The sequence below is a fragment of the Diadema antillarum genome, unplaced genomic scaffold, assembly GCF_040938485.1.
Source record: "Diadema antillarum isolate AM-2024a unplaced genomic scaffold, OU_Dant_1.0 seq00000891_RagTag, whole genome shotgun sequence".
Taxonomy (NCBI): domain Eukaryota; kingdom Metazoa; phylum Echinodermata; class Echinoidea; order Diadematoida; family Diadematidae; genus Diadema; species Diadema antillarum.
In genome coordinates this window covers 1,101,171-1,158,756 of record NW_027271755.1, presented here as the reverse complement: position 1 = coordinate 1,158,756, position 57,586 = coordinate 1,101,171, and the positions used below count along the sequence as shown (strand labels likewise).

Genomic DNA, 57,586 nt, shown 5'->3' with positions numbered 1-57,586 from the left:
AAGATGTGATTGTATGGTGTAATTCAAACAAGCTAACAGTTAATATCAATAAAACTAAGTATAAAATTATGATTTTTAAAAGTAGGCGTAGAAATTGAAATATTTGGTCAATTGTCAATTAACGAATCCATTTTAGAGTCAGTTGATTCAATATCTTTTCTCAGAATCTGTATTGATGAAAATTTAAATTGGAAGAAACACATCAATAATGTATGCACTGTTTTAAGCAAAAAAAAAAAAAGGACTTTTGTATAGAATACGACACTTCGTTTCTGAAGAAATACTGCTACTGTTATACAATGCCTTTATTCTACCTCACATAACCTACGGATTGGAGGTCTGGGGCGGAACAAACAAAACTTTCTTAAATTCTATTCTAATTCTACAAAAGAGAATGTCGAGAATGATAACATTCCAAAGTTTCAGGCATCACTCAGCACCTTTATTGTATACATGAACTAAAATTATTGGATGTATTTAAGGAATATAGATACCTAATTGGAATATTTATCTATGATCTATTGAATGATGACCTACCTCACAAAGCATCGTATTATTTTTCTCATATTGACCATACATACGAAACAAGAAACAAAGAAATGTGCAATTTTAAACTAAAAACTGTCAGAACAGAATTAGGGAAGCGATCAATAGCATATTCAGGTGTTAAAATATGGAACAATTTCTCAACTGATTTACGTTATACATCCTCTCGTAAAAATATTTGTAAAGTCTTCAAAAAGAATTTATTGGAATAGCTTGGAAGAATACACATAATTGGAATAAACTTGTTTATTTTGTAATTCACAAAGCAAAAACTTCAATTTTAGTAATATAAGTAATGTAAGTACACTTATCAATTTCAAAATGTTAATCTTGTACATAGTGTAAATACACTTGTTTATGATGTAAATAATTTTCTTGTTGAATTTATATATTCTTCTTCTGTATTCAAGGGCCAACGTCCACTATAGCGTTGCTATTTGTTGGACTCTTTTACCTAATTTGTAAATATGTTTGTACTTTCATATTCATATTGTTGATAAGTTTGATTCTATACTTTCATGTCTTGTATTCCTGTTAATTGTATTATTATTACTGTACTCTCAATGATTGTATAAATTATGTGTGATTGTAAACGTGAACTTAAATTTGGTAATAAATCATTTATTCGTTCATTCAGATTCATTCATTCATTCATTCATTCATTCATTCATCATTCACTTCATTCATTGTGTACAATGTACATGTTCAGTATACGAGTGTTGAGTAGGACACTTTGTACACACGCCACACATCAAAATACATAGTTTAACAAACCACATAGGCCTATAGGCTCTAAAAAATAGAGAATAATGATGGATAAGATTTGAAAACTGTTTAAGCTGAAATGAAATTGGAGAGATCTGCTTTCCATTTTTTTTTAGATAGGCCTATAGGGCCTGTAGGCCTATTAAATGTCATTAATCTTAAAAAAAAAAAAAAAAAAATTTTTCTTCGTAGGCCTGACTACCAAGTTCCCTGGCCAATTACAGTCCAAACGAAAACTACGTAGGGCCTAGATCAGTAGACTCACAGTAGGCCCTAGGCCGACTATTCAGGCCTCAAAATTCACTTCTCTCTCGATCTCCCTCTCTCTTTTTAAACTCGCATAGGCCCTACTGTAATTTAGCTCTCCAGTCGTGATTTTTGAGTGTCTTCATTTTTTCCTTGATCGCGTCATGGGCTTAGGAAACCTAGCTATAGTAACACAATCTGCGAGTGAAAAAAATAATTATGAATGGCTAAATCTAAATCTGATTTCAATGCTGTTGTTGGGTCACTGTGTAGGCCCTATATATATTATACAGTGCACTCCCGTTACAACGAACACGGTTACAACGAAATTTCGTTATAACGAAATAAAACTTCTGGTCCAAAAATTATTGCCATTAAAGTCTATTGTAAAAAAAAAAAAAAAAATCGCTTATAACGAACACGGTTATAACGAAATTTTCGTTATAACGAAGTCGTTTCAGAGCGCCACAAATGAAGAAAAACAAAAGAAATGTGCTTCGTTATAACGAAATGCGGATCGCTGTCGTAAATATACATAGCGGAACAAGTATTTTTAAGCGTCTCTGCATGGGCGAACGCTTCAATCACATTGTGTTCGCTCCGTGTGTCACGCACAGTTTTTCGCGGGAACTTGAGTTTTTGTATAAAATAATCTGAAATTGAATAAGGTTCGTTTTATCGTTCCGAAGGTTCTTATTATTACAAAACACACAGATTCTGATACACCTAAATGTCCATTAGTTCGGAAATGAAATATGGTTTCCTTTAACGATCTTTTGGCGTTATTCCAAAGGTTCGTTAATCCGACAATGAAATAGGGTTCTTATTACGACGGTTCGCTAATCCAAAAATGATAGGAATTCCAAACGTTCGTTAATTAGAATATTTAAAAAAAAGTTTCGTTAATCCAAAAGTGAAAAAGGTGACTCCTAACAAAACTTGGGAATTGCAAACATTATAATCGTCTTTAGAATATAACCGAACCTTCGAAATAACTAACCTTTCTCATTTTTGTGATTAACAAACCTTCTTCGGAATAACAAACCTTGTTTCATTTCCGGATTAAAAAAACCTTCGGAACAACGAATCTTCGGAATAGTGAACCTTTCTCATTTTATGATTTACAAACCTTCGGAATGACGAACCTCATTTCCAACTTGCTCATTTCATTTTCCGATCAACGAACCTTCAGAACAGGAACCAAATACTAATATCTAAATCATGAACTATCGGAATAACGAATCTGCGGAAGAGCGAAGCTTCAAATGAACAAACCTTCGGGATCCCGGGAATGGCAAAACTTTGGAATAAGGAGCCTTCGAAGTAAAGAACTTTTGTAGGGAACGAACCTTTGGCGTAGCGAATTGTAACCGAATCCTTAACCGTCAGTTTACATGTGTGACAATACAAACAACTTTATAATTATGCTCTCTTTTAAATGAAATATTCAATGAAATTAAAAAGGTAACTTCCCATTTCACATAGCTTTCTAGTGTATGATGAGTATTTAACAAACAGTATATATATATATATATGATATATGCGTGATTTCCTTTTTTTTTCGTTATATATTGTATTTGTTCGGTTATAACGAAAGGAAACTGCCGGTCCCGCTCGAGCATTTCGTTATAACGGGAGTGCACCGTATTAATTATTCTTTTCCCTTTTAATAATGGGTCGAACGATCTGGTTTGGCAGCTACTTTTTTGGGGGAGGGGTAATGTTGGTTACTTTATTTTGATCCACTAAATGCATGGAATATAAACTACCATAATTAATGTGTCCATAACTAAAAATATCCATTACACCGTCATAACATTTCCTACTGATATGAGTCTACTTGTTTTCAGCAACATTCCTTTGAGAATCTAAGATTTATCGAGGACAAAAAAGAGTGTTTTTTTTTAGGTCAAAGAGTATCAGTGGAGTTGAAAACTATTTGAAAGGAAGGAGCTGGCAGTTTTCTTTGCACAATGAAAATAGGACCAAAATCGGACACGAAAATACTGGATGGGAACTTACGAAATTATGTACTGATTTGTCCCAAAACAGTTCGTAAACAGTCAAGTTGAATATGATAGGCGATTGAATAGTGGAATGGTGATGACAGCCCCTCACAAGTTTCCATATATAGGACGGGTGTATAGGACTACATTCATTGTGAAATTTTAAACGTAGTTTTACCAGTCTAAAATCCTGATATATCTGACAGATAATTGTGTTTTTTTTTCATTTATTCAATCTGGAACAGCATTATTTTTGATACTTTAATGAGAAAAAAATTGAATTTTCATTATTTTGTTTTGGAGGTCCTATACAGTGTGATCAATGGAAAATTGTGAGGCAATGACATCATCAGCTCACTAATTTGCATATTCATGTAAACTGCACAAGAACCGTTTTGCAGTAATTTCTTGAACTTCACAGTTTTTTATATCTTCCCTATTATCCGAGTTTGATCACTTCTCACTGCAGCTGTACTTGCAAGACTTTACTCTTTCTTATACAATTATCTTACAAATGGACTGGAATTGTCTCATGAGGGAACTTCTTTAAGTTTTACAAATCGAAGTAAAAACCGGTGTACATACTTTAAATCAATTCAGTTCAACTTAATTCATTTTTTTTTTCAATGATCCGATCGGTCACATGAGCCACGCGCTCGTAAGTACTTGCTTTTGATGCAAAGTCATCCTGAGAAAATTATCATGTTCTGAAAATGGTATGTAGGCCTATGAGGATCCACTGAAAACGATATCATCGTACCATGTCAATCCCTCCTTTAAGCTCTTGTGTTATGGAACTCCTTATGAGTGTGAAATTGATCTTTTTTAATGTTTTCTTTTGTGACTAATAACTATCCACATTAATAATAACAATAATAATATGAAATATTTATTTAGCGCTTAATACAATATGTTTCGAAGCGCTTTACAATTATCAAAACCAACAGACAAGCAAAGCATATAAATCAGCTTAGAATACAAATAATCTACTACAAATGAATACATAATCATTCCTTCTGTTCTAAAAATTGGATGGGTTTTAAGTTTCTTTTTAGAGATGTCAACAGAGGTGGAGTAGGGAGGTTGTTCCAAAGAAGGGGGGGGGGGGGCACAAACGAAGAAAGCGCGGTCACCGTAACGGTTGTGGGTGCGAGGGCCAAGTTTGAGCTGAGCTGTGGATGATGATCTGAGGTCCATGCGTGTTGCCGGTCTGGGTTTCGACGACGTTAACCACTTCGTACTCTCGTTTTGTTACCAAAATATATGTTTATCGATCGGGGTATAGGCCTATATAATTTTATCAAATATTTATTCGTTGATCAGATGTTTTTGAGGATGGAATAGTGTAGTAAACGATGGATAAACGATAACGTCAGTTTCAGTACACAGATTTTATTTTTGCTTTTCTGTTTTGCTGGCAAGAGTCTTAATTTTGTCATTTTAGATAGACAAATCTTTATTTTCACAACTGTTCATCCTTACTTTGTAGACACATTCCTGACCGATTTTTTTTTTAATTCTTACAATGATTTCATAAGACTGTTGTCTCGACTACACCACTGCGGCTCTGCTGCACTTAAAGGACAAGTTCACCTTCTTATACATGTGGATTTAGCTTATGCATTAATATCAAAAGAACACGTGCATCGGTGAAAGTTTGAGGAAAATCAGACAATCTGTTAAAAAGTTACGAATTTTTACATTTTTCTGTGTAGTCACTGCTGGATGAGAAGACTACTGTACAGTAAAGATCACATGCGTAAAGCAGTATAAAAATATAAAGAGAATAACACTAAATTTCATTTCATGACAAAAGTACAAATTCCCCCAGCTTTAAACTGACATATTTTTTATTCCCACGATGATATAGAAACGTTAGTATCCACACTTGATGCAGAGTTACCAAATGTATCAAACTGGTTTAAAAAAAAATAAATTATCACTTAATATTGATAAAACAAATGATATTTATTTTAAGCATATGAAAACTCACACAGATGATTTCGTAAATAATATCAGGATTGATAATGTATTTCTTGAACGTAAAAGTTCTACTAAGTTTTTAGGCATTTTTATTGATGAAAACCTAACCTCGAATGGTCATATACGTTATGTTACAACCTGTATTTCTAGAAATATAGGTGTTCTTTCAAAGATGAAAAGTTATCTTCCTGAACGTACTCTTTTTATGCTTTACAATTCTTTAATCCGACTATATAATTACGCATTGTAATCTAGTGTGGGCTACAAGTTCAAAAATTAAACTCAACCCTATTTATTTATTACAAAAGAAAGCCATTCGCATCTGTACTGGATCACGATACTTAGCCCACACCAGTTCACTTTTTTTATCAGTAAAAGACACTGAATATAATTATTTGATATAAATACCTTTCATTTGCTTTTTATGTTTAAGTATTTGAACAACTTACTTCCAAACATTTTTCACGATTTCTTTAAACTGAATTATTCCGTTCATTCATATCCCACTCGTAATTCGCAAAATTTCATTTAGTAAATCCCAAATCATTAATTGCACAAAAATCTATAAGACATAATGGACCAAATCTTTGGAATACACTCCCAGATTATGTTAAATCATGTAAAACTTTATATTCTTTCAAGACTAGATTGAAAACTACATTACTGTCAGATTACAATCTATGAATATAGCATTTGAATATATATTTTGTTTTATTTGAGCACATTTCTTTTCATGTAAATTGGATTTAAAACTACAATAAATATACGCAATGTTTCTGTGTCTATCATTTCATTTTATTCCCATTATCTTCAGCATCACCACCACCACTTTCATCTTCATCATCACATTTTTTCCTCATCATTACCCTGTCAACATCATCATACATCATCATCATCATCATCATATTTCACTTTACTCTTATTCGTATCTATGCACTAGGAATACAAAAACATAATGCATTTACAGTGTTTTATATTTGGTAGTATTTGTCCATTCCGCAAACAATATATTTTTGTGTGTGTGTGTATTATGTAGATAGGTCCCTGGGCTGCCACGTGCTCAAGCTTTTGCTTATAGTGGCAGTCCTTCTTCTGCATAATTTCTCAGATAATTATTTGGAAATTTGGTAATACGAGTTATATTTTGTTAATGAAATTAATTTACACATCGATTTTCCTTCTTTGAATCATGTACTTGTAATCTGCTTGCTGATATTCCATGTGATATTACAGAAAATAATCTTGATTTATGTATGAAATTGTGTTGGAAGAAAAATAAATCAAAAAATCAAACAATCAAACAAACAAACAGACATTTATGTTGAGAGTATTATTATCCTCCCTGCATGCCTATTGAAAGTGGCAATTCATGTGCTCTTTTAATATGCGAGAAAAGTGAAAATATGTTGCTTTTTCTTTATATATTTCATATCGTTCTATGTATAGACATCACAAGTTTTAGTAGTTTTCATTTCCAGCGATCATCGAACTAAAACTTCAAAAATTCATAACTTATAAAGGGATTGTCCAAGTTTACTCAAACTTTCACCAATGTGTTCTACTAATATTGCTGCAGTCTCTCAATCCACATGTTCATGAACCGATGCAGGTAGACTTGTCCTTTAAAGGGGATGGCTAGTAACTGATCAGTGGGAATCAGTGGGAATGCTAGGGGATGATTGTGTGAAAGTTATTTGCTTCAGAATAGTCTCATATTCAAGTAATGTGCAGTTTATTGTTTCCAGGTTAGCATGCCTGTACAATGACGGGGCGATTAGACTGCACAATACTTGAATATGAGACCATTCTGAAGCAAACTAAGTTTCACACAATAGATATATGATGTACTCTTAAATGAATCCCACAAGAACTGGAACAACCACCCCCAGCATTCCCACTGATTCCCACTGATCAGTTACTAGCCACCCCCGCTAACGCCGTGCTTATTTGAAGATGAAATGTCATCATTCACATATTTTGCTCGGTCGAAACACTTTACATCAAAACCGTATCCTTCCACCATGCACATCCTCCATAACATAAAGTCATCGTCAGAGGGGGTTCGTCGAAAACTCATCTCTTTCATTTTGCTGGCAATCACGCTTAGCAGCGTTACTAAAGCCCTTCTGCACACACAAATGTATGTATATATCATATATGATATGTATATGAAGAGTTTGTTCGCAAAAACCGATAAGTCCATATTTGCCAAATGGAGATATTTGCGATTAAAGGTCAAGAAAAATAAAGAGAATAATAAGAAAAGTTTTACTTCCTTTCACCATAACTTCAAAAATGTACCTTTAGTGTAGTGACCAATATATCATTTAAAAGGTATTATTTTGTACTTTATGACAGAAGCCGTACTTCAAAATCTTCAAAAATGGACTTATCAGTTTTTGCAAACTCTTCATATATATGTTTGTGTGTATATATATACATATGAAGAGTTTGTTTGCAAGAACCGATAAGTCCATATTTGCCAAATGGAGAAATTTTCGATTAAAGGTCAAGAAAATAAAGAGAATAATAAGAAAATTTTTGCTTCTTTTGACCATAACTTCAATAATGTACGTAGTGACCAATATATCATTTGAAAGGTATTATTTTGTACTTTGTAACAGAGATGGTACTTCAAAATCTTCAAAAATGGACTTATAGGTTTTTGCGAACAAACTGTTCATATATAATAGACACGAAACATAAACCTTTTCTAGTGGATTATTTCATGATGAAGAAAAAGTACATTCTTTATTATGATCAAACACAAGCGCAAACTCACATGACAATGTCAAGAATTTACTGTGAAATCTGATGATTAATGACTAATGGGAAAAAACCACAAACTATGACAACAAAGACAATACACAGTACACGTAACTCGGCCAGCTCCCCTGTACGTGTTCAGCTATCCTGCGGATTTCTTTATGTATTGTCATACTTGAGCCACGTGTTATAGTTAACTTGTCTGACAGAGATTAACCTTTAAAAAGCTTTTATTCCTGTTGATTTCTCCTCTTTTGCTATATTAATGTACCATTATATCTATGTATGCTATATTGTTGTCGTTTTACTCAGTATGTGGAAATGAATGAATGAAGTGATATTTACACTGAATTGCGTCTTTTTTAATATATGAGCTTGTTACACATGTTACGTATTCGAAAAGAGTTGGTATCACACACAGCCAATGAGACTATACGTCCTTATTCTGAGTAACTTGAAGTGTTAAAGCATCAATCTACGATGTTTGATTAATTCAACTACGCACACCTACTGTGTACAATATGAGAGTCCTAAACTATACGAAACGTGTACATGAACAAAAACAAACACAGTATATACCTGCGAGAAGAAAAGATGAATAATGTTGTGTGTTATACTTCGTGTATGATTATACGCCTTGAGAAACAAACCACAAGGAAAACTTTTTAAGTGTAAACGCTAGGGAAATGTCAATTCTGGTAGACTATAACACATCGATACTTAAGCTACAAAATATCTGTATGTGTCGATGGATACATTATGTACATAATATGTTGCCCTTGATACTTTTAGTGCCCCCCCCCCCCAATCTTCAGCCACTATTAAAGGTATTATGGTAAAAGGTATTATTATATTAAATGTATTATCATTAATGGTATATCGTACCCTTTTTGATTACTTATGTTGACATCTCTCTCCCCTGTACGTATGTGCTTTTGCTTATAATATTAGAGATGGGAAGAAAATAAACTTGTACAGTAGTTGTTAGAGCATGATGTTGAGCAATCATAATTGAAAGCGTCGTGGCGTTTTTAACTCTTCCTCAATTTATTTTCTGTTCTTATTTATTTATTTATTTATTTAGTCGAAAGTCTTCTCAGGGGTGTGTACGTCAAGCCCATGGTGCTCTATATAAATCAACTGAAATAATGATGCATGCTTTCATACTTAGTGTATCTTCACTCTCTTCATCTGTGTATGAACTACTCTTGGTCGTATAAAGACACTTATATACACTGTAGCTTGCCACGACTCAATAACACATCGCGGTTGTTACGCTTTCGATATCTAATCCTGAATCTCGTATATACAAAATACTTCAAGAAAAGCATTTTGACGATGCATATTATTTTGTTTGTTGTAATTTTCGTAATTTGCTGCTAGTATTTCACCTGGTAGATTATAAAATGTCTTTTTCCTTTAATATTTGGTCGCACATTATTGCATGGCCCCGGCGCCACGTTTTAAAAAGTGGAGGCAAAAATAAAACTTATAGGGGGCGCAACTTCTGGTGTCACTTGCGGGTTTCTCCCCGGCCCCCATATCCGCCGGCCAGCCCTACATTGTTCGTTTTAGGTTGACGACTTCTTGAAGCCTCAAAAATGAGTAAGCGGTATTACTGACCCACGAGTTGACGCCATATTCTAACAAATGCAAATCTAAACTCCTAAAAATAAAAATTCTGCAAGTCCAATTTGACGTATCGTATTTCTCTCAAAATTATGTAATTTCATTCAAATGTGACATCACAAGAAAGCCTGATTACTTATCTTTAAAATGACACCTCACTTGCTATGATTGGGTGTTCTTGGAATGTGCAAAACAGCTGAGTATGGGGACAGATCAAAAGTGAAAAGTCGCAACAATTCTGTTATTGATAATGTACAGTTTTGATGAAAAAAGGCCACTGGAATAAGCAATGCTGAAATGACAGCACTTTCAAAAACTCCCATTTCCTAGACATTAGGTGACTGTTTGGTCAACCTTTATGTTTAATTTTAATCTGCAGATACTACTGCATTTTTGTAATTCATGGATGAAGCCTGGAATCTAATGATAATCTCACAATGCATTCTTTTCAAGCACATTCCTTCCCTGAAATGACAAAGCAAATGGGAATTACACTGTTTGACATAACATGTTTGCTCTATTTTGCAACATTTCACATTTGGCCTTTCCTCATTCTCAGTCATACTGCGCATTCCAGTAATACCCAATCATAGCAAGTGGGGTGTCATTTTAAAGATAAGTAATCAGGCTTTCTTATGATGTCACATTTAAATGAAATGATATAGTTTTGAAAGAAATATGGTACGCCAAATTGGACTTGCAGAACTTTTTTGAGTTTAGATGATTTACTGTAACCAGATTCCGCTAATTTCTGTCCATATCCCAATAGGATACACAGTGCACTGTATATTCATGCAGCGTAATCAACATAAACAAAGTCATAGAATAATCTGCAAATAAGTGTATATATCAGAAATACGTGGCGAAGTTGTCCGTTGAGATGCATCGTTCATTATTTCCCACTTTATCCCCTGCAGCCCGAGACTGTCAGCGTCCTGCTGAACGTATTCAGAATCCTCGCCCTCCCACCTCGTGGCGGCCATCTTGTGAACTTTGACCCAGAGCCAATCAAATACCGGAATCTGTGAGTGACACATGGTAGGCAAAGCAAAAGGGAATTAATCAACTAGAGTATACTTCATTTGCAACCTGGAAGTGGATACGATAGTGCAGTGTAATTGGTATAGAAAACATATCGCGTAACATAATACACCAAACCACAAATTGCAGTCTCCTTTTTCTTTTTGACTTTCTGCAAGTATTTTCCAATTTGGACTTACACATGACACATTACTCATTGAGTGTGTAGTCAGAAGTAAGTACCAGTGAACGAGTTGATTCGAGTAAATAAGACAAAATGCACTATTATACAGAAATACGAAATAGAAGATATAATGTTGGTCTAAATTATTACAAGTTCTTCTGAGCCTTATAAACTGTCGTGTAATTTCGAATAATATTCATTTTATAAAATAACTGCTTTATAAGGTGAATGCTTTGAGGAATACAATTCTTGGTCTATACTGCAGAATCAAATTCCGAGAAGAACGGCATTATATTTAGGGTATCAATTGGAAGATGCAATACAAACTTAAGATGATACAAAGTTTTCTTTTAACGTGTCATGGCTATTCTTTTTTCTTTCTTCTTATACTGGCATGTTTTGTCTTCTGAAAAATCTGTAAAGCGAAAATAGGATCAGAGGGCTTGGAAAGATATACGCCTGCTGGCCCTTCCACATGCTGGAATCCCATAACAGTATAGTTCGGTTGATTTACTTGAACACAATGTCAGATAAAAGGGATACAGGCAAAGAAAGAAAAAAAAATTGCCTAAAATTTTAGGCTTTGGCTAACCCTTCTTCTCCAATTTGCGTAGTGTAATTCACGATTTTGGAGCCCACGATGAGATACAGCGAATTTGGCCTTACAGCGACATAGGTACAGTGCGTGGATAAGTAGAACTCCCGTTGATCTTGAGGGCTAACCCTATCGATTCCTGAATAGCCGGTAGTGAAAAGACACAAAAACAACGATCAAGATTATATCGACCTTCTAATCATGTTCATGATTTATAGAGACATATTTATAGGACTGGTCAGCCCAATATCAAAATTCAAAGTCAATAACTTGGACTAAGGGTTTCTCTCCTGCCTCACAAGATACATTTTATTATGTTTTAAATACTGAATTTGTTCTATATAAAACGATCTTATGTCAGACGAAATTGAATAGATACGGATTGTAGGTTGCACGCGGTCGAAGGGAAAGTGTAATTAGGCCTACTCTTAACCTATCAAAAATCACTGAATATAATATATTTCTTATCATCTGCACTGACATTGCGTGTTGCAGTCAGGATGAATGTAAATTTCCCATAAAACACCCAAAACCCCAACAAATACAAAATAAAACAAACGATAAATGAAAGTATGCAACTGAATAATCAGTCAGTGCGTGTGAGTTTCGACGAGAAAAAAAAAAACATAAACACAGCTTTTACCTCGAAATCGTTTTATAAAGCACACATTAAACATTATACATTTTACATGTATGTATGTGTATAAATTGTATAAATTGTTTCATTTTTACCTGCTTTTCAAAAGGGCATTGCCACATGTGTTCCATCGAATGGGGCTCGTGGTACTTACCCTATAGTTACACTTGCTGCTACCACAATGTGTGACACCCTTTAATCACACTCACTACATTATTATAGACAAGAAGAAAGCGAAGGAGCCGTCAAACAATACTTTACAAGACAAGAGAAAAGTGCCCCTCTATGAAGACTTTACTTAGTCCTCTCTTGTACTTAAAATCGTTGGATTTTTCAGTCGTGCATATGTTACAAGAATGTGTTTATGTTTTCACTGCAAGTTTCGGAAATACATATTTCATATTACATAGCTTAGTATTTTCATGTAACAGTCATGATGTTTGCTATTACTGCAGGGTACCTTTGGAAATCAGTTTTACAAACTGAACAGGACTACCCAGCAGTATAAAATATAAATAGAAAGATAGATAAATGAATAAATAAATAAATGCATACATAAATAAGTAAATAAGTAAGTAAATAAATAAACGGGACATTTTGTGCATTGGAAAAATGAATGAGGCTTGCACGATAACAAGCTTGGTTTACAGATTGCAGTTCCCTTGAAATATAGAATGAAAAGTATAACAATCTCCTCTTAAGTCAAAACAAAAGCAAATAAATAATAGTGATGATAATAATAAAAAAAAATGATAATAATCTTAACGAAGACCCTGGGCTTCACAATTATTAGAAGTTCACCAAAATAAAGATTGAGGGACTATAAAGCAAGTTCAAAGTTTGCATCAAGTGAAAGTTTGAGGAAATCGGACAATCCGTAAAAAGTTATGAATTTTAAAATTTTCAGTGCAGCCGTCACTGGATGAGAAGACAACATCAGTTTGTGACGTCATGTATGTCCAACGTTATTAAGGTGATAAAAGTAAAGAGGAAGACCGCATGTCTTCTGCCGATAGCACCCCAGCACCTGATCCTAAAACCATGGCAACCATTGTGTATAATATGTCTTCTTGAGAACTAGAAACCAACCTGTTTTGATTGGTGTTACCACGGTGGCGGTGATGACATAGAACCCAGTCTCCTCGACTACTGCGTTGACTCTTATCTTTAACGCTGAAATATACGGATATAATCAACATATTCACGTTAATTTGTGATAACGATATCTCTCTAAACGCATCTACAAAATAATGAAAGGTAGTGTTTTAACTCGATCTATACTTCACCAATCATAAAGATACACTTCATCGAACATCTTATCACCACGCAGCCCAGTCACTGAACTTGAGAATATCGTAAATAATTCACAATTCACAATATTCTTTGCTTTGGCTGAAAGTAAGAAAAAATGCTAATTGATTAAACAACAACTTGTCAGATTGTGACATATTTCATAAATGCATCCTGCCAGAATTTGGCAGTACAAGAATACCCATATTTTTTTTTTCTATTTTCCTCATCTGAGGTACTTTATTTTTCCACATATCTTCGCATATTTACAATCACATTATCTGCAAGTATCCAAAAGGCATTCAACATAATCATTATGACAGGAAAAAAATAATAGAAGGGTACATCAATGGTACCAACCAAAATAATTGCGTATTCTTCTTAATCCAAAATCATCGAATCTCGTTTGGTTGCACTTCAAACTGATATAAAATCTTAATTCCGCTTTCAAATCTTCTATTAAATGATGTACATTGAACAAACATTTGTTTCTTTCATTGCCTTCTCTGACATAATTCCTGTAGACAATGAATTGGGCATAATTCAAAAAAAGGTTTACTAATTTCATCTTTTTGTTACCTATATCATATCCGAGAATAATGAATTTTTCATTGATATCTATTACAAGATCGAAAATATTTCGAATTAAAACCGAAACCACTCTCCAATACATTTTGATTTTTTTGCATTTCAGCAAAAAATGACAAGTGGTTTCTTTACAATTACATACAGTACACAAATTATCATTCAAAATTTCCCATTTAAACAAATTGTCTTTACTGGGAAGTATTCGATGAAAAAGCTTAAAATTAAATTGCTTTATTCTGTTATCATTAATCTGATGAAACTTATATTGCAATGCCTTTTTCCAATCAAAATCACAGGGTATAAACATGAAGGTTCTTGTTTTTTCTTATGCAAAAATAATCTATAATAATGTTTAGCTGACGTTTTCTGTACACTGATTTTATCACCTGTTGACAACTCAATAGCATCAAATTCTTCTGTGTGCAGCAGTACAGGAGTCTGTATATTATTATTATTATTATTATCATTATTATTATTATATTCTTTATTCGCTTCTTACAAAGCAGATATAGTATATACAATAAAATATTCCTAAAAACATGCAGATACAATGTATAGACATGGATACAGAAATGAAATAAAAAAAAATAAACAGACACACACATAAGTCTAAAAATGCCCTCAGGGAGATCCAACAGAAATCCACATATTTTCTGTTATTAATACATTCGCCCATCAACCCTCCCTCACCCGTGCCCACTCCGACTGTCCGGGGAAGAGAGTGGAGTACAGCACCCATCCATATCCCGGCTAAAAAACTACGTACCCAATCCAGCACAATATACCTCACTCTCTGACTACTAGTACATGGTGTGTACACACAAGTGCGCACGTGCGCCCGTGCATGCTCTCATAGACATGCACACATTGTTCAATAAGTACGATGTTCTACTATGCACCCATATACGCACATTCGAATGCATTCGCAATTTGGCATTCACTCACTCCCCCCACACACTCCCGCAAATACCAGCAATATGACAGTGTGCATGTATATAACTATGTGTACATGCAGCACAACATATGTATAAAATTCAGCAACTGTCCCCGAAACAGTCATGATGATATAAAAATAAAAAATAAAAATTGCATCTTTTCTCTATATTCTGTATAATAATGTGACCAGTAAAAAAACTGCATTCTCCCTGAAAGTATTTCATTCCAGCTACACTATGCCACATTAATGTAGACATAGATACGAAATCAACTCATTACATTCTTGAGAGTTTAAAAAAGAAAATTCTTTGTAATCCCTCATATGTATCAATTTCCTTATTTGCTCGGCATTCCTCATGGCTTCATCCATTTCACCGCATAATGCCTTTCATCTTTCGTTTATCTTCGACTGGTCTAAAAAATACCTACTATTCAAAAATCTCAAATTACCACCTAGTACAGAATATGCACCAAATCTACTCATTCGTGTTATATAAGAAACAATCTGATTCTTTGTGTTTAAAAATTTTGTTATAAAATTCAAACACCTTCTAAAAACACCTTCTAAAAAAGGCAAGAATGCATTATGTGTCTGCCATGGAAATTTCCATACTCTTCGAACAGCAGTTCTCCAGTGTCTATATAACGCATCTAAAGAGGAGTCATATAATGGACATAACTGAGAGCCATAAAAGCTACAGCAAAATTTTTGAAACAAAACATTACGTACCTCACACTTGGCATATTTAAAATTACTCAGTAAAATATTACACTGACGGTTACAATCACCATTAATTTTAGACAAATCAGCATGCATAATATCATTTGTAATAATATGACCAAGATGACATATATTGTCTACAATTTTCACATACTCTCCGTTAATTGTTATCCTTGGATCTACAACTTCTTTTCCATCACATTTGAATATAATAAGCTGACTTTTGTCACTATTAAACTTCAAATCCAATTGAGAAGCATATTTTTGACAGATAGTAATCATTTCCTTCAGAGCTGACACATTTGGGGATAAAATGATCAAATCATCAGCATATGAGAGAACGCCACTAAACATTTGACCCATGTAACATCCTTCACCGAGTGCCTGCAGTTGATGCAGAAGCCCATCAATATAGAGACAGAACATACATGGAGACAATATACCACCTTGTTTAACTCCATTTGAAACCGTGAAATTACTATTATTACGTAACTTGTCTAACCAAAACCTGGGAAATGCTTTTTTTAACTTAGACAATTCAAATGAGGCGAGCAGCTGCCTGTCTCGGAAGGTTTCATTTATGAATGTAACGTCTTTCCACTCCCCATCTTCTATAATCTGTTTCACTGTGATAACATTTTCTTTTATCCAGCTCTGGAAACATAACATTTCATTGTCATATCTAATATGACTGTTATTCCAAACAACTTCTTTCTTTATATCATTAATATTAAACATATCTATGTACTTTAACTCAGACCATGAACAGAAAAGGTCAATAAAGCTCAGGTATTTTTCTCCTTCTGCATATTCTTAATGTATCATTTTTCTTGCAATTAAATTTCCAACACAAAGGCATTTCTGGGTCCAATATTGAAATAAAATCTTCCATGACATTTGTTCCTCAGAAAAATACTTCTTAATCCATGATAAACGGAGAGATAAACATTTTGAAAGCAAATCGACCATTTTAAGTCCTCCTCCTGTTTCTGGGTTGCAGCATACGGTGCGTTTTACCTTTTCCCGTTTGGAATTCCATAAAAAAAGAATACAGTAATCTATTTACTGACCTAATTATCTTTAAGGGCACAGGTACTGCTGTAGCTGTGTATACTAACTGAGATGTAACTAATTGTTTGATAATGGTCACCTTTCCATACAATGTCAAATTTCTCATTCTCCATAAATCCAGTGTATTTTTTATTTTCCCTATTTTGCCTTCCCAGTTAAGGTCTTCAACTTCTTTATAGCATTTCCCAACATATATACCGAGACATTTTATGGCGTCTTCTGTGAGATTTAATTCTCCAAAAGTTTCAATATCTAAGTTCAGTCTCATAAACTGAGATTTTGACCAATTAATTTTTGGGCCAACATTTTCACCAAAAAATTCTATTTCTTTCATTACTTCTGTGAAGGAATCAACAGAATCAACTAAAATTGTGGTATCGTCAGCAAATTGAATAATTCGAATATCTTTATACTCATTTTCCGATTCAATATTAGGTACTAAAATACCTTTTATTTGAACATTCTTCTTTATCTTTGCTGCTAAAATTTCTGCAACAATGATAAACAAAAGAGCTGATAACGGACATCCTTGCCGCACACCTTTTTTAATAAAAAATTCTTCAGATATCCAACCATAATTCATTACTCTACCATTAGCATTACTATACAACGTTTTGATCCATCTAATGAAAGATTCTTTGAATCTTAGTTCCTTCAACAAACCAAACTAAAAATCATGATTAATAGTATCAAAACCTTTCTTGAAATCCAATGACATAATAATAGCGGGTGTTTCAGTACATTGACAGTAATCAATTACATCCTGAACTGTCCGTATATTTTATACACTCTGATGCAGAACGATTTTTCATAAAACTATATTGGTCCTCGGATATAATACAATGAATAATTTTTTTTTTCAATCGGATTGTCAAAACACGAGCCGCCAACTTATAATCTATATTAAGCAACGAAATTGGTCGCCAATTATCTGATATGTTCTTATTACCTTTCTTATACAAGAGTGTTAAAATGGCTTGACTTTGAGAAACAGAGAATTCTTTTTTTTTCATATCCCTGATTCAAGCTGTCTATTACCATCTGTTTCAGGTCTTCCCAGAAACATCTATAAAATTCTACACTAAGACCGTCACTGCCAGGTGACTTATTCAAATGCATAGATTTGAGTGCAAACCAGCATTCATTTTCTGCGAGCTTCCCCTCGCAGATGTTTGCATCTTCCTCACTTAATACATTAAAGTCTAAATTACGAGTGTAGTCTTTGATATCAGACTTGGAATCATCTTTTCCGTAAAGACTGCTATAAAAATCATGTATTTTTTTTTCAAAATCTCTTCATCTTCTCTGAAAATCTTACCATCTATTTCAATACAATTTATTTCTTCTTTTTTTTACCCTTTGCTTTTTCAAGCTGAAAAAAATATCGAGATGACTTCTCTCCTGACTCAAGCCACCTTGCCCTTGATCTAACATATGCACCTTTACATTGATATTCATACCATCTATCTATCTCATGTTTAAAACAATTAATCTTGTCTAAATCATCAATATTTTGGTCTTCATTAACACTCATACTCAATCTTTTATATTCTTCTTCGATGCTCCTGATATATTTCTTCTTCTTTTGTGACAACTCAGATGCATATGTAATACTGTATTCTTTTATTTTTATCTTACATATTTCCCATCTTAACTGATCATCAAATTTATCACACTCCATTTTAACCTTCTGAATAGTATTCTTTATACCATGTTTATATTTTTCATCTTTAAGTAATGAATTATTCAATTTCCAGAAACCCCTTCCTCTCTTTTTTGTTGTCACCCGAAGCTTCATTGTCACCGCATTGTGATCACATTTTAACACTGGTTTGATATGTAAGGAATGTACATACGGAGCGTATGCCCTGGAGACTAGCCAATAATCAAGGCGTGAGCATATACTGAGTGACAGATGTCTCCCCGTAAATTGCCTCCTCTCCGGGAATTTTTTTCTCCACACATCTATTAAATTGTAACACTGCTGAAATTTAACAAAATATTTTTTTGGTAAATATATGTAAGACATTCCGTTTGTGTCTAACTTTTTATTTTGTACACAGTTCCAGTCTCCTCCTGCAATCATAATTTCACTCGGTTTCTTGATCTTTTTCACCCAGCTATGTAATGATGCTTAAAACGGCTCTTTTTCTGCGTTTTTCGCCGGAGCGTATACATTTAGGCAGAAATAAACAGAATCATAGCTTACAAATCTCAACGCAATGGCTCTACCGTCACCTTTGGAATGTGTCTCTATGACGTCAATTGGAAGGTCGTTTCTGATTAAAACAGCTACACCTTTTGAGTGTTTTGCTCCATGATCGTATATTCGGAAACCTTTCCATTCATTTGAAATTACCTTTTCTAATTCTCCTGATAAAAATGTTTCTTGTAAGAAAGCTATATCACATTTTTGACGTTTCAACCATAAGAATATTTTCTTCCGTTTGAGTGTATCACATATTCCTCTTACATTTAAAGAGACAAAATGGAAACACTCCATCGCTCTTAATGAGATTACCTGTTTTCTAATTAATCACGATCAAATAATCTACTCACTTCTGCTTCTTCGTTGGTTTCATTTTCCTTTTTTTAGATTCCTTTGTCTTCCCAGCAGCCTTCGGAGGAGGAGTCTCCGGGGATAACGTAAAATCATCATTGTCGCTGTTTGTGTAGATACTGCATGTTTCATCATCACATTCTCCATCCGTTTGCTGTTCTCTCTTCTCGTCATCACGCGGCGTGCTTTCACTGATCTTTGCCTGTGATCGCGTGCGATATGATGCTTCACATGCCGTACCAGATGCTCCTGCACTACATGAGGCTGATCGCGTTCTCGACTGTGATCGAAGATCGATGGCCTCAGATCTTTCGGGATCGTTGGTCTGCAATGGTTGTTGCACAAGCTTCGTGATGAAATCAGCGAGACGAGTTTGTCGCGTCTTGGTGCTTTGACTCGCAGTCTCGATGGGGTGTGTTGGACCGGTACTTTCGGAGTTCTCACGTGCCGTAGGTTGTCGCGGTGGTGAGGCGTCGGGCGTTGCTATGTGGTTGTGTAGTGCCGGGTTCTGTGGACGCTCGTTCCTTTTGTGGCCGGTGGTTCTGCAAAGCTGGCATTTCACCTCGTTATGGCAGCTGGATACATGGTGTCCCGATTCAAGGCATCTGGAGCATGTTACCGGACCAGCTGCACTAGATTGCTCGGTTTGTCCCGGATGGTATACACGTCCCATGAAGTTGTTTCCAAATAACAATTTCCGTGGTAGTGGCTGTGAGGGTGGGGTGATGTAGAGTACCCGATCACCATTCAGACAGTTGGTCAGTTGACCATTTACCCTCAGTTTTTGGCGATAAATGTCCCCTTGGATCTGGCATTTTTGGTTTTCTATCTTGCTACGTATGACTTCGTCGCTGACAGACAACGGGATGTCTTTGATGGTCACTCTGGTCAGGTTCTCATCCTTTGACCTCGTGAATGGGTTCACGTCGTATACAGCGGCGTTTGCTCCCCGAATGACAAGCCCATTGGATATCAGTTTCACGCGGTCCTCATGGGAGTTCAGATAAATCCGCCATAGACGGCGAATTTGCTGGATTCCCAGGATGCTGTCAGTGCTGACAGTTCTTTCCAAGGCGACATATATTTCCTCACCTGTACAATGTTTCTTGTCATTGTTCCTGATGTCGTCTGTGCGCAGGAAAACTGGCTTGGGCCCTGTCGTATGTATGTCTGGGCGTGGCGTCGCTTTCTGGGCATACATATTGCATGCACCTTCGCCAGTTAACTTTCCCACAGAAGATGTCAAGAAGCACAGTCTGTTAGTCCTCAAAAACAGGATAGTTTATAGCACTTTTCCAAATCACTTATATGGTCCAAAGATGACAATAGGATGGATTTCCTTGTTGGCGATATTTCAAGATATTAAATCCCAAAAGGAGAGGATGCGAAAAAAAAGTCTTGACGTATCTGCTAGCGCCCTCTCTCTCACAAGAATACCTATATAGCAATCAAAACCTTTTCAATATTTATTAAACAAGTTGGTGTGGTGTGCTGAATTGTATTATATAGTGAACAAAAAAAAAATGTGTTAGATGCCAAGTCTTGAGCACATAAATTTGTAAGCAACTGCAACTTCCAGGGCGACTTTCTCAGAATTGTGTTGATTTTGTGACCGTCTTTTTTCCATGTCTGTGGTACTTTTGGGTGTTTGTGGTCGTTTCTCTCTTTTGTCTTGAGATAATATTATGGTAGAATGACGTAATAATATCGCACTGAAATACTAAGGGTCCGGAAAATACAAACTCTAATCTGGAAAAGTCGATATTCGGTGACTTTCACTTTCCCATTAATGTCTCAAACTCTCGCTGATATGTTGTACTATATGATTACCCATAGTCACTGTCAAAAACACATTTGAGGAAAAGAGATTTCCAGCATCCGCACAAAATCTTCTCGTTGAAAATGTAAACAGTGAAGAATATGCTGATTATTATTCAACCATTCATTCATTCATTCATTCATTCATTCATTCATTCACATTTATTCATTCACTGTTTCATTTATCCATTTACAGCAGAAACGTATAAACATTTTCCAGAAATTGAACACATAAATTACATCACAATAATATATAGTGAAGTTTACGGAATAATGGAAACTACCTGTATCTCTGAATATTGGCATTATGTATGACAGAATATATTGTAAACTATTATGTATCTCTGTTCCTCTTCAAACACTCGATCAAACGCATACACAGACACACATACATACATACGCGTCTATGGTGGAAACCGAGGACATGTTTTACCCATAAGAATTTTACCGCATAATCGAGGACCTGTGTGTCAGTAGGACTCTTGTCAACCGAGGACTCATTCGTATATATATCAATCCAACCGAGGACCTTATTAATGGTAATCGAGGACCTACAAACATGTACCCTACATGCAAAGGCATGCAAAAGCAGACTCTATTATGGAATAGTCTGCGTACCGAGGACGTCCTTGGTTCTCTGCGTGTCCTCGGTTTAAATGTAAATTTGTATGCATGTCCTCGTTTTACACAATGGATAAGTGCACACACACACACACACACACACACACACAAGAAAAACACTTACCAAAGTGCTCATCAGTCTCACAGGCCGCTGTCCACAGCTGTGTTACGACTAATCGCTCCCTGGCTAAACCACAAGAATCTAGAGCATGGACACAAACAAACAAACAAAACAAAACAACAGAAAGGATGATAAATGGTGAGTTGATTAAAAACAAGGTCACACCGATTGGACTACAATATCTAAGTGATACGCTATCAGCGTATCACCTATTGTGTTTGCTAAAATCTTCCTTTATTTGTTAGGTGATACGCTATCAAAGTACATGTATCACCTATTGTGTTTGTCAAAATCGTCCTTTTTATGTGATACGATGTCACCGTATCACCTATTGTGTTTGTCAAAATCTTCCTTTCTTTCTTTTTAGGTGATACGCAACCGGCGTAACATGAAATTTTCAGTCATCATATCTTATATCAATATCTCTGTACATGAAACTTTTCATGACGATAACACATCTGTGACGTCATTTAGGCGCCATTTTCAGATAAAGTCACATGTTCGATCATAACTTCATAACAAAATGTCATTTCTATATCACTTTCGGTAGACATAAAGTTCAAGTCACAACTGATCGTCCTGTATACTCAGGTCATCATGACGCGCCCGTACGCGAGCGTCATAATTTTAAAATGCCCAAAACGACTTTCCAATGGAAAATCTCATAGCTTCAGACAATTTTGAGCGTTTCCAAAAAAGACGCTTAACTAATAAGACACGAAAGTGCGCGCTAATCCTGTACAAAACAAATGGACAGCGCGCGGTCCTCAAGCGTATTACGCACATCACCTGAGACGCGCTGTCTTGACACTTGATAAACAACAGCAGCGGCTTCAGGGACAGCGCGTCTCAGGTGACAATGACAATGACAATAACAATGGGTTTTTTTTATTTTCTTATGTCACCCAACGTCAGGGTATTGAAGAAAATTCAAACAAACATCGTAACAGATAAAATCAGTTAATACATTAATACATTGTAAATTATATATATATACAGAAAATTGCATGATATTTACAAAACATACAAAATATACAGAATGGTGCAGGACCCAGAAGAGAGAAAGAGAATGAGAGAGAGAGAGAGAGAGAGAGAAGGAAAGAGAGAAGGAAGACAAACAAAACAGTTTAAAAAAAAGCAGGGCAACAATAATGCAGACAAAAGCAATTTCAATAATATAAAGCAAAACATTGTAAAAAGCTACATTTACATGAAAAAATACAAATAATGATATTAATAATTATTATTTCTTTTGGAGCTTCATTATTTCCTTACAAAATTTAGCTAAATTTATCAACTCACTACGATTTTGGGAACATCTTTAAAGTGTTTGGTCTTATTCTATATAATAGGACTTAATGAATTTATTCCTGGCATTATTCAATGTATAACACTCAAATAAATAGTGAAATTCATCCCCTAGTCTATTAGAATTACACAAATTACAAAATCGATCACAATGTTCAATACCAGCATACCTACCCGTTACAATTGGCAATCTGTGGTTGGCGCAGCGAAATTTGGAAAGAAGTTGTCTGAAAATGCAAGGGATTTTTAACAAAATGGATCTAAACATAGATTCGTTTTATAGATTCTGTAATTCGTACAACATGAACTGTTACTTATCTTAGACTGCCAATTCTGTACAAATTCGTCTCTTAATCTAAGTTTTATCGAACACCTAAACCACGAAGAACTTACGTTTTCAAAGTTATTCCTAACAAAAGACATTCCTAACTCATTTAGTGTATCATAAACTTTCAAAAACCATGGTGATGAATATATCTTATAATTATGCAAAAGTGATATGATATTACATACTATAGATGAATATTTTCTTTCTTTTCCTGTAATAATCTTCAACCAAAAATTAAGCATTCTTTCTTTAACAGTACAGGCTATTTCAAGCCTCCCTATTTCTCCCAGAGCCATGCTATTCATAGTATTTTTTGTTAGTATCAGGTGATGTGCTTCTTTGCCTGAGACGCGCTGTCTTTGAAGATGTTGTTGTTTATCAAGCGTCTTTGATTGTGAGATCATGCTGTTGCCAAATGTTTACCTTCACGAAATAATCCTTGTTACTTTAAAATCTCGTTCTTCAAAATGATCCCCTTAATCGAAAAAAAGCTACGACTTTAATTTTTAAATCTTTTTAAGATAACAAAAATACCACTACCTTTAGAAATGAATGATGTTCCTAGGTGTACTGAGTTTGTACTTAGCTCTCTCTGTATCGTCATGTAAGGTAGCCATTTTTGTGTCCATTGTTTATCGCGCGCCTTCGTATCTTGTTATCTCTACTATTTTGGTTTCCAAAAATTCCGCGCGTACGCGTCCGTCCGCGCGTTTTCGCGCACACAGCGCGTTAGCAACATGAAAGATCACCACACAGCACGCAATTGCACACAGTCCTTGCACAGGCGACGCGTCGCTCTTCAGGTAAACCTGCCCGCGCCCAAGCCAGGGGAAATTGCGGCCGGTGATTGGCTTAGAGTAAACACATGACAGGGGAATTCTCAATTTCTATTGGCCTAGCCAAATGCGTTTGATTATGTATTCACTCGGAATTCACTCGCCTTAATTTCACTCGGAATTCACTCGGCGAATAGGTTTCACACAAATTTCACTCGTTACAAGAGTGAAATTCACTCGACAACGAGTGAAAGTCAATACACCCTTAATCGAGTGAAATTTTATTCACTCCTTCCGAGGAGTGAATTATTCACTAGAAATTTTTTAGAGAGTACCATTTTGTAGGCAAAATTGTTCAATAATAATCTACATAAAATGCTACCTTAAACATGTGGAACTGTTTCAAGTCTATAAAACACGCACAAAAATGCATCAAATTGCACCATTTACAACATCAATATGCAAAAAGAAAATAGAGATTGACAATAAGATGACAATCATTTACTATAAATATTTGTTAGCTCAATTGGTTTGGAGAATATAATTGTATCAAATATCGTTTTAGTGGAGCTTTCAAAGAATAAATACTTAAACAGGACTTTACATTATCCGGGAGATTATTCCAAATGTCCGGACCCGAATGTCTTATAGATTTATGTGTCACTAATAATTTGGGATTCAAAAGGTGAAAAAGGGCACGAATGGACAGAAGTATTGAACCTAAACATGTTATCAAACGATGATGGAAGTTGATCATGTATATATTTAAACATAATTACTGCTACTTGACTAATAATCAAATCAAAAACCCTCAATGTTTTAAGCTCATGAAATAAAGAATCAGTATGAGCCAGAAAATGCGATCCTGTACAAATACGTATAACTTTCTTTTGTAATTTTAATAAAGAATTTATTTTGGTAGAGCCGCAAGTACTCCATACAACATTGCAATAACTTATATATGGGAGAATTAAGGAATTATATAATAGAAATAAAGTTGAACGAGGAAGAAAGAACTTCAGCTTGGAAATTATCCTTATATTTCTAGAAATACACGTTGTAACATAATACAAATGCTCATTCCAAGTCAAACTTTCATCAATATATACTCCCAGAAATTTTGAATTCGTTTTCTTTTCTAATGGGATATCATCAATGTTAATATGTATCAGCGTATCTTCATTATGAGAATGAAGTTTGAAATAAATGAAGTGAGTCTTTTTTATATTCAAAGAAAGTTTATTAGACTTAAACCAATTTGATGACTAATTTCAATATTTAAAGTATCATTTAAAATCCGAAGATCTTTATGAAAATAAAATATATTAGTATCATCAGCAACTAGAACAAAAGAAAGAAGAGAGGATGTAGTTATGATATCATTAACATAAAGAAGGAATAATAGTTGGCCAGGAATTGAGCCTTGAGGAACACCACATTTAATTAAAAGGGGGTCAGATTCACAACCATTAAAAATAACATATTGTCTTCTATTAGTTAGATAATCTTTAAGCCATAAAAGTGCTTGTCCTCAAATACCATAATGACTAAGTTTGGTGAGTAAAATAGAATGATCAAGAGTATCGAATGCCTTACTCAAATCACAAAATATACCTGCAACATGTTCTTTGTTTGCAAAAGCACTCGTAATTTTATCATAAATTTGTATTAGTGCTAAATCAGTTGAATAATTTTTTTCTGAAATCATATTGCTTGGGAATAAGTAAATCATACGTTTTAATGAATTTAAGAAGTCTATTATAAACAATTTTTTTTCTAAAATTTTGGATATACTAGGCTACAAAGAAATAGGACGATGATTATTAATTTCATGAGGATCATCTTTTTTATGAACAGGATTAACTTTCGCTATTTTCAGCAGATCAGGAAAAATAACTTGTGATAAAGAAAGATTAAATATGTGGCTTAACGGTTCTGCGAGTGGATAAACTATTTCTTTCAATAACATCAAACTTATTTTATCAAAAACCACAAGATTTAGAGCTATTTAAAGATTTAGTGATACTAATGATTTCACTGGGACTTGTTGGATTAAAATAAATAGACTCTTAATTTTGGTCAAAAATATAATCTGTAAAATGAGCAGAAGTATTGCTAATTTTAATAGCAAGTTCCGGACCGATGTTAACGAAAAATGAGTTAAATGAATTAGCATACATATTGGGATCATTTATTTTAATGCCGTTTAATGTGATATCATCCGTTGGCGGAGAATCAGGCTTTTTACCTAGGACCTCTTTAATAATTTTCCATGTTGCATTAATATTCGAAGAAACCTTTTTCATTCTATCAGAAAAATATAATCTACGGGATAAACGAATAAATTTTGTCAATTTATTTCGATAAACTTTATACATATTTAAATTAAATTCAGTTGGGTTACGAATATGTAACTTATACAAAAAATTACGGGTGTTTATGGATTTCAAAATACCTTTTGTAATCCAAGGATTTCTTGGTTTACTTCGGTTACTTTTTATTCTACATAAAGGAATATTATTTTCATAATAATACAACAATTTATCATTAAAACATTTATATGCCAAATTAACATTATCAATACTATAAATATCTGTCCATTCCTCTAAAAATAGATTCTGTTTCAATAATTCCACATTACGTTTTGACTCTTTATAATACCATATTTTATCACGTAATTTATTACAACCCAATTTGCATTCACAAATTGAAAATATTGGTAAATGATCAGAAACTTCAGAACATAATATACCCCCGTAATTGTATTATTATACACATTCGAAAATATATTATCAATCTGAGTTGATGAGTGCGGATTTATCCTGGTGGGTTTATTGATAATCGACATAAAAACCATATGATAACATTAAATGCATAAAATTAAGGGAACTATTGCTATCGGATGTGGGGGAAAAGTTAATGTTGAAATCACCAAAAATAAAAACATGTTTACTTTCATTACCTATCTTATGAAGATATAAATCCAATTCATCACAAAATAATTCACAATTCACATCAGGGGGTCGATAAATTAAACCTATAATAACATTTTTAGAAATTGGGTTATCAATTTCAATGAATAACGTTTCTGCATATCTTAACGTGATTTCAGAACGGATTTTGAACTGTGAATTTTGCGCAATGTAAAACGCAACAACGCCACCCCTTTGATAGCTACAGGAAAATATCTACTACGTTATTACATACAAAGAAATGGATATCCATATTACCATTTTATTGAATTTATTTGGGCATTATTCAGGGCTGCGCTACGTTTTTAAAACGGGGGTGTCAAAATCGCCTTTCAGTCAAAAAGAAAGGACATCAAAAGACAAGAGAAACAACAACAAAAACGTCTTCATAATTTTAAGGTCTGATTTTCCTCCGAAAGTCGGCTTACAAGCAAAAAACAACAACAAACAAACAAACAAACAAAAATAAGAACAAGAGTCTTCATATTTTTGCTGCCACTTCCCTCCTACTTTGCATGCAAAAGAGTGGGACATTCGATCCCTGTAAAGTTCGCGTGTGTGTGTGTGTGGGGGGGGGGGGGGGGCGACAAAGCTTTCCCCTCCCTCCCCCCCCCCCCCCCCCCCCCCCCTCCAAGGGCTGCGCCGGTCCGGTTATGGGCTTGTAATCGTGGTGATGGTGACTATCGCCGACCCCCCCCCCCCCACTCCTCAGTACGGATTTACGCCGTTGCTGCCGATAAGTGTGTTTGAAGGGGTTGTGTGTCGTTCTGCCAAAGAGGCTGTAAAAAAAGGCAAAAAGGCTTAAATCCCCTGAGTTTAACATACGTGTAAGCTTTCAATTTGGTAAAGCTTTCTTCTTTATGAAGTCAATCACTGCTGATGGAGTTACAGAAATATGTCATGTCACGTGTAAACCATGGGTGATCGCCATGATTTATCTTTGGCTGCGTTTATCAACTTTCCCCTGTTTAAACGGCTTTTGCCCTTTCAAAAGCCCTTTCCAAAGCCCTGTACTATTAATGTGCAGCTTGTTTTCTAAGAAGGGACGGCGAAAAGCAATTACCATTATAAAGACATATCTTCCTTTGAGAGTGACGAGTCATGATGCAATGCCACATGAATCAATTGTCTTCCTATCTGTGAGGCAGCTCCAGTTTAGCACATACATGTACTTCAAATATTTCTGAGTGGCGGCATGAGAATTTGGCAGCGTTTATCAACTTTCCCCTGTTTAAACGGCTTTCCAAAGCCTTTTCCAAAGCCCTTAATAGAACGAAACAGCTTCCAAAATAATTGCGTTTATCAACTCTTCGCGAACACGATATCTGGCCTGTCACTGCACAGCTGCATTGCGCAATTCGATCCGAGGAGAAGAGATCATAATACAATAAGGCGTGCATTGTTCGTAACTGCAGTACAATACTACAAAGCCGTTTTAAAAACAGCTTTGCGTTTATCAACTTCAAAAGTCTTTTACAAACAGGTTTCAGAAAACCTGTTTAGGAAACCTGTTTGAAAAGCCACAAATTTGCGGCCTTCGAAAAGGCTTTCCGAAAGGGCTTTCAAAACAGCTTTGCATTTATCAACTCGTAAAAATTCCTTGAAAGCTGTTTGGAAAACCTGTTTCTGCCGAGAAAAAGAGAGTTGATAAACGCACCTTTTCGAAAAGGCTTTCCGAAAGGGCTTTCAAAACAGTTTTGCGTTTATCAAATCATAAAAATTCCTTGAAAGCTGATTGGAAAACCTGTTTCTGCCGAGAGCAAGAGTTGATAAACGCACCCTTTGACGTATTAGCTCACGTTCCACACTTTTGGTTCGAGGAGACCTATTGTTACGTGGTTTAAAGGCAACGTCTCTTTCGAGGGAGCCGTACGTTGGGCACGTGAAGTTTCGAACCTCATAGGATGCAAAGCGACAATTCCTCCTTAATTTTTTATTATTTAATTGAGGAAATGCTTCTTGGTCCAGATATTAATCAAACTGTTTTGTAAACACACACTCGCTTTATTTCCCTTAGGTTTGTATTGGAAACTTTATTGCTTTTATTGCTGGAAAATGTTACAGGCGTGTAGCTGTAATACATCTCCCAACTGATATTCTATAACTTCCAACAAGATAAGATATAGCAATTTTGGTTAAGCAAATATGGGTCAAAGTTCATATTTATTTTAAAAGACCGATATTAAAAAGTGAAGATAATATTTGAAACACTTTACCTCCATGTTTCAATTTATTCGTGCCAAGGACGACATGGTACAGGTACACTGTACTCGCACACACAGGACACATGTACGGGATCTCCATATGCTATGCATGATAGAAACAATTTGATCTGAATTATGAAGGGACAAAAAATTTCGACCTGACGAACATATTATCGCAATATAACTTCAGGTCGGGTAACCAATATCTGATCACCAACCAGCGTATCACCTCACTCGTCTTCAGTGACGAATTTCATGACTCGTTATCATTATGATTATTAGGTGATACGCTAACGGCGTATCACCTATTGTGTTCGCTCGAAATTCCCATTTCTTTCTGACGAATTTTAACGAATTTTGTGAACAAAATATGTCAATAATGAATTGACCAATTCACATGAAACAGGGGCGGATCCAGGAATTCTGTAGGGGGGGGGGGGGGGGCGTGACTCATATTTCTGGTGCCACTTTCGGGTTTCATTCCATGTTTTTTCTTTTTATTTCTTTTGTTTTTAACGAAAAATAAAGGGGGGGGGCGTGCGCCGGTTGCGCCCCACTCTGGATCCGCCACTGTGACATTTGTAGTCATTATATCTCCTGACAATATCTCAGTACAGAAACATTTTCATGACGATAACTTATCTGTGACGTCATCTAGTCGCCATTTTGTGTTTTCAATAAGCAATAAAATGTCATTTCTTAACCATTTTCGGTAAACATAAAGTTCAAGTCACGTCTGATCTTCTTCTTCTTCTGACTAAGTCTGCCTCCTTCAATAGACTGAAGATTCTTGCAGACTGGTGCTATTTACATTATAATACAATTTATTTACAGATATTTACAAGCACATAGAAAATCTGACGAAAATAACTATCCACTGTGATCAACCGTTAGACGGCTTGAAATGATCCCACAGATGGCGCTGAAACAATTTCTGACGACAGGGAATTCCAGTTCCTTACAGTTCTTGGGAAGAACGAATGGCGATGAGATTCAGTTCTCGAGTATGGTACTTAATAGGAGTGTGGTTGCGAGGCTCTCGTCAACTGAGTAGCCTGTTTGATAATATAGTCCTGTGCTGAAAGAGGAGTAAGATTATTGTGTATTTTGTACATCATTCTTGGTAGATGGGTCCCAAACTGTGGAAGCATACTTAACAATTGGTCGAACCAACGTTTTGTAAGCTGTGGCTTTAACATCAGAAGATTTTATGCGAAGATTATTGAAGATTATTGGCTTTATTGACAGTATTGGGTCCACTTCAAATCAGAAGTGATGGTTACACCCAAGTACTTCACGGATTCAACAGATTCAAGAGGGGCGTTATTTAGATGATACACGTGTTGCACCTTTCTTCTTTTCCTGGATATTGTCAAAACCTTACACTTATCTGTGTTCAAATCCATCATCTATATTTTCGCACAGTCACCAATTTTCTTTAGGTCCTCTTGAATATTTTGCGTATGATGTTGATTGTCGATGGTCATGTAGGAAATTGCATCATCGGCAAAAAGGCGAACCTTTGAGACCATCAGGCAAGTCATTGATGTAAAGCAGAAAGAGGCAAGGCCCAAGAACAGACCCATGAGGCACTCCAGATCCTACCGCTACTGGAGAAGATTTAATACCATCCAAAACGACCCTCTGACTTCTTCCATTGAGAAAACATTGAATCCATTTCAGATTTTTCCCCCTGATACCGTATACGTACAAGCCGCTCATGTCCAAACTTGTCAAAAGCTTTTGAGAAATCCATGATTATAACATCCGTTTGACGCCCTGCATCCAAGTTCCTGTGTAAATCGCTTGTGAAACCAAGTATTTGTTGTTCACATGACATGTTCTTACAGAAGCCATATTGCAGGGGAAAAATGATGTTATTTTCGTCCCCGTGCTTCATAATGTTGCTCGCTAAAACGTGTTCCATTAGTTAGCAGCAAATACATGTCAGCGAAATGGGGCGGTAGTTTACAGGAGTAGATCGATTACCTTTCTTGTAGACTGGTACAACATTTGCTTCACGCCAATCATTTGGTACTTCACTTAATTCATATGACAACCGGAATATATTGCAAAGAATTGGAGTCAGATTTTTTGCCAGCTGCTTCAAGACTCGTGGAGTTATACCATCCGGTCCAGGGGCCTATCTTCAAACCACAAAGCAGCTTCTCTACACCCTTTGGTGTAAACAAAATATCATCCATTTCTACAAAGTCTGAGGTTTCCGGTAGTAAGTCATTCGGTATGGGAGTTTCCTTGGTGAAAACACTTTTGAACTGTTGGTTCAATGCTTCAGCTTTTGCAATCGGATCAGTGATCGTAATACCATCACTTTTCAGTTCTCTTATTCCTGTATTATCAGTCCTGTTGTGTTTGATGAAGCCCCAAAATCTCTTCATACTCTCAAATTCTGTGGTATCTTCATCGATAGAAAAAAGAGATTCCACATAATTCCAATAAGCCCTCCTTAGCTCAACTCCAATTGAAAAGGGACTACCCCGTGGATTCTCAATTTCATGTTCCGACTTTTTTTGTTCAACCTATCTCTCCTTTTGATCAACCTTTTAATCTTGTTTGTTATCCAAGGTATGTCATTCTTTTTGGATGTCATCTTATGTGGAACAAACTCTGTCATTCCCTTCTCTATTCCATTCTTGAACATAACCCAAGCCTCATTTACTGAGCAAAAGTCAAGCTTATCTTCAATTTTCTTGCCTACACCTTGCATGAAATCAGCAAATTTCTCCCAATCCGCTTTGATGTAGATGTTGATTTTCCTTCTTACTAGCTTCTGGCGAGTTGGACAACCAGCAATCGTGAGAATTGGGCAATCATGATCTGAAATGCCTGGTATAACCAGGGAGGTGTCTCCTCCCTGGTACAACTGAGACATCAGTGACTAACGTTGGATTATTTACTAGGAATAGATCAAGGACGTTTTCTTTCCTGGTTGTTTCCGTAACTACCTGCGTTTACCCATGGTCATCAAGCATAGAACCAAAAGCATGATGAAGCGCTGGGTGATGACATGCTTCCACCTGTCTGGTTTCCCAATCCCATCCAGGTAGGTTAAAATCACCACCTATATGACTACCATATGATCGCGATTCAATTTACACAGGGATCGTTGAAGCTCTGCAAGACTCTCTTTGTAATTTTCATGAGGCCTGTAGTACGCAGCTATATCTGTATATGAAGAGTCTTAGATCCCGCCATATTTAATTTACTCCAGAGAATTTCACAATCTGTTTCAAGTTCGATTTCTCTTGTAGCTAGAAGTTCTCTCTTAGTAGCAATAAACACTCCACCACGAGGGTCATTAGGTCTATCTCTTCTCTCAATATGACACTGATCAGTTGGGAATACCTCATTATTATTGACTAATGACGATACCCATGATTCAGTACCAATGACAACTTCTGGATCATGTATTTGCGTCAGGAGATGGAAAGACTGTTTTTTGGAGCGAATACTTTGGCAGTTGACATTGAGGATCTTAATGGATCGGAAGTTAGACTTCCTAGGTCTTACACCTTTTCTACTGGGTGAAGACATATTAAGTGGTGAACCAATATCACTCTGTATGAATGATGTATTACTGACATCATCTGCATTTTCTTCCTCCTCTTCTGAGCCCGAGTCGAGAGCATCAAAAGTGTTATCGTTAGACGAAAACCCAAAAATATCGCTACCAATCCCTGACGTCATACTCATTCCAATGTTATGCATTCCGCACTTTTTGCAAATCCATATAACGGAGCTATTCCATAAGTCTATATATTCATGGTAGTTTAGATTAATGCAATGCGGATGAAACCATAACTGGCAATTTCCCTCACACTGGATACCTCCTGTTTTCCCTGTAACTCCTTTTCCACATACGACACATACATCTTTAACTTTCACCATAACTGCTAGTCTAGATATGAATACGCCTATAGAATTCTACATGAAGAGAATATAGAAAGATCTTACTTGATGCATCCTATGCTAATTACCCAGGTCACCATGACGTGCGCGTACGCGTGCGTTAAGAATTTAAAATGCTCAACGGCTACTTCCCGACCGGTTTTTTTCGAAGTTTCAGACAATAAGCCAGTTCGGAGTTAGCTCATGGGCACATTGGTCCGAATGACCTTTCTTTTTTCTCAGTCGGTTAAGGGGCTCTTCACTCGTTTTCAGAGCGACATAATGCATAAGCTTTACGCAACGATTTATGGTATTTGTCAATCCTGCTTAAACAAAGAATGAACTCGCATAGACCACATGGCCAGAATGATCCGTCAATTAACACTTGGGAAAACATCCATTTTCATTATCTTACATTGAATGTAAGAACAACCTCTTTCTATCGATATTGCCAAATAGGCCTACCACTTTTGCTGTCAGGTGGATGTGCTGGCAAGCAGCATTTATAAGGATTACATGAATAATCATTATACATAATAATACATCACAGACGCTTATCCCAGTGACTTTAAAAACCAACGTGCCTGTTGGTCCGAATGACCTTTTTTCTGCTCATGCGCAGAGTGGAACTCCGAACTGGCTTATTTTGAGCGTTTCAAAAATTCCGCGCGTGCGCGTACGTCCGCACGTTTTCACGCGCACAGCGCGTTAGCAACATGAAAATCCACTTTTTTGACTGATTTGGATTCCTGATACATTAAGTAACAATATCCGTTTATTTCTGATCGATTTTGACCTCTAACAAAGGAATGCACTGGCGTAAAAGTTAGAATTCCGCTCGCCCGTCTATGTGCAATATATAGTGAAAAAACATGTCTTAATTCGCCACAGTTCTTTAAAACGTCCAGCAACCCTACGTTTATATTGCATAAAAGCATATGACTTGTAAATAACATTTCAATTCTCAATATTTCGAGGAAAACTCAATGACGTCATCATATCATCATCTGAAATAAAAAAGGGGAATATTTTTTTTTCTTTTTAGGTACTGTTTCTGGCTTTCATTTGCTGTCATCTCTGTTGTTCTAGCTCAATATTATCCCAGATTGGGATATGTTATACTTTGAACATTTTTCTTTCAAGTCCATGTCATTGTTGTCCAATTTGATAACGTCATCACACTAGAAATTGTGATTAAAGGCAAAGACTCAAAATCAGCCAGGTTTACGTGTTATGTCTAAACCATGCATTGACTTGATAACGCTGAAGCACCTTTACCTCAGCTGATTTTGCTCCATGTCCTCTGAAACTTAAGTCACTTGAAGACATATTTGCTTCTGGCACTGCGAAATAAAATGCATGTTCACGTCGTTGGTTCATGTACGTGGGCACGTTTGTTTTTTTGCTCTATTTCATTTGAAAGTCAAATATGTTTTGGGCATTGAAATATCGTTCAGACACCGTTATCAGGGCAAAAATTTCAATATCACAGTAAATTTGTGTTGTAAATGGTATATAAATTAGATTTAAGTTTCGCATCCGATCATCGGTAGCCGTGTGGCTCAATCGCTTAGCGCGCTGCATGTTCATTTTGCCATACCAGGACGGTATTTCATTTTTTCTCTTTTTCTTCACTTTTGCTTTTTTTGGCAGTTGAGCTTCATTCCAATGTCATTTATCGAATTATTTCATCAAGTATACACACCCCACGAACACAGCCACTCTATTTCCCTTGTCTGTGATTTATCACACGTAATGTTGTAAATTGTCCTTGGTACAGTGCCCCGCTTGTCACTTTTCGTTTCTCTTTCCTTTTCTCTACGTTTGTTCCTGTTATACTGTCACAGGACAGGTCGGAAAATACATAACTCAACTAGAGCAGGAATGGCAACTGAATGAATTAACTGTAGGCCAGGCGCTGATCTCTTTGAAATTCCAGGTGGTTATTGTTTGACCCAATTAAGTATTCTTTGGCACCAGCTTGAAAGTGATCAATTTCACCGACACTCATTATGCATCCATAGTTTTGTCAAGTATTGTCAGCTTTGTGCAGCTTGCTATGGATTAAGTCAATGCAAAAGAAAAATCAGTCTGCAAGAAGACTACACACGGTGTATGAGGATATCTGGAAAATACCTACAAAAATGATAAAAGAATGAAGGAATAATTGAATTGATTAAGAAATAATAAACAAAAGGAAAGGAATAAACGAATGAATATATAAATGAATAAGTAAATGAATGCATGAATAAATAGATAAAAGTCCCTTTTGATTTCATCCTCTTTCCATGCATGATCAGTAACAAGTAACTGGTCTGATGTTTTCGGCGTTTATACAAATTTTGTCTTAAACCAATGCGCATGGCCGGCGCAGCCGTGGGGGCCGTAGGTGCTCGGGCCCCCACACTTTTTGTGCACATACAAAGGAATACATAAGGTGTCATCACTTTGGACCCCCACACTTTTTTCAACCCGGAAGTACGTAAGTGGCACTAAAATAGAAATAGATAGAGATCAATGAAGACCTTTTTTCATTTTTGCTTGCCAGGTAAAAACACCCGGAAATGGGACGGGAGAGAATGAGCTGAGGACCATTTTTTTTTCTTGCTTGTTAGCTCATGAAACCCGAAAGTGGGCCCCCACACTTTTGAAAACGCTGCGCCGGCCTTGATGCGTACCTTAATATTGATAACTGTGGCTATAAAGGGGATGTACAGTACTGGTTGAGGCGGGGATTCATGTTTTCAAAGTTAGATAATGAGAAACCTCTTAGGAAATATGAAAGCCCATGTAATCTTAAAAAAGGATTGATCGTTTATTCGATGAAAATTAGTTTTCAAATGGCTGAGATAAGAAAAACTGAAAATAATAAAAGATTACAGACCACGCCTTTTATAGGATATTTTTGTTTCACTTTTTTTTCGATACCTCAGACATTTCAAAATAGATTGCATCAAATAAACTTTTGATACCCGTTAGAATTGCATGCTCTTTGACATCTCATAGAGCCGTTTCTGAATATCTCGCAAAATGTTAAAAGCTGTAAATCCTCTCCTCGACCAGAACTGTACACACCCTTTAAACAAAGTAACGGAAGGTTGTTTAACACATACGGGCCACGGTGGGGACCACGTTCCGTTAATGCAGATTGATCTGATCCTCTCCGTAGGATTACAAATTTTATCATGATGATAGCTAATCCTCATCCCCTTGTTCATCAGAAGGAATTCAAATTCGTCACACCCAAAGTAACTTTTTCATAAAGATATTCGTGCTTTATTGATGGGCGAATTGAGTCAAATTGAATGTGAAAGAAATCAAAAAAAGCCAAACAAACAAAGAGCAAAACTGCCAATAAAAGCGTTTGCACTCCACAATCAAACAACAACAGCCTCCTACAATCGTACTATTCAACGATGCTTTACGTAGCAGTGTAACAGTTTGACTTACCACTGCACATCGGCCACGGACCGGACCAGGTCCTATTTACACAGGTAACTGTTCTTTGCGGTTCACGCGGAAAACCGGTATCACATATTACGCGAACAATGATCGAACGTCTATTTCTGTAGACATCTTCATGTTGAGCAAAAAAGGCTCCGTCCGTCGAAAAGGCTACTTCATATCGACCGGATGGTGTGGTTGGTGCGTCACATGTACCTGTGAAAACATCGTACACAACTGAGTAATCTTTGGTACCACATTGAAAGTGATCAAATTCACCCACAATCATTTGTCCACATCTCGGTCAAGTATTATCAGCTTTGTGCAGCTTGCTATGGATTAAGTCAATGCAGAAAATCAGTCTGCAAGCAGACTACACACGGTGTATGATGATATCTGGAAAATACCTACAAAAATAATAAAGTAATGAATGAATAAATAAATAAATAATTAAATAACTGAATGAATGTCTGAATGAATGATATAATAATACATGTAATAATAATAATAATGATGATGATAATAACAATAATAACACTAACAATAATAATGATGATAATAATAACAATAATAAAAATAATAATGCATAATATCTATAAAGCGCTTAATATCATATTTCTAAGCGCTGGGGGAAAACAAAGATGGAGAACGAGTGAAGAGGAGAACAATAAGGAAATCCACATATAAGTACAGTAAACAATCATATATGTAACAACAATTACAAATACTGCTACTACTACTGACACAATGTAACACTGCCTAAAGGAATATGTTTTGAGGTTTGACTTAAATGATTCAAGCGTATTGGCTTGTCGGATGCTGATGGGGAGATTGTTCCATAGGTTAGGGGCAAGAGAGAAAAAAGCACGATCACCTTGTGCAAGGTTGTGGTGGATTTTGAAGATGAAAAGGGGAGCTTTGAAGATGATTCTGTCTTGGATCTGTAGCCAGTGAAGGGACTGTAAGATTGGGTTGACACAGTTGATATATTATGATCTGACTTTTTAGTTCGAGTGACAAGTCTTGCTGCAGTGTTTTGTATTCGTGGAAGGGGTGCAATATGGGAGTACGGGAGACCATTGCAGTAATCCAAATGTGATGAGATGAAGGCATGGACTAATCGTTCCGTGGAGGACTTATCGAGATATCGCCTTATCTTTCCGATTTTGCAGACACCCCATGAGGCAGATCGACATATACTTTTAATTTGGTGATTGAGAGTCAGGTTCTTGTCAAGAATAACCCCGAGGTCTCGAATACGCTCTGACGAAGAAATGCTTCCAGATTCAAAGTTAAGAGATGGCAGGCGGTCTGTACTACGAAACTTGGATGACAGATGAAGCATTTCAGTTTTGAGCTGATTAAGCTTCAGTTTATGCACAAATGACCATCTCTTCACATCATTGATGCAGACGGAGAGTCTGAGCATCGCCCCCTCATGATCTGATGAGCTCATGATGAGGTATATTTGAGTGTCGTCAGCGTAGGTTGCATGTTGCATTCCAAGATGAGAGTTGATAACTCTTCCCAAAGGACCGGTGTACAGGATATACATCAGGGGTCCGACAACTGATCCTTGAGGGACCCCATAAGGAAGGGAAAAGGGTCTGGAGCGAGTGCCATTAACCCTAAAAAGGCCGGGGGGGGGACATTTTTCGCGACTACTCCGCCGCGCGAAATTTTTTGACCGCGCCGTTTGCTGACTTTTTGCTTTCAAGTCTCCCGCATCTTTTGACACCATTTTCGAGAAAATCGCGCATACCGTTACGACGCTGCATGACGTTTTATACGTGCCTGTCAGACCGAAAATGGCTCAAAAACGTGATTTTGTGTATAAAGTCTATGCAAATGGAGTTTTCTCTTCTTATTCATAAAGATATGATTATTTTCACTTTCATAGGCTGAAACTGATTGATTTTAGCATAATTATGCTTGAAATAGGTTCTGTCATAAATTTTGCGGAAAAAAATGATAAAACAAAAGGTCGAAAAAACAAAGAAATACATAAGAAATTCATAAAACAATAAAATACATGAGAAATTGATTTTGATTCCAATTTTTTTTTCAAGTACATTGTTAGGAATGCTACAAAGAATGTTTTCACCAAAAATTAGGATTCTAGGAGCTTTAATTTCTGATTTAGAGCAAAATGTATGATTTTATGCATATATTTAGCATAATAAATTATTATGACGAAAATTTCCATTTCTTTTTGTATACCTTGGTAGAATACGCCTAAGGTAATGCACATGCCAAATTTCATGGCGATTGCGCGATCGGCGGCCGAGATCTCGGGGGGGGGGGGGGGGGGTTGAATCAACCCCTCCCCGGCCACAGAACACCCAAAAAAGCCCGGCCTGGTTAGGGTTAACAAGAATCTCCTGATTGCGTCCCTCCAGATAAGATTCTATCCAATGGAGATCAGTTCTTTTGATACTAGAATCAGACTCAAGACGATGAAGTAGACTGTGATGATCTAGCGTATCAAATGCAGCAGAGTAGTCTAAAATAATGAGGACAGCTTCCTGACCCTTGTCCAGAACAAGCAGAAGATCATTAAGGACTCTTACTAGAGCGGTTTCAGTAGAATGAAAATGACGATGAATATAACAAGTTAATAAATAAATGGATAAATTAAAATAAATCAATACATAAAAGTCACTTTCTATTTCATCCTCTTTCCATGCATTTTCAGTAACAAGTAACTTTTCAGATGTTATCGGCATTCATATTTTGTCTCAAACCAATACGATTGATAACCGTGGCTTTCAACAAAATATCGGAAGGTTGTTTACCGCATGCGGGCCACGGTGGGGACCACGTTCCGTTAAGGCAGGTTGATCTGATCTTCTCCGTAGGATTACAAATCGTTATCATGATGATCTCCGTGGAGTGGTTGTATATTTGGGGTGAATTGATAGGGTAATAAGACCCTGTCTTTCCTTTGACAAAGTACACCCCTGCTGATGTTATGTTTCCAGATGAACAGCCATTGCAGTTCGTAGTCACTAAAATAAAAACAACAACAAGCAGAGATCTAATGATATCGCTATTATTCAATACTTCATTTGGACTAATGATTTACTGTACTGATATACGTGTGGTGTATGACTACGGAAACACAAAATTTGTGTTTGTGTAAAATGCCCCATAAATCGCCTTACTGTTGTATATTCATGCCACATACATTGTGATGAGTTTGCATCACTAAAATCACCATTCCATTATACTTGTTACCCACGCCGATGAAAATCGGCAGGGGGTTATGTAAAGGGTTCCGTATGTTTGTTTGTTTGTTTGTTTGTTTGTTTGTTTTTTTGTTTTTTTTGTTTGTTTGTTTGTTTGTTTGTTTGTTTGTTTGTTTGTATGTTTGTTTGTTTGTTTGTTTGTTTGTTTGTTTGTTTGTGTACAAGATAACAAGAGAACGGGGTAAACGGATTTGCACGAAATGTTCAGGGAATGTTTGGATAATGACAGGAAAGAATCGATTAGATTTTGGTGATAATCGGTTGACCCTTGCAAATTCTGTGTGACCTTGAAGTTTTGACCCCATGGTATAGTGACCATTCCGAAAATTTCCCGTTTCTCACTTTGCGATTTTCCGCTACCATACGAAGACATAAACTCCCCAACGATCCGACTTCGCTGCTCAAATGTTCGTAAGAATTCCGAAATTTACGTTTAGGCCTATTTGAGGGACTATGTCCTTCTAGATTTATGAAAGTTCGTTCTCCGTCATCACAAACTGGCACGTATTTTGATGATTTTTCAAATTAACATTGATTGTTTTTTTCGTTGGAGGAGCATTTTGCTCGGTCGCAGTCACACTGCACGATATGCGTGCTCAATGTCAATGCATGTGCAAGGCCGCTGAAAATGCATCGCGCTCTACACTGTTGGTGCAAAATTGCACCGGGGACGTTGCGGCGCTCGTTGGTGGCCGAATACTGGTGCAGTAGACATTTGCATTCAACCCTTGCATTGAATAATTCCCGTAGACACTAATCATAGGGGTAATTGCCTAGGGGGTACGTAAATTTTGTTTTTCTTTTTTGCTTTTGTGGATACCATCAAAGATCGTACACTCATACGACCTTTGATATTTGATGATTTTTCAAATTAACATTGATTGTTTTTTTCGTTGGAGGAGCATTTTGCTCGGTCGCAGTCACACTGCACGATATGCGTGCTCAATGTCAATGCGTGTGCAAGGCCGCTGAAAATGCATCGCGCTCTACACTGTTGGTGCAAAATTGCACCGGGGACGTTGCGGCGCTCGTTGGTGGCCGAATACTGGTGCAGTAGACATTTGCATTCAACCCTTGCATTGAATAATTCCCGTAGACACTAATCATAGGGGTAATTGCCTAGGGGGTACGTAAATTTTGTTTTTCTTTTTTGCTTTTGTGGATACCATCAAAGATCGTACACTCATACGACCTTTGATATCATCACACTCTCGGCTTGCTATAATCAAAATATCCCGCAAGAAAACGGCGTATTTCTCGATTTTTAGCGCTTTTTCCGCGACCCGTCGCGTAGACAATACTCTTAAAACTGGACTTAATTCGCGCGCGCTTGGAAAAGTTCCGATTCTGCACTTTTGACGGTGGAATTTGGGATTTTCGATGGATTTTTGGAGGAGACTAATATCTTAAGGACTTTCCTGTACGTGAATGAGTGTTAATACCGTATGTGTAATTATGTGATTTGCGTGTGATGTGACTGTAGAACCAAAGATCGTACACTTCAGTGTACGATCTTTGGTAGAACTCACTGGCTGGTGATAAAGCACACTGGCAATTAAGTGGCCGAATTCTGGTAGATGACCGAATGCACATTATGTTTACCCCGACTTTGTACTTAGGCGTGGGTCTGCCGCCTTTGACGGCCCCTCTCTAGTTTTCATCATGTGCTCTATAGGCAATGCTTTCATTTCATTATATCCTCTAGTGTCATCTTCGGTGCCTATGTGCTCTCCATTCCACATCGCCTGACCATGCTAACAAAAGGTATGCATGCACAAAGAAATTATACTTGGTGATGTGGTCTCGGCAACGGGTGACAAAGAACCTACACTGATGCCAAAAACAGTATTATTCTTGGTAGAAGGCCCTCAGTTGTCATTGCTTATGATTAGTTTATTCATAATTGATGGTTTTTTGTTTATTTCTTGGATTCATTTTTTTGGGGGGTTGAAGTGGATGTTTGTTTTTAATTGTAACAAATTAGCTAGCAATGGTGCATATATCATTAGGAAATAGGAAGCAACGTTAGTTAACTTGTGAAAATATGAAAGGACACATAAATTATAGAATAAGCGTTATGAAGTTATGATATAGATAACACACATTGCAAAATATGACGGCATACTTTTGTTTAACTCAATCCTTCTCTATGCTAGAATACCCAATGAAAAAAAAACTCAAAGCTTTAAAGGGGCATTCGAGACAATTTTAATAATTGCAGATCATGTATAGTACATAAATCGATAGCTCCTTGTATAGATTTATGGGATTAATAATATTGCGGTCCTTGAGCAGAGAAACAACACTCTGAAAAACCGTCGACAAATTACATTGAACAGTGTTGGTGACATTGGAGCCTCACATATTTTAGAAATGTAGCATTGTAATTCCATTAGAATACCACTTGCTTATAAATTCACCTGTGTAGAATGTATGCATGCCATCTTCTTTTGTTATGCTTCCTTCTGCCCCAACTCATGTATTCTTTATGGTGAAGCTGCCATGTCATCATCCTTGTTCATCACAATTTGTTGTAAATTTAGAAAACATTCTCATTCCTCAACACAATCACTATAAAATGTTGAACTCCGTACTCGGTATAATCAATTTATAGTTGTTCAAATGTAAAAATCTGAAAATCATCCGGAGTTCTCCTTTAATTATTGTTTAGACTCTCTGTCGTGGAAATATACGGTATGTCAAAAAATATACACTCGCATTTTCGCATTGATAATTGACAATATGACTAAACGGTCTAAATGCCTCTTCAGGGTCTTAAAATTAAACATCTCAGGTCTATTATGCAGAAAACCCTATTTAATTTGGTTCAGTGGTCAAAGAGAAATGTGAATCGTTGTGAAGCATGCCATGGGTCTGATTCTTGGAAGTTTAACACTTTGATGATCTTTTAACTGCATGGGTTTTCTGTAAGATGTGGGTAATAATTCATAGTTCCATGATACCCTGAAATTATATTTACATTGATTCACTGTTTTAACAGTTATCATTGCGGAGGTTCCCGTTGTAATTTTTGGGAGACATACGGTATAAAGTAAAATTAGATTGAAATATTGTTCTCAAATTTTTCAACCAATGAAAATCGTTTCATTTCCAATAAGGACAAAACACTCTTTTTCACAAAGAAGATTACATCTCTAATGATATTTAATTGAGGGAAAAAAAAAGAAGTGTACGTAGTGCACGTCGGGAGACCGACACCTACGAGTCATACAGCCCATGAGTCATACAGTCCACGTGTTGTAGAGCTCACGAGTCATACAGACCATGAGTTCCACACTACGCTAACAATTAAGGCCCAAGAGACGATAGTCCCGTGTTGTTGTATATGTCGAACTCGTGGGCTGTTTTAATCTAGTGTCGAACTCATGGGCTCTATTTGCCTAGTGTCCAAACTCATGGGCTGTATCACTCGTGAAGATGTATATCTCACGGGCCTGTTTTCAACGTCGAACTCGTGAGCTGTACGTGACTCGTGAGTGTCGGTCTCGTGGGATAACCACGTTAAAATCGCCCTACTTACCCATAGCAAAAGTAGACAAGAAGAAGCAAACGTGACACAGTATTGTGAGACTGGTGTTTGGAATCATGCCTCCGATTATCCCAGTGTTTCCAAGATGCAAAACGAAACGGAAAAAAAAAATGTCGAAAGAAGAATGACACTTCAAAGAGGTTGGGTTCACTTTGTAAGCCTAGGAAACAATTTTCTGATTCACTGAACGTTTGGTAGAGCGCTTTTGAACACCAGCACCAGTAGCAGTGGGAAATGAGGATATGAAATGCAAGACAATCAACCACACTCTATCGAGACGTTGTTTTGTTCGTTTTCTTTTTAAACTTTTTATCCAAATTCAGACTATCACGGAAGACATTTTTTTTTCATGTAAACCAACCAACAAAAAGATCGGTTTCAAAAAGCGAGCCCTATCGTAATTCTATATCATTTATTTTTACAGGTAGGCCTATTCTCTCTCTCTCTCTTTCTTTTAAGTCACAGAACGTCTCTATTTCAAAGCGCTATTCAGTTTCAAAGAGGAAATTCGTTGTCAAAACCTAAATCTTCTTCTTTAAAGTGATGAGTGACGGAAAGGGAAGTCACACTGACAAAATTGTCTCCCTTTCTTTCCTTTTTTTCCACGTAAGCCAACCTACAAATTTATTACATTAAGACTGCATTAGCCGAGGTAAATTTTCATCAATTCAATCAAATGATATCAAGTTTACCTTAGAGTAGTCATCATGATTTTTCATGCTAAAAGAGCTATGTCGAACGAATAATCAAATAACATCATTTCTAAGATTGGTTTACAAAGATGCAAATCACAGCAGCATATTTTTTTTTCAGTTTTCCATGTAAACACACCTTTACATTTAGGTAGATTGAATAAAGGAGGAATGCAAAAAAAAAATTAAAATAACGACAGAATAGCAAACTTCCCCATTTTGTAATAAGTATTTTTCCAATCAGCAACATAATCTTTAGATAAAGTGAAAAGGGAGTGGCGATGCCCAATGGGCAGGAATGTATTAACGGTTCTAATATCCTTTATAAAATAAAATGCGTTCTAAGACACATTTACTTTTTTTTCCACAGATAATTCGGGTGTCTCAGTATATGATAATTCCCAACTAGGCTGTGTTCAAATGGCTCGCTGCTGCTCAAAAAAGGAATAACCCAGAAAAACTGGTTTTTAGTACATACCGAGAATAAAGAAGAGGATCGAACCAATTATGGCCGGAAACCAATGCAAAGAATTATGTCCTACCACAGAGGGAAAGACAAAATGAGGAAAGAAAAGAAATATGATAAAATAAACAAAGAACCAAAAACAAAACTACAACGAGTACTTTACTGCACTGTACTCCAGGTGAAGTTGAAGAATTAGTTCAGTCTAGTGCATTCACGAGATCGACACCCACGAGTCCTTATAGTCCACGAGTTATATAGTCAACGAGTCATGCAGCCCACACATTCCACCAGTCTTACTGCCCACAATTTATACAGCCCAGGAGTTCGGCGTTAAGTGTACAAGGCCCACGAGTTCGACATCAAGTAAGATGGGCCCACGAGTTATACGGTCCACGAGTTCGACCTATAGGCAAATTATGCACACGGGACCTACACTAGGCATATAAGGCCCATTATTTTTTTCGACATGACGAGCAGCGCCGTTTTTGAACCAATCAAAAGTGCGTAGTTCTTCTAGGGTGTCTTGTTTATTGCATAAGGAGGAGATAAATGATAGAAGAGGGGAGCTTTTTTACTGTAACCATACTCTAACGGGTGCTGCGATGTTACACTGTAAAAACATCGGTGTTAGATTAAACACCATGGGTGTTAAATCTAACACCGATCAAACTTCAATAGAGGACCACACCCATAGGTGTAGAAAATGCACTGTGATGGTGTTGAAAAGTGTTCACCTGACACTTCGTGGTGTTAATTTGACACTGTACCTGGTGTTATTTTGACACTGCCCTGGTGTTAATCAAAAAATGACACCACATGGTGTTGATTTGATATTTGTTGGTGTTAATATCAATGGTTTAACACCCGTCCAGCTTCAATAAGAGACCACACCAGCTGGTGTTACTGTGGTGTAAATTTATTTTCACATTTTTTCAAAAATCTGGTATTTTAATGTAACATTCTTGATCGTCTTGTTTAAATTAAAAATCAACAAGAAGTGCAGTTACTAAGAAACTCTTCAAAAAACAGTTTTATATTTGGAAATGACACCCGGAGGTGTTAATTTAACACCATAAATGAGCACCGAAAATTTTACACCAGCTCGGTGTTCACTATTCAACACCGGACTTTTTGCAGTGTACCATGGCCGCCAGCAGTGGCAGTCTCCCGCTTTCATCATGGCGTTTACCAAGGTATTAGCATTTTGTAATAATCAAGATTTAGGACAAGAAGATGCATCCATGTAAACAGTTACTCATTCCTTTGAAACTGTATCGAAGATTAAATGAAACTTATTACAAACACCCCAAACACAAATGGATGCATCGCTGCCATGTCAATGGTTTCATCAATAGTAATATCATACGATATTAAACAGAGATGAATAATTGGTTTTCTCATACTTCTTACCGTTCGGGTAGGATATGTAATATTTCATCAGTAAAGCAAGACAGAAAAGGGAAAAGACTATCAACCAGCTTGAATTGGGACAACCCACCATCAATAGTACCGTGGAATGTATAACCCGTAGGCTGTATGACTAATGGACCTGTTTTCAATGTCGAAATCGTGGGCCGTATGACTCGTTTGTATCGGTGTCGTGAGACGACCCCGTCCAGTCATCGTTATAAACCTATTCTCTGTCAAAGTAGGCCAGTTGATTTACCTAGAACACAATGAGACTCATCATGGTCGGGCATGGTTTACTGCGTATAATTATAACTTGCATGTTCCCTCGCCATGTCTTTTGATAGTCACATTAATATCACAGATACATGTACATGCAAGTTATGTTGAGTTGAGAGGAAGGTGTATTCCAAGGTCTTTTGTTAAACTTTTCAGTACTTTAGCAATGGCTGACAGATGAGGTCATCTCAAGAATGTTGGTTTGGAAGGATTATTATTATTTTTTTTTTTTTGTGGTGGGCGTTCCCAAGTAATCTGAAGAAAAATACAAGAACAAAAGTCCTTAGAATATATGGAATGTTTCTAGATATTCGTTTCACCGCAAAAATGATGTTGAGGGTATCATAAATCAACACAAATCAACATGCATTTGGATTGAAGGGCCCCTTTAAGGTGAACCGAGTCGTTCTGCCGGATGTGCATAGGCACGTGGTAGCAATGCTTTAAAACAGTGACTGATGTGCATTTTGTAAAGCAATGTGACAGCTGAGCTGCGACCTCCTGTCGGGGTTATCCCATGAGACCGACACCCATATTCATACAGCCCATGAGTTCGACATTCAAAAAAAGATCCATGAGTCATTATACAGCTCACGAGTCATAACAACAAATGAGTTCGACACTGGGCAAATAAGGCCCATGAGTTCGACATTGGGTAAACACAGCCCATGAGTTCGATATTACACCACGGGTTTCTGTTTCGTCGGCCTTTGGGTGCTAAATGTTAAATTCATGGGCTGTATGACTCGTGAGCTGTATAACTAATGGACTTTCTGACTCGTGGGCTGGATGTCTCATGTGCTGTATGATTTGTGGGTGTTTAAGGATATTACTGACTAGTATGTTGCGTGTGTATGATTATCTCCTTACATCAAAACTAAACAGTGTTGGATTTAGGTTGTTCTGAAGAAACTAAAAAAAAAATCTTCTCTGAAGATGTCGTATTCTCCGTCTGACAATGATTCAACACTCGTCTGATCTTTTCCACGTTTGTCTGTTCTTCAGCTCTTCATTGTAAATATTGTTTGTTTTTGGTTCTACGGGAATGCCCCCCCCCCCCCGACAATTACCCAAGGCCCTTCCCCTGACCCTAATCCTGATCCTAATCCTGATCCTGAATCTAATTCTAACCCTAACCCAAACTCTAATCCTAACTCTCATCTTTACTCTAACGTTGTTACTAACCAGTATTTAGCCGGGAGTAATTGTTCCGGGAAGGGGGAAGGGGGGTAATTGCCCTTCTACGCTTGTTTGTTTGTTTTTCGGTCAGCAACAGGAACATCCACTCTACAGATTCCAGGTAATATTCCACTATCCACGGAAACCTCCGAACAGAAACATAGTACATAAAGTATTATCAGTACATCCTGTAACATGAGCCATCAGCTACAATTACTCCCAACGTCAGCATTGCACGTCGGAGCAGGCATATGCTAAAACGGCGGAAGTGTAACCGAAGCTCAACAAAAGTCATGTACAACTGTACATGTACATCAACGTGAAACATTAGTGGTCGTAAAATACGAGGTGATGCGGGGGACAAACTTCACGGTGATGCGAGGCAATGCGAGGTGATGCAAAGTGCTCTCAGTAGAGTGCTCACCGTACATCTTAGAACCAATAAGAAGTCACACACACATACGCACGCACACACACACACACACACACACACACACACACACACAAAACAAACACTGATTTTACGTGACGACTCAAAATAGGTGAATTGGGTCAACCTAGTCTATCTTGAGTTTTTCATATTTCCTGAAAGACCAATACTTCTATATATATATATATATATAAGTATTCTACAGCTTGCATGGGACTCATAAAACAAGTGGGAAATGGTTTTTTCAACAGTTTTGAGGAACATTTATTTGTGTAAAATATTGTGATTAGGTTTGTCTATGAGACCCGTTTTCATTTCTTAAAAGTCCTTTACACACTCTTCATTTTCAACTTTAATAACCTTTAAAAGGATAATGTTACTGTCTTGAACATTGTCATTTACAATGGATAAAGTATGTCAATAGAGCCTGGTCAATTTCAGCGTAGTTTTATACTCCCTTCATTTTTTGTTGCTATGGTGTTTTAAAGCGGCTTTTTTTTTTGTCACATTCATTGCTCAGCTAGCACGGCTTGGTAAGATCAAGCGCTCAAAATAACCATCACTCCACTTCTGAGCCTCTTTTCTCAGTACACACTTTTCCAGAGTATATACCTTTTGTCTAATATCAAGTCCATTTCAGTTGAGTTATACATCATTTTAAAGACTGAAGTCTGCTCTTTCAGACGATACCCTACACTTAAAGTCCATATCTGGCCGCTTCTTCTTTTTTTTGGTTGGTTGGTTGGTTTTGTGATCCAGGGTCACATATAGTTAGAAAGACGTGTAACGATATCTTCTATGTGAATCGAAAGTCAATCAACGTTCAGGCTTTAAAATTAATTCGATATGGATATCTCTTTTTAATTGATAGATGACGCAAAAACACGATCTTGCTTGAACATGTCGGTGTGAACTATGTCGTATTTCTATGTAAATCTGCAGAGCCTTAAAAATGGCTTAACCCCCTTATGCGTCCCAGTTTGATGGAAACATCGTATTTTTTAATGAAATTGTTATTAAAAGCTTGTCGATGACATGGCTCCGAATTAACTTTTTTGTCAACCAGGACCATATCGTTCTTGTTAGGTGATACGCTACCGGCGTATCACCTCTTGTGTTTGTACGGAATCTGATACGCTATCAGCGTATCACCTATTGTGTTTGTCAAAATCTTCCTTTCTTTCTTTTTATAGCGTATCACCTATTGTGATTGTCATTGTGATTGTAACTTCATAACTAAACGTCATTTCTTTATCAATTTTCGGAGACATAAAGTTCAAGTCACGTCTGTGCTAATTACCCAGGTCATAATGACGCGCGCGTACACGCGCGTCAAAAATTGAAAATGGCCAAATCGACTTCCCGACCTGTTTTCTCGAAGTTTCAGACAATTTTAAACGTTTCAAAAATTTACGTGCGTACGCGTCCGTGCGCGCGTTTTCACTCGCACAGCGCGTAGGCAACATGAAAAACACTTTTTTTCACCTGATTTGGATTACTGATACTTTGAGTAACATTACCCATTGATTTCCGATCGATTTTGACCTATAACAAACGAATGTACTGGCGTCAAAGTTAAAAATCTGCGCGCGCGTCTATGTGCAAATATAGTGAAAAAACATATCTTTGTTTATTTCGCCACAGCTCTCTAAAATGTCTCGCCACCCTATGTTTTTATTGCATATTACAAAAGCATATGAATTGTAAATAACATTTCAAGTATCAATATCTCAAGGAATACTCGATGACGTCATCATGTCATCTGAAATAAAAAAAGAGGAATTAATTTTTTTGAGGTACTGTTTCTTACATTCATTTGATGGTATCTCTTTTGTTTTAGCTTAATATTATCCCAAATTCGGATATGTTGTACTTTGAACATTTCCCTTTCAAGTCAATGTCCATGTTTTGCAATTTGATGACGTCATCATAATTGAAATTGTGATTAAAGTCAAAGACTCAAAATCAATCAAATTTACGTGTTATGTCTATATGGGAGGTGATTTTTTCACAACCATGCATTGGCTTGACAACGTTCTAGCACCTGTATCTCAGTTGATTTTGCTCTATGTCTTCTAAAGTTTAAGTATATTGTGGCTGACTCAACAAGCTGTAGTAATCATGCATTATTATTTTTTCTTCAAATATCCACATCATGTTGACAATTTTGTAGTTTGAAACTGAAAATGAGAATGGAATCTGGACGAAACGATTCCCGACTTATCTTTGCAACTGTATATTGATTGAATCCACGCGGCCAGTTGTAGGAAGTTGAATAGCGCTATCACAGTCAATCACAGTCACTTCGCGCGCTGGCGCGGGACTATACTATACGGGACTGGGTCTGCGCTGTGAACTGTGTGCATACGTTCCGGAAACGAGCTGGACTGTTGTGGTGAAGAAGTATTTCGCGAATAAAATACTACCAATTAACTGTTGAAAGTTATACCAAGGACTGGAAGAGTGGTTTTTCTACCAACAAGTCCTGTGCAGGTGCAGGTGAGTGGACCTTGGTGGTGACCGGTAGTGATGACTGGTAGTAAAGATATTTGGTAGAAGTGATATAATATAGAAAAGAGTGGTAGACATGAACTGATAGACAAGAATTAACTGGTATCCTTGGTCGTATACTGCGGCCAAACGGATCCGCGCCTAGCTCGGTCATCCTGATCAAAGTTTCGTCGTATAGGGCCTCATCTGATACCAATCTATCACCACACATCTGCGACAACAAGTTAGTTTGCTACAAGTGGTGTCAACTGGGGGATCCCATCGGTGACTGATTCGCTACACGTTGGTGTCAGGACCAGAGGGGGAACTCTGCGACGGATTCGCTATAATAGGGAGCTTTAGATTTTAGACGCGCGGACGTTCAAAGGAAAAAAACATGGTCTGAGCGTGCGCAGTAGCGCACGTCAAGTTACTGCGCACGCTCAGACCATGTTTTTTTCCCTTTGAACGTCCGCACGTCTAAAATCTAAAGCTCCCTAGTATATTAGCCGGGTTCACACGTACAAAATAGCGGGATGACGATCGCGATCCACATCTCGAGTTTTTTTTTTTTTTTTTTTGCGAGCGTCCACACGTTTAGTTAGGGCATTTTAGAGAATTTCTGGACCATCTGTGAAAAAAATTGCTTACCAATAGCTTTCTTCACCAATGTGTTCACTAAGGTGTCTACTAACACCTCTCAATTAGTTCCAACCCAAATCCTTGTGGAAAATTCAGGGGAGCCAATCAAAATCGAGCACCCGGAGGGGGGCGGGGCAGAAATGGAAATATATATATTTTTTTCCAATATAAGCATGTGAGATGTCTATTAGGGGTTTCTGGGGGTGCAGAATCGATTCCCACAATTAGTTTTGAGTATAAACGACTCTCTGACCGTGAAATAGGCCACGCCTCCTTTTTGCCCCCGCCGAAATACTTAAATATTGGTATTTTCATACGTATCTTATTGGGTTTATATAATAGGTTTTTAAGGTGCACTGAAAATATTTGTGTGCGATGGGAAGTAGTTGTTCCCATTTCCCTTATGTCCATAACACCAAATATGATCATATTACTGTAAATAGGCTTTACTTATTAAATGTTTGAATCTCAATAATTTCGAACCAACATCCTTGTGGGGGAAAAAAACCTCAAAAACTGTGGAGCCAGTTAAAGCTATTAAAGCAACAAAAGGGTGGGGGTGTCAATCAATAGGAAGATTTTTTTTTCCAGTATTAGTTTGTGAGATGTCCAATTAGGGGTTTCTAGGGGTGCTGAAAGAATTCGAAACATAAGTTTTGCGTAAAAAATACTACCTGACCATTAAAATAGGCCACGCCTACTTTTTGCACCCGCTGAATCATGTATTATTGGTATTTCATACGTACATCAGTGGGTTTATTCAGTGAGTTTTTTAGAACACTGAATTGAGTTCTATTATTGAATTTGAGCTGTATCAACTCTTAAAACCGTGAGCAAAAAATACTGCAACATACCGTTAACTGTGCAATCCACTTCTCTTATTTCCATTATGCCACATTTAAATCTGGCACAACAGAACTGTATTGAAACCTTGGTACTTTATCCAACTCCCCAACATCTCCCTTACTGCTCCCATCAGCTGTTTGGTTGATGTTCTGACAAGAGTTACCATGCCATTTGCCGCAAACAGAAATGCATAACTCCTTGCTTTTACAACTGCACTTCAGTGCGCTACAGTCCCTTCACAGTTTGCAGCTAACAAACTTCAGAAAATAGTCCTTTGCGATGGGGTTTGTTGAAGGGACCGCTGCGTAACCTTGGTCCTCAAGCTTCCATCCATACTCCAAGACATCCATTGATGGAGTTTGCAACATTAGCCAACCTCTGGTTTGGAGATTAGCTCGTAGAGGATGCTCCGCTGCAGCTTCTGTTGTCAGGTTTGATGCTCTCATCAGCAGCCCGCTTGGTGAAGATGTCAAATCTCAAGCCTCCAAGTCTTTCGGGTGGTTTTCCATGGAACATGAGCTTAAATAACACACAGCCGGTTTTAATGATATCATCTTTCTTGCCTCGGATGTCCAGAAACACATCCATGGCCCTTTCCGCCTTGTCAGTCTCTCAGAGCTTGTTTACCAAAGTTGATTTGCGAACCCAGAAATCGTTGACACTGTATCGCAGCCAGAGAAGCTGTGCAAGAGTTCAAGATCAAACACTTTCGGTATCTCTCTGGGAGGGCCTCCCTGATCTTTGCGATACTACAAGATGTTTCTTTTGCTCTTGTGAGGAAGATGGGGTGAATCAGCAAAACCATGATATCGGTGTCCTCCGCCCTTACCTCAACAGGAGAATATTTTCCCTAGTCTAGATATATGCCCGGACTATAGCAGTGTCTGCATCATCGTGGCATTGCCGTACACTGATCCCATTTCTACTGAATTTCTCAGCAAGCAGCAGAATGAGCCGGGGCTTGTTGCTCTTCTTGTGGATGAACTTTTCTCTTTGAACGAGGCTTTGATGTCTGGGCGAAAGGGAATGTCACATCGTGCATTCTTTGTTCGTCTCAGGTGATCATTGTCCTTAGCAGAGCTGCCGTATCTACCAAAGACTACAGTGATTTGGAGAAACTGGGTCCCCATGGACTTCAAAAACTGAAGGTAGCTCTCGGAAATGCCCTTCCAGGATAGGTCAGCCTCCCGCTTGACGTTGTGCAGTATAGTCATCCACCATAAATAAACAGACTCATGCAGGGGGTTCGTTCAACGCTTTCCACAAAATGCTTTCAGAAATCTTGCTTGGGCAGCCTTGTCTGGATTTCGCAACTTCTAGTCTTTGTCAAATAGAGACATTGGTGTTGGCGTCAACTCAAATCAAAGACCTTCGGTCTTGACTTCACGCAAACTGATGATGATTAGACGGTTGAAGAGCTTGAGTGAGTCAATAACCAGCTTCTTTCCATTGACTTTGGGTCCACTTCTAAGGCTCTCTAATGACTTCACCTTTTGCTTTAGTTTCAATTGAATCCAGAACCGTTCGTCCATTCATCTTGGCCAGCATGGCTCTGCCAACCTCCTCTGCCTGATCAGCGTTGACTGGGTCCTCTGGAGTGCTGCTGAATCCTGTTATAAAGGATACTAGGGTCTTCTTGTCCCATGTTGCATCGAAGAGGTCGATCTCCTCCAACCATCCGAAAATGGCGTTGACAGCATCTTCGTCATTCTTCATCTGGGCTCTTGTGACGTGCGTGTGGTTAGGTACCTCACGCTTGTTCATACCTTGTTCAAGTTCCTGGTGAATGCATGAGAAGTGGTTTAGCGTCTTAACCCAACACCTGTGAGGAGATTCATTCCGGAAGCGTCCTCTGTTAAGACTGTTTGAGGATTTGGCCTCACCCATGAGTGTGGTTTCTATCGTGATTTTAGTCCATGTACCTGACCGCTCATGGTCTGAGAAACTGACTGCATGGTTTCCATACAAAGTGAATTTGGTAAGAGCTTACCAAATTCACTGTGTATGGAAACCATGCACCCTAGCAAGACTTCTGTGGAACCCGTAGAATAAACCCCTGCACGAGTCTGGTGACGGATGGTGGATGGCTCCTGCGCAACGTCAAATGGGAAGCTAACCTCACCTGCATGCTAAGGGTATTGCCAAGAGATACCTCTATTTTTTAAGTCCATGGGGAGCCAGTTTCTCCAAATCAATGTGGTCTCTGACGGATACGGCAGCACCACTAAGGGCCTTGATCACCGGAGACGAACAAAGAATGCTTGATGTGACATTCTGATTCGCCCAGACATCAAAAGCCTCGTTCCAAGAGAAAAGCAAGAGCAACAAGGCCCATTTTATTCTGCTGCTTGCTGAGACATTCAGTAGAAATGGGATCAGTGTACAGCAATACCATGATGATACAGACACTGCTATAGTCCGGGCAGCTCTAGATGAGGCAAAAGATTCTACTGTTGAGGTGAGGGCTGGGGACACCGACATCATCTTTTTGCTGATTCACTCTATCTTCCTCACAAGCGCCTAGGAAACATCTTATGATTATAATCCCAAAGATAAGGGAGGCCCTCCCAGAGAGATACCGGAAGTGTTTGATCTTGAATTCTTGCACAGCTTTTCCGGCTGCGATACAGTGTCAGCAATTTCTGGGTTCAGCGAATCAACTTTGGTAAACAAGCTCTGCGAGACTGACAAGGCGAAACAGGCCATGGATGCGTCTCTGGACATCCGAGGCAAGAAAGATAAATACAGTATATCATTAAAGTCAGCTGTGAATTATTCAAGCTCATGTTCCATGGAAGACCACCCAACAGACTTTGGAGACTTGAGATTGACGTCTTCAGCAAGCGGGCTGCTGCTGGGAGCATCAAAACTGAGAAATTCCATGTCCCCGACAACATAAGCTGCAGAGCAGCATTCTCTACGAACTTATCTCCAAACCAGAGATTGGCTAATGTTGCAAACTCCATCATTGGATGTCTTGGAGTGTGGATGGAAGCTTGAGGACCAAGGTTACGCACCGGTCCCTTCAACAGACCCATCGCAAAGGACTATTTTCTGAAGTTTGTCAGCTGTAACTGTGAGGGGGACTGTAGCACACAGTCGCCGGCCCTCAGTTGTAAAAAGCAAGTTGTATAATAAAAAGTAACGAGTCAAGTGTATTTCCTTTTGCGGCAAATGTCATGGTAGCTGTTGCCAGAACATCGACCAAACAGCTGATGGGAGCAGTGAGGGAGATGTCTGTGAGTAGGATAATGTACCAAGGTTTCAATATTGAGATACATTTCTGTTGGATTTAAATTGGCATAATGGAAGTAAAAGAAGAGGGAACGACTACTTTTGCTATTTTGCACACTTATGTTTCAGTGTTTTGCCAACTGTTTTTAGAGGAGGTGTAGCTCAAATTAAGTGATGATAGAACTCAATGCAGCATTCTAACCAACTCACTACATAAACCCACCGAGATGCGTATAAATTAAAATACCAATAATACATGATTCGGCGGGTGCAAAAAGTAGGTGTGGCCTATTTTAATGATCAGGGAGTAGTTTTAACTCAAAACTAATGTTTCGAATCCATTCAGTACCCCCAGAAACCCCTAATTGGACATCTCACACGATAATACTGGCAAAAAAAAATCTTCCCATTGTTTGACAACCCCTCTCATTCTGTTGCGTAGATTTAACTGGCTCCACAGTTGTTGTTGTTGGTTTTTTTTTTCCACGAGGATGTTGGTTCAAAACTATTGAGAATCAAACATTTAATAAGTATACACAGCAGTAATATGATTATATTTGGTGTTATGGATATAAGAGAGATGGTAACGACTACTTCCCATCGCACACAAGTTGTTTCAGTGCACCCTAAAAACCCATTATATAAACCTAATGAGATAAGTATAAAAATACCAATATTTACGTATTTCGGCGGGGGCAAAAAGGAGGCGTGGCTTATTTCACGGTCAGAGAGTTGTTTGTACTCAAAACTAATTGTGGGAATCGATTCTGCACCCCCAGAAACCCCTAATTAGACATCTCACTCGCTTATATTGGAAAAATATATATTTTTCCATTTCTGCCCCGCCCCCTTCCGGGTGCTCGATTTTGATTGGCTCCCCTGAATTTTCCACAAGGATTTGGGTTGGAACTAATTGAGAGGTGTTAGTAGACACCTTAGTGAACACATTGGTGAAGAAAGCTATTGGTAAGCAATTTCTTCACAGATGGTCCAGAAATTCTCTAAAATGCCCTAACTAGTTCCAAATTAGCGGGATAGCGATCGCGATCGGTATCCCGCTAATTTGGCGAGCGTCCACACGTACCGAATTATCCCGCTAATTGCCGATAGAGATAACAGCAAAGCCTGCAAACTGGGTCACACAGCGCCCTTCTCTATCACTGCCTGCGCGCACTTACCTTTGTCCATTGTCTTTTACGCGTCAGTGGTGTGGTTCGCGCGCTGTTGTTGTTGTGCTCCAAAGAGGTGAAGGACCTCTTCGCAGAGGCCTCGCTGTTGTGATGTGCGCATTGCATGATGGGATATAAAAACTCGAGATTCTAATCCCGACCGTTCACACGTACCAGCGGGGCCAATTATCCCGCTAATTGACGAACCAGCGCAAGATTTCTTGGGATTAGCATCGCGATGCTTATCCCGCTAATTTTCGGGTTTTTTCTGTCCACACGTGCAAAAAACTTGGGATGACGATCGCGATGCAAATCTCGAGATTTGTATCCCGCTAATTGGTGTACGTGTGAACCCGGCTAATGGGCCGTGGCGCGAGAAAAGGGCCCTTAGCGCCACTGCGCGCAAACACCAGAAAACGGCGCGGAAGTTTGACCAAGCAATACGGGCCAAAAAAAAAAAAAAAAGATCAACTAGCTAACTGCGCGCACATGCATAGACGCATCAAAAAGTGACAGGATTTGGACAAAACAAGCTTTTTTGAATGTCGTAATGGGGTCACTTAGGACTGGAATTTAAGAAAAAGGTTTACATATCTAAATACGTCAGAGTTCCTTCTACAATGTGGAGGTGAAAACTCATTTTCGGTATTTAATGCCCTAAGGGCCCTTTTCTCGCGTCACGGCCCATGTATATATATATATATAGTCAGGTATCCTATTACCGAACAGTATCCTATTACCGAACGCGTACTTTGTCAATGGAGCGCGTACAACAACTCGAATACGCATTTATTGCACTACAGGCTGTTATCTCACAGGGGAAGCCAGTGCCGAAAATTGCTAAACTGCAGCAAAAAACAAAACAAAACTTAGTTTACCTCAAATTTACGTAATAATTGCTAAAATTTCG

At 37.4% G+C, this 57,586-nt stretch overlaps 1 long non-coding RNA gene across 1 annotated transcript; it reads right to left on the bottom strand.

Annotated features, from left to right (window-relative positions):
* Positions 1–13,465: 13,465 nt before the first annotated feature.
* Positions 13,466–37,252, bottom strand: LOC139740931 (uncharacterized). The gene is made up of 3 exons (XR_011711596.1): positions 37,051–37,252; positions 22,107–22,184; positions 13,466–13,550 (listed from the first exon to the last, which is right to left on the bottom strand). It is a non-coding gene; the product is annotated as an uncharacterized lncRNA (long non-coding RNA).
* Between the last annotated feature and the right edge of the window lie 20,334 nt (positions 37,253–57,586).